This window comes from Camellia sinensis, chromosome 13, assembly GCF_055761805.1.
Source record: "Camellia sinensis isolate YWXY chromosome 13, ASM5576180v1, whole genome shotgun sequence".
Lineage (NCBI taxonomy): Eukaryota > Viridiplantae > Streptophyta > Magnoliopsida > Ericales > Theaceae > Camellia > Camellia sinensis.
The window spans coordinates 33,771,202-33,843,290 of record NC_138973.1 but is presented as its reverse complement, the minus strand read 5'-3'; the positions used below and the strand labels follow the sequence as shown (position 1 = coordinate 33,843,290).

General features: G+C 36.1%; 3 protein-coding genes and 1 pseudogene across 4 annotated transcripts; 2 read left to right on the top strand and 2 right to left on the bottom strand.

The window, feature by feature from the left end:
- The first annotated feature begins 15,515 nt into the window (after nucleotides 1-15,515).
- On the top strand, nucleotides 15,516-18,246 carry LOC114269665 (putative disease resistance protein RGA3). The gene is made up of 5 exons (XM_082900409.1): nucleotides 15,516-15,915; nucleotides 16,018-16,229; nucleotides 16,334-17,094; nucleotides 17,349-17,584; nucleotides 17,666-18,246. Exons 1-5 carry the CDS (start codon nucleotides 15,516-15,518, stop codon nucleotides 18,244-18,246), a joined length of 2,190 nt encoding a protein of 729 aa, XP_082756535.1.
- A 3,362-nt stretch (nucleotides 18,247-21,608) lies between these two features.
- On the bottom strand, nucleotides 21,609-25,468 carry LOC114269654 (thioredoxin-like fold domain-containing protein MRL7L, chloroplastic). The gene is made up of 6 exons (XM_082901903.1): nucleotides 25,323-25,468; nucleotides 23,964-24,178; nucleotides 23,339-23,865; nucleotides 22,286-22,367; nucleotides 22,095-22,206; nucleotides 21,609-22,003 (listed from the first exon to the last, which is right to left on the bottom strand). Exons 2-6 carry the CDS (start codon nucleotides 24,174-24,176, stop codon nucleotides 21,849-21,851), a joined length of 1,089 nt encoding a protein of 362 aa, XP_082758029.1. The 5' UTR covers nucleotides 24,177-24,178; nucleotides 25,323-25,468; the 3' UTR covers nucleotides 21,609-21,848.
- A 2,751-nt stretch (nucleotides 25,469-28,219) lies between these two features.
- Nucleotides 28,220-29,895, top strand: LOC114321743 (GDSL esterase/lipase At5g14450-like). The gene is made up of 5 exons (XM_028268938.2): nucleotides 28,220-28,400; nucleotides 28,522-28,719; nucleotides 28,851-29,014; nucleotides 29,141-29,411; nucleotides 29,756-29,895. Exons 1-5 carry the CDS (start codon nucleotides 28,220-28,222, stop codon nucleotides 29,893-29,895), a joined length of 954 nt encoding a protein of 317 aa, XP_028124739.2.
- A 4,433-nt stretch (nucleotides 29,896-34,328) lies between these two features.
- On the bottom strand, nucleotides 34,329-71,279 carry LOC114321761 (protein ENHANCED DISEASE RESISTANCE 2-like; annotated as a pseudogene). The gene is made up of 22 exons (XR_014348655.1): nucleotides 70,877-71,279; nucleotides 70,560-70,634; nucleotides 60,320-60,373; nucleotides 58,115-58,180; nucleotides 57,712-57,815; nucleotides 55,475-55,545; nucleotides 45,946-46,062; nucleotides 45,544-45,593; nucleotides 45,327-45,427; nucleotides 40,842-40,937; nucleotides 40,315-40,379; nucleotides 40,164-40,235; nucleotides 39,850-40,005; nucleotides 38,971-39,188; nucleotides 38,859-38,898; nucleotides 38,605-38,759; nucleotides 38,401-38,502; nucleotides 37,852-37,896; nucleotides 37,629-37,769; nucleotides 36,193-36,288; nucleotides 35,898-35,987; nucleotides 34,329-34,720 (listed from the first exon to the last, which is right to left on the bottom strand). The product of XR_014348655.1 is annotated as a protein ENHANCED DISEASE RESISTANCE 2-like (transcript).
- Nucleotides 71,280-72,089: the final 810 nt, after the last annotated feature.

The following is a 72,089-nucleotide window of genomic DNA, read 5'->3' as shown; positions in this document are numbered from 1 at the left end:
ATGTGGGGGCTAGATATAGTGGGGCCGCTCCCCACCGCACCAGGCAACCGGAAGTTCTTCATCGCCGCCACAGATTACTTCACCAAATGGGTTGAAGCGGAGCCTTTGGTAACGATCAAGGAGAAGGACGTGAAGCGCTTTGTCTGGTAGAATTTAGTCACGCGGTTTGGCGTCCCCAAAATTCTGATCTCTGATAACGGCACCCAGTTCGACGGTCGCCTTTTCAGAGGATTTTGTGAGGATTTAAAGATTGAATTCTACAACTCTATTCCGGCTTACCCGCAGTCCAATGGTCAAGCCGAGGCATCAAACAAGACCATACTTGATGGTTTGAAGAAGCGGTTAGAGAAGGCAAAGGGAAAGTGGGCTGAGGAACTCCCCATCGTCCTTTGGGCATACCGAACAACCCCTCGGCGGTCTACCGGGGAAACTTCATTTGCTTTGGCTTATGGCATGGAGGCGGTCATACCTTTGGAAGTTGGCATGCCCACACTCAGAAGCGAAAGTTTTGAGCCCAAGCTGAACGCCGAGGCCATTGCCCTGGAACTGGATCTAGTGGAAGAGCGACGGGATGAGGCTCTCATCCACGTGGCGGCCTATCAACAAGAACTTTCAAGGAAATACAACAAGACGGTGCACCCCAGACCGTTCAAAGTGGTGATTGGGTCTTGAGGAAGGTCATGGGCAATACCCTAGTGTCAGGAGAAGGCAAGCTAGGGGGAAATTGGGAAGGACCCTACAAGATAACCGGTCTGGCAGGCAAGGGGGCATACCACTTGGAGGATCTGGATGGTAGAACAATACCCCGGCCGTGGAATGCGGCCAACCTCAAACTGTATTATTTCTAGCTTTAGCCTTCTTTTTGTGCAAATGAATTTTTTGGCTTACACTTCAGAATGTAATTCTCTTTGTCAATATATAGAAGTGTCTTCTTTGCCTTTAGCATTTTGTTCTTTGCTTTTTAAATACTCAACCGAGATGATTTACTCCGGTTAAAAGAGTTGATGACTTATTCAACTTATGCTTCCCAATCGAGATGATTTACTTCGGTTCGAAGAGTTGATGACTTGTTCAAACTTAGGCTTCCCAGCCGAGATGACTTATTCCGGTTGAAAGAGTTGATGACTTGTTCAGCTTGGGATTCCCAACCGAGATGATTTACTCCGGTTGGAAGAGTTGAAGACTTGTTCAACTTTGAAGATTCCCAGCCGAGATAACTTATTCCGGTTGGAAGAGTTGATGACTTGTTCAGCTTGGGATTTCCAACCGCGATGGTTATTCCGGTTGAAGAAGTTGGTGATTTGTTCAACTTTGTAATTTAAACCGAGATGTTTTGCTGAAGGTAGAGTTGGAAAAAAATCGTGCAAACAGTAGATGAAATCGGAGCTTTTCATTGATAAAAAGTAAATACAAAGATGGGGAACTTAGCCCGGTTACATTTGTAGACAAAAAAGAGATAAAACGCAAAACTAGTCCAAGTTGACCGGTGCTGTCTGGTCCTGGACACCGGTCACAGTCTGGCCGGTCTGCTCCTGCTCGGTTTGGTCCTCTCCCATAGCATCTGCCTCGACTTCTCCCTCAAGTCGTCCCTCAGCCTCAACCTGCAACGCGCTGAAGACGTCGTTGGCATATGGTATGAGGTAGGTCAGTAAGAAGACAGCCGGTGGAGAGGCAAACACGTCGGTGTTAGGACCTTGACCGAGCTGTTGACAGGCAACCTTCCATCCAGCTTTGAAATAGATGTCCTGGGTGGCAAAGACTTGTTTTTTATAGCTGTCTTCTGCCTCTTTGAAATCGGCGTTATTGGCGTCTTCACATTCTTTCTCCCTGGACTTTTTGAGCTCGTCCAGCTCGGCCTGGAGTGCGTCTCTCTTTTGCTCGGCTTCGCTAAGCTGGCCGAGCAACTTGTTGTTGTCAGCATTGGCAACTTGGAGTGACGATTTTGCTCGGCCTAGCTCGGTCTGGAGGCTCTGGACTTGGCTAGCAGTATCACTGGCCTTCTGCCAAAGTCGGTGGATGCGTTCCATGACCAAGTGCTGCTTTTGGATGGCCTGCAAAAACATAATTCGATCAGAGAAGAAACCGTGCAAACACTTGTGAAAATTTGAGTAGAAGATTGAGATTCTTACCCTAGTCATAGGCTTCACGGCTGATTTCACCAGCTGGGTGTCAGGAACGTGGTCGCTGCCAACCACGTCGCTCGGTAGCAACAGCGCCTTTGAGAGGTCGAAGGCAAGCAAGTGCTCATTGTCGCCTTTGACCGAAGCATTTGCCGGGATCTCTTTGCCCCGGTGCTTCAGTTGCGGCGGCCACGCTGGAACGGGGTCGACCGTGTCGGCAGGTTGCTCGGTTGTCAGCTCGGCAGATGGGTCTGCGCGAGGCCTTTTGCCAGCCCGGCGGGTTTCCTGTCTGGTTTGCCCGACGGCTGAAGATGCCAGGGCGACCATGGGGCCGCTTGATTGGTCGACAGCTAGAGAACGTGTGGCGATGCTCGGTATCTCGGCTGAGGTAGCTGTGAGCAAATTTTTGATGCGGCTTCTTTTTGCCATCTCATCGGCTTCGGTCAACCGAATTAGTAGGACGTCAGGCAAAGTTGGATCTGGAGGTGGTGATGGAGTGCGGAGAAAGTCTGTTACTCTACTCCGGCGTGGTGCCGAGTATTTGTAGGTTGGTGTGTAGCCGAGCAACTCGTTGCAATCCCGGTAGTTGTAACGGAGCACGGTGCGGATGGCTTCAACGTTGGGGTATTGGTAGTTGGCTTGCAAGGCTTGAATAGCTGCAGGAGAAACAAAAAAAATGGTTAAGTACAGAATAATGTAGAGGAACAATTGACCGAGCAGAAGGAGACCGGCTTACATGTGGAACCGAAGTTCTTGCTTATGAACCAGCCCGGTACCTCGGCTGTTTCATAACTACCAGTCACCTAGAAGAAATCGTCATCGTGCAGGTCCTTGTCCGGTGTACCGGTCACTATTTTTTGTTTGCTCGACCTAATCTTAAGGTAATAGGCGAGACCATTGTCGGTGTGCCCAAGAGTGTACTGCCGCAATATCTCGGCTAAGCCTAAGTTTTTGCCTAGCCGGTTGTTAAGTTCGTGCACACCGTTTATTATTCGGTAGGTGTTGGTGGACACTTGAGTGGGTGTAAGCTGGGTGCGGCGCAGGAACTCGGTGATCAATGGGTTGAGTGGAAAATGAAGGCCTCTTTCGACAATTGATAGCACGGTGAAGGGGCACTCCTCTCTGCCCCAAGGCGTTGTCTCAATTTCTGCAAGCTCAAGGTGGACATCGGCCGGGATGCCGTACTCCTCCCTGAACGTAGCTAGGGCAGCAGGAGTATCTACAAGAAATCAAAATTTCCCCATGAACGACCGGCTAAATTAGCTCGGCTGAGGAGGTTTGGCACTGACTGGTGATTGTTGGCTGCTCGGTCTTTGAGAGCCTCAAAAATGGTCAGGGGTTCCCTTGGACTCTGCAGGAAAAGGTTGTCAATTGTAAAAGGAAGTCGCGCGAAAGGAGCTTGACTTTAGCTCGGTCATTGATTGTGCCAAACCACCTCGGTTGTGAAGGTTAGCCAAGGAGCCCGGTCGTTCAAGCGGACCAGATATTAGCCCGGTCGATCGACCAAACCCTTTGCCTACCCCGGTTTCCACTAAGGTTGGGACAAACAGGTTATTTGCTCGGTCAGATTGGCCTTTTGGATCAAATGGAGACCTGGAGCCCGGTCCGCCCCAGATTTTCAGTGTTCTTCAGGAAAAATGAAGAACACCATTCACAGTGGGAGGTTTGGGATGGTTCTTAAGACTAATGCCCTAGAAACTATGTTTTAGTGCCCTAATGTGTGAAATATTAAAGAAGATAGCAACAAAAGAGGAGTTGAAGGACTTACCAGTGAAGGGCAGTGACTTTTCCTTCGAGCACGAGCTCAAGAATGGCGAGAGAAGAAAGGCAGCAGCTCTGGGACGCTTGAGACGGAAGATGGTCAGTAAGAATGAAACAGAGAGAGACGGGGCACATATATAGCCCCAATTGCCGCCCAAATTCAAATTTCATGCGACGGCTGGTTGGCTACTCGAGGACCAACGGGAGAATGCCATGTGTCCCATTGGTGGCAGCGTCAGAATTGAAGAGACAGGAAGGTCAGGTGAGGCGTCGACCGAGCAAGCCGAAGAGCTAGGAAGGTCAGACTGGGCAAGTTTGAATTCATGCATGTCGACTAGCTCGGTTGCCGATTAGCAAATTGAGGACCGATGAGGTGATACCCTGGTTGGAATAGGTAATCCCAGTCACGCTTCAGCGGACGGAATTAAGGGGCAATGGAGAGGGAGATTTATGATCTAGATTGGGCCGTGGTAATGGCCGGACAGATTTGGGCCAGACAAGATTGGGCCGAGGTAGCGCGGTCCTGTGCTGAAAGGATTTGCTTGGTTAAGGCAAGGCGTGGTTAGACCGAGCTACATAGCTGCATGGTATAGAGGCCAGTCAAGTGAGATGTCCGGCGCTAGGAAAGGCGTGGTTGGACCGGGGTTCATGAGTTAGCCCGGTAGGAAGGCCGACGGCAAACCAGCATGAGCTGTCCCGAGCTCGGCTCTGCCAAGATGCAACCGAGCTCGGTTCTCATTAAGCGCGGCGAGCAGAGCGCTCTGGCCAGTTGCGTAGCACGGCCGTTGATAGCCGAGAAGATGCAGCCCGGCTGCCGAGCTCCCAGTAGAGTGGGCTGGCAGTTTGGTTAGGTGGTGTTCAGCAAGATTTGTGCTGACAGATGGGATAGCAGCACCACGTGTCGAGAGACGGATGAGAGTAGATTTGGGGCGCAGAAGGTATATAAGCGAGTTTGCGCCCCCCATGCTGGGCAGATGAACATTTGGTGAGACATACAAAAAACACTCAATTCTCTCCCTTCTCTCTATCTATCCCCTGGTGTGTGTTCTAACTTGACCATCGGAGGGGTTTTCCGACCACACACCGCCGGGTAGCTCACCGCCTTTGTGTACGCAGGTGATCGAATAGAAGCGGAGCTTGGAAGAAGGGAGTACGGACTTGCCTGAATATTTGCTCCCCGTACAGTCTCTGATTTGGATGATTGTATATACTGTTTTGTACTGATTGTATATGTGTCATGAAAAATCCTTTTTGCATACAGACTGTCCCAACTCATTGGACATCTTTTAATTATTGTTTTGGCTTCTGCCGGCCCCTGTACTCTGTATTACTGTTAAGCAAGCCTTCGGTAATCTCAGATTACTGGCCGGTTACGGTGCTAAACCCATAGGGACGGGTTTGGGTCGTGACATGAAGGTTATCAATGGTGTAGTGCATAGAAGGAAATATGACATAAATGTTATATAACCGCTATGACTCACATTGGTGATCTAAAGTAATCACAGTATTATAGTTTCTAATATATCTGAACTTATTGGCTATTTTTTAAAATTCGTGATCACGTGTCAAAGTTTTTAGTGTGGAATCCAATGAGTCAAATTTTTTTATAAGTTGCATATTTTTTAAAAAACTCATAATTGCATCATAATCGGCTTAATGGGCCAAGTGGGAGAATGTTGGATTTATTTTCTAGTGTGGCCCAATAGCCTAAATATTTTTACATGTTTTATTTTATTTGGACTCCACAATTAGATAAGGCCAATATTTGAGATCAAGTTCAGTAATTAGAATTTTAATATAATTACTCTTCTAAGATAAGAAGGAAACTTTGATGGATTAGGAATTCTTCTGATAGAGTTTATCTGGCCCTCTTCTCTCCTCTATATAAGGATGGGTGACTCCCCTTACATATCATAAGTATTTTCCATCACTCTAAGCTTTATAGTCATCCTAATTAGGTGAGCCAAGAATTAAGGGTTCAACTATTAGGGATATTTTCTCAACTTCTCTAAATTCAATGGCTGACAAAGGTATGTTCGTTTTATTCATGAGTTATATTGAATTCAAGGTCCTGTAAAGCATAATTCCGCATTATTATTATGGTTACATGTATTATTAAATCTTACAATTTTTAGAAAGAGAAAAGAAGAAGTAGGATACGAGATGGGATGGGATGAGAGGTTGCGGCGGCGATGGCAGAGAGGTGGTTGAGCCAGTGGTAGAGGGAGGATGGGGTGGAAAAGGGTTTGGGAGTGAGGATGGCGGTGGTGAAGCATAAGGAATGATGGATGAAGGAGTGAGGAAGAGATTTATCAGAGAAGGATGAGGAAGAGGTGACTGCCGGAGGCAAGTGACGGTAGCTAGGGTTAGGGTTAGGGTTAGAGTTGGTGGGGTGGTTGAAGAAGATAATGATGTTTTAGGTATATTTGAAAATTGATGATGTGAGCAAAAATAATAAAATCAAAATTGTGTTTGGTGTGCACTGAAAAAAGAGTAAGTGGTGTATACTGAGATAATATATGTGGTGTGTAAATAGAATCACCCTTTGGATATTCTTGTTTGTTAAGGGTGTGTTTGGTTTGTGTTTTGAGATAAATTTTCAAAAAAAAATTTGAGAAGAGAGTTTAGAAATTTTTTTTTGTTTGTTTGTACGGTTGTATGTTTTGAAAATAGTTTTGGAGTTTGGAATGATTTAATATTTTGTTGTAATTGAGTAAATGTGTGTGTAAGAAAAAATAATTGAGAATGAAAGAGAAGAGAGAAAAAATAATTGATTGATATATAAGAGAGATAAAACAATTTTAGAATTTTTTTCTAAAAAATCTAAACTAAACAAAATTTTAAAATTTCTTTTAAAAAAATTATATCTTGAGATACAAACTAAAAAAGTAAAGTATTTTTTCTTCTTCTTCGCTATGGAAGAGAGAAACAAATTGTGTGGTAAATTTTGGGGTAAAGACATTTCACCCAAAACAATCCAATCAAATATGACAAAAGTGGAGCATATCCCCATTGCATCAAAAGTCAAATGAAAGCAGGAAAAATGAAGCTCACTGTAGTTTCCTGGAAACTTCAAAAGATCATGGAATCTAGGCTCTAGCTGTAAAGATGTCCCACTATCCCCCGTTTTCCAAATACGTTCTCAATTCTTTTAGGTAGAATCTTGGCATTTTTGAAGTCTTCATTTATAAGATTTCAATTAACTAGTTAATCCAAATCTATTTTCAATTTTAAACAAAGAAAAATTTACTTGACAAAGTTTACAATATGAACCATTCGGATTGATGACATAAACTGAAGATAAGGTCCATGGGCCTCACAGCACTGTGCACACTCCCCAGTTCCACGGATCGTTAGAATAGAAACATTTCATACCAAAGCAGTCACAAGTAGGAAAATGAAAGCTACTACCCCCTGTGGTCCTTCTTTTTTCTGAATCCCTTTTAGCCTTTCAAACAATAATTCATCAGCAAGTAATGAGTCATTTTCCAAAGTCTTCTCCCTTTTCCAAGTCTTCGCCCATTTGTCTTGTACAATTATTATTTTGAGGGTAATTTACACCAAATTATTGGACCGAGCTAAATCAGCATGACCTTTTAGTTGAACCTAGCTAAATCAGCATATGGCCCTTTCAGTTATTTACTTATTTATTTATTTTTTGATTCGTAGAAAAATCCATTAAAGAAAGCTAAATAACACTTACAAGAGTCCATCTAACTCAAAACTTACACTAAACATAGTAAAAATATAGCAAGAAGCACAAGGAAAGAATTTATGAAAATATTCAAATGCACATCTCATGCTCGTGCTCGTGCTCGTACCACATAGTAGAGTCGATCATAAGAGTTCGACAATAGAGCATGTCTAAGATAAATTATAGATCCCAATCATAGAGAGGGTAAGCTTAACAATCATATACTGATGGACTCCAAATAACCAAACAAACAAGAGAACATAACAGAACACAAACGAAAATAAAAAATAAAAAAACAAAATCCACAACCCACAACCAACAATATCCAACAACGGTGGTGGCGAATTCAACTATGGTGAAAGCAATACATCTAGGAAAGGAAGGCAGTGAATCCGGCAGAGAACGAGCTGCGAGCAGGCGCTAGTGGTTGAAACAGTAGGTAGACGTGGAGGCAACGTCGAATGAAGGTGGAAAAGAGGTGAGATGGAGGATCTAGTGAAATCCACAGCCGGAGTTAAAGCGAAGGGAAGAAGAAACACCTCACAAAGGAGGGAAAGGATGGAAAGCCCAAGCTTCCAAGTTATTGGAAAGCAAAGCAAGAAAAGGAAAGAGAAAAGAGGGGTTGGAGGAGGGAAGAGGAGGCCGGAGGTTGCTAGAAACCCCCTTCCCCACTCGAACTGCCACAACCCTCTAGAAACCCTAAGAGAAAAAAAGTAGAGAGAGAAGCTCTCAACTAGAGAGAGATTTTCTTTTTTCCTTTGTAGTTGGACCTTGGGAAATCAGCATAGGCCTTTCAGTTGGACCTTGCTAATTCAACATGGCCTTTTGAGTTGGACCTTGCTAAATCAACATGACCCTTTGTTTTGGACCTTGCTTTGACCAAAGTGGAGAACTTGGCAGAGATGTGCACCGAGCAAAGTTAGTGTGAAGTTAGTGTTTTTGTTCGGTGGTCTTACTTGAAATTAGTAAGACCGATGTAGTTGTGCAATTGACGTGCAGCCGGGCTAGTGGTTTTCTTGGCATGGTTGTTGGCTTGGGAGTTCGGTTGTTTCACTTAAACTTCAATGATGAGGGTGTTAAAAGATAGGCCATATCCTTTAAGAGATGGACTCCTGATTGGACTCTACAAAGAGAAATTAGAGTCTTACTAGGATTCTACCATGTAGAACATATAAAAACTTAGAGTTAGCCCTAAAGAAGGTAACACATTTTTTGTTTATAGAATTCCTTGAGCTTTTCCCATATTGATTTTGAGTTATGACTTAAACATCGGAGGGGTTTTCCGGCGCACACCCTCAAGTTAGCTCATCATATTTGTTTTGCAAGAGATACGACATTATTTGGAAGGAAAAAGTTTTGTATACCAATAGGGTACCAAGTAGCACTACTCTAGTACTCTTTCAACAATCACAAATATTTATGTCCTTTAGTGTTCCCCAAACACCCAACATAACCCATATTCCACTACTTCCACCAATCATAATGGTGGAAAGTACCACATGGATATACTCTATCCCCATACAAAAACCAATCATTTATGTCCTTTGGAAGAGGCTTAAGCTTGATCACAAGGAATATGCGTGCAATGAATATTTCGTGCTCGCATAATTATAAAACCTTTTTTTTCTTATACATAATCTTTGGTCATTCAATTGAAAATTATGAAATATTTTGAGAATATTATATGACATTATCTATATTGTATTTTTAATAAATAAAAAATCATAATAGACACTATGTTAGTCATCTTTTATCTCTTAACTATTTAACAAATATGAGTCAATAGAATAACTTATGTGGTAAATTTTGTAAGTAGAAACATTTCATCCAAAAAATCAATCTGATGAATTCTGAGCAAAATAAATTCTGAAAATCAATCCATGCAATTTCCTCCAAAAGTAGGAAAAATGAAGCCCAATGTAGTTTCCTCGAAACTTCAAAGATCGTGAAATTTAGTTGTAACGATGTCTCCCTAGCATTTCCCCCTATTTTCTGAATTCTTTTAGATTATATTTGGATTATGAATTTATGTAGTGATTTAAAAAAAGAAAAATAAAAAGATTAGTGAAATATAAATATATTTCATTCATATTTCAACTACCGATTTTATTTTTCTTCCCAAATTCTTACCTAAATTTATGATTCAAACACAATGCTAGACGTAGTCTTGGTAATTTTCCGAGTCTTCCTTTATAGAATTTTAATCAATTAGTTAATCCAAATCAAATTTCAATTTGAACAGTGGAAAAATCTGCCTAAATGATAAGAATTATAATCTTAATAGAAATGACAACAACAATAATCAATGGATGCAACAAAGACACCTAAAGTAACGGAAAATTTTAAATATCTAAATTTCCTTACAAAATTGAACGAAGAGGGATTAGAACCATCTCTTGATTAGATTTTTTTATTATTTTTATGATTACTTAAATTATTATATCCAAATAATTATGTCATTCATTAGATCTAAATAGAGCGAAAAATCAGTTGTTGATTGGTGATGACTAAAATCCGATGAAAAATGAAATGATTTTCATGGGCCATACTTGCCGTGAAACTGATTCTACTTAGCACATCAATATGATCCAACGTATATATATATAATGTAATGGGCAAATGGTTTATATAATTTATAGAATGTATCAATTTGGTTTATGTTGTTTTTGAATTATCATGTTTGGTATCTTTAGCGAATTTTTTTTTTTAATATATTTTAATCAAAAAGTTTATTATTAGATGCACTTAAAAAGTAAATATTTATGAAAAAATAAATAATGAAAAATAAAGGCAAAAATTATGTCGTCATTGACATGGTGTTTGCAATAAATGAAAAACCCCAAGACATGGCATTTGGTAACGTTTACGTTTTTAGTTTATGTTTATAAAAATTTTATAAATTGATTTTTGTTTATTTTTAAAAAAACATAAATTACAAATGTGTTTGATTTTGAAAAATATAAATTAAAAAACATGTTTGTTTAGGCCTAAAATATTTATATTTATTTTTTATTATTTATGGCAATGGGATCACACACATTATAATTGAAAAAAAAAATTAATTGGAAAAAAAAATTATTTGAAAAAAAAAATTTGTTAGTCAAATTTATAAATTTCTGTTTAAAAACCAACGTAAACTCATTTTTTGAGTTTACATTTTTTTTCCAAATTTACAAATTGAGACAACCATTGATAAACCAAAAAAATTATCAAACAAGTTTTTATGATAATTTTTTAATTTTTGTGTAAATATAAACTGAAAACTGAAAACGAAATAGTTATCAAACAGGCTCACACTTTCATTTGGAAAGTGAGTTGACTTTTTAGTCTTTTAATTTTTTGGTTATTTTAGTTTAGGCTAAAAAAACTCATTTAGGATGGGATTTTTAACTTTTTTGACTTTTGTGAGAGAAAAAATAAAATGATTATGATTTGAATATAACATTTTATTTTATTAATTTTTTACTCTATTTTATCTTTTAGTGAGTAAAACAACCTCCAATCCACGTGCCAAACACTGCATAAGTTGGTCATTATTTGTCTCTCAACGAATCTGGGGTGCCTGCTATGCACCTAGCACAGCAGGCACTGCTATGTGGCCTTATGGGTTCATTTTGGGGTCCGATTTAATAATCCGAACCGTTCGTATCTTAGAGTACACCAAGTAGAACATACTTATAAAAAATTAAGTTAATCGGATATCGTTAACCCTTTCTTCTACTCACATTTGTATCTATAAAAATAAATGATATTGTGATTTAAAATATTAAAATATATACAGATGTGAGTAGATAAAAGTGTTAACGATATCTGATTAATTTGATTTTTTATAAATATATTCTATTTGTTCTAAAATGTAAAAGATTCAAAATTTTAAATTACATATGATTTTTTTTCTTAAAAATGAACTCACAGTGGAGTAGAGAGAGAAGTATCATAAAGGAAGAGATGAGCTGCACATATTAAAGATAAATTTAATAATTGACTAACACCTTTAATAGTTTTGAAAAAATTGATTAAAATTAAAATTTTCTTTTTATAGTTTTCAGAAACTATTATATGCCTTTGAAGTAATACTTTGCACCAATTGTCAATTAATACATATCATGATATCAAAAAAAATATTAAAAGTAAATTTTTTTTTTAAACAGTAATGATATAGAAACATAAAATCAATACAAAAAACTTATTAATAATGATTTTGTTTGGATTTTAATCTATCACTTTATAATGAGTGACATATTTTTTATTATACAAATGACTATATCACACCATTTTAGTATAAAAATTCTAGTAAAAAAATATTAACCAACAAAAAATAGTTATAATAAAAAAACAGATAATGATTGGTCGAGAGAGAGAGAAATGGCACACAAAATATGAAATACAAAAACAAAAAAAGGTCATAGATAAAAAAAGAAGAAGAAAAAATGGTGTACCTAAAGGATAAAATAGTCTGTTTAAATGATACAATAGATTAAACAAAAATTAACCTCTAAATTGTCTCATAAAAAGAAAGTTAAAAGATAATGAGTTTTATCGTTCCATAAATGAAATATTTATAAGGCGAGGAAAACATGAATGGCTTGAAAAAAGTATAATATATGATGGTTATGATTTTTTAATGGAAGAAAGAATTGGTTACAGAAATAGTGTATAAGAATGATTTTTTCATCTTTCCTTTTCTAAATTATAAATCATGGAATCATTATAAAAAATAATAAATTATGAGATATTTTTAAAAGATTATATATTGTATAGATATACTTAAATTTATTTGGGAATAAAATTGTGTTTAATTACGGAATAGAGAGAGAATCTAGATATAAGGTTTAATTTTTATTTTATGTTAGGCTTAATTTTATGTTTATATAGCTCAGACCAGTTGTAAAAGATACTAATAGTATATATTTTATGGGAGGTGAGAGAGTTTCCTTTTCATTAGATTTATTTTAGAAGAGAGAAAATTGTATGAGATTTTTATTCTTTTTAAATACAGGCTTGATTTATTTTGAGAGGGAGTGGGAGGTTGAGAATTGTGTGCTTTCTCTCTCTCTCTCTCCATCTCTCTCTTTCTTTTTAATGGCAATACATTTGCATTAAATAATTTTAAAGGTTGATAGATATTTATGTCCTTGAAATAACTAATAAATGTTTTAATTTCTTTTTTTATAAAAATTAAAAATTAAAAAGATTAGATTTAAGGTTTTGAAACACTTAGGGCCCTAATATGAAAAGTCACTTTGGTATTATATATAGTATAGATAGATAGATTATGAGATTTAGGAAAGAGATAAATATTAGGGGAGAGATTTTTAGAACTTGTAATTCAATTATTTTTTTTTTAAATCTATAATTACTTTGTTAGCCAATAGTATTATTTTTAAATATTTTAAAATTACAAAAATTAGCAATTTTATTTATTTATTTTTTTAATCAGTAGTTACTTTGATAGCCAATAGTACTATTTTAAAATATTTTTAAAATTATAAAAATCAACAATTGTGGTTTTATGTTCTTTTTAATCTATAATTTTTTTTTTATAAAAATATATATATATATATATATATATATATATATAATTACTTTGTTATGAGATGAGATTTGTGTTTTTTTTAATGTATAATTTTTTTTAATGTATAGTTACTTTGTTATGAGATGAGATTTAGGAAAGAGAGAAATATTGGGGGGAGAGATTTTAGGACTTGTAATTCAAAATTTTAGGTGATTTTTTGTTTTTTTTAAAAATATATAATTACTTTGTTAGCCAATAAAATTTTTTTTAAAAATTTCAAAAATTAACAATTGTGGAATGAGACTTTGGAACTCTCACAATCATTCTCGCTAGAAATGTGTATCAATCAATACCCTAACTTTTTTAGCAACAATGATGGAGATTTTTTGTTTTTGTTTTTGTTTTTGTTTTTGTTTTTGGGAGACCTCTTATAATCTCTAAAATGATTTACACTACTCATAATACTAACCTATTACCCATATTATGCACGGGATAATTATAGATATTTATATTTGTTTTAGATTTTTTTTAATATATAAATCATGTTTTTTAAGATTTTTTATAAAAATAATTTCACAATCCTATCACTAATCATAGTGTATGAGAGAAGTTGAAAAGGGAACTGCAGTAACTATATACAGATTGTGTCTATAATTATTTGTATGGGGAGATTTTAAATGATGATCAAAGAATTTCGACCAAATCAATAAATGCAGGCATGTGGATTGAAAAAAGTTAATAAACGCTGATCAGGGGATTTTGACCAAATCAATAAATACTGAGTTTTTTTTTTTAATAAAAAATTAAAAAAATTTAGATTGGGATATTGAAATTCCCACAGACTTTGGGAGTTAAAAATTCCTTTTTGCTTAATATATAGTATAGATATAAATTTTTTTTTAATGGGTAGTTACTTTGTTATGAGATTTTGGAAAAAGAGAAATATTGAGGGGAGAGATTTTAGGAACTTGTAATTTAAAATTTTAGGTGATTTTTTGTTTTCTTTTTTTCTAATCTATAATTACTTTGTTAGCCAATAAAATTATTTTTAAATATTTTTAAAATCATAAAAGCAATTGTAGAATGAGATTTTGAAACTCTCACAAGTCTTCTCATTAGAAACCCCTTTTGCTAATATTATACATAGATTATCTTTATATTATATAATGTACTAATATTATTCTTAGTAGTCACATGATTCTACTTAACATCCATTTTGAATTGAAAAAATTGCGGTGTAATTTGATAACAATTACCGTTTGCTTTTTCTTTCTTTTTTTTTTTTTTTTTCTTTTTCTCCACTTCTTTTATTGGCAATAAAAAAATGATATGGTAAATTTTCGAGTATAAATATGTTTAGTTTTGAGTTTTTAAAAATAATTTTTGAATTATGTTATCTTTAGTTAATTTTTTTAATATTTTAGTCAAAAAAATTTATAATTTGGATGAATTTTAAAAGTAAATATTTTTACATCCATTAGTTTGTAAGGGATTAAAATAAAATAAATAAAAATAAAAATTTATATTTTTTATATTTAATGAAGATTTTATATCTAAATTAAGTAAATCTAAAATATTAGAATTAAAAAAAAAAACGAGGTCAAAGCTCCAAAACTGTCTTTTGAAAACTTTGCACCTAGTTTTTGAAACTATCTCCGACAGTTTATTAAAAATTTTTTATTAAATTTAAATTTAATAAAAATTTATTATTTATTATTTTAATAATTTCATCAGATAAGTATTAAATTGATATCAAAAATCTTTTACTAAATTGAGAATGTTTAAGAGCCTTCATCAAATTATTGTTTATAACTATTAGATTTTCATCACCGGATGTCTTCCCGATATCCTTTCAGATGATTACCGCTTTGCAAAATTTTGTAAAAAAATATACTAGCCGGTTGACCAGCCAGATATCCATCCAGTCATATGCTTGGTCAAGTGATATTTTGATAAAAATTCAAAATCTTTCCTAATATCAAATAAAATTTTTACTTAAATTTAGTAAAAAAATTACCGTTGGAGATGCTGTACCAAGGCAGTAATTTCCTCGAAGCTCTCCACTTCTATTACCCACTGTTTCTTTTTCTGTTTCCATCTACTTTCTCAGCCTTTTTTCAAACTCTTCCTTCATCAGTTTTTTTGGTCATTCAAGTATAGCAAAGCATTTGCAATTATATTTTTCCGCTTAATACCTTGAATCCAGATGGCTATGGAGTCACTAATGGCTGTTGTCCCATATCTTACCCCTACGATTGAAAATCTGGAGTCCTTGTTCAAAAATGAAGTGGCCTTGCTTTGGGGTGTTGAAAGCGATATGAAAAAGCTTCAAGCACTCTCTCCATTATCCATGATGTCCTCGAAGATGCAAAGCAAAAACAACTGAAAGACAAAGCTATGCAGAATTGGTTGAAAGAGCTCAATGATGCAGCCTACAAGGCAGATGACATCTTGGATGAGTGCGCATTTGAAGCCCTCCGATGCGAGTCTGAAGGCCAAGGACCTTTGCTTCTCTCAAGACGAAGGTACTCTCTTATTTGCCAGCTACTTATGCCTCTCCCAATATTCTGTTCGTCACAACATAGGGAATAGAATTAAAGAGATTATAGACAAGTTTGATGCGATTGCGGCTAATCGTATTAAATTTCACTTGAACGAGAGAGTTGTGGTGGAGAAGCGAGTTGAATATGATGTAAGCCGCGAAACCAGCTCTTTTATAACTCAGCCACAACTCTATGGAAGAGATGAAGATAGAGACAAGATTGTCAAATTTCTGGTGGAGGATTTATGTGATAGTGAGGATGTTTCTGTTTATCCTATACTTGGTATAGGCGGGCTTGGAAAGACGACCCTCACGCAAATGGCCTTCAATGATGAGAGGGTCAAACACCACTTCGATCTTAAAATTTAGGTTTATGTTTCTCAAGATTTTGATGTGAAGAGGGTGATCAAAGCAACAATAGAATCTGCAAATGGAAATGCATGCGAGGCTGTAGACCTAGACTCACTGCAGAGAAAGCTTCGTGTCATGCTGAATGGGAAAAGATACATGATTGGATTGGATGATGTGTGGGACAAAAATCCAGGCAAGTGGGATGCTCTCAAGTATTCACTAGCATGTGGATCAAAAGGTGCTTCCGTAATCGTCGTACTTGTATTAAAAAGGTTGCATCTATTATGGGAACTATTTCACCGCATCACTTGTCATTTTTATCCAATGAAGATTGTTGGTTGTTGTTCAAGCAACGAGCATTTGGACGTGGAAATGAAGAACTTCCAAACCTTGTGGCCATCGGGAATGAGATAGTGAAGAATTGTGGTTGTGTGCCTTTAGCTGCAAAGGCCCTCGGAGGGCTAATGCGCTTCAAAAGTCAAGAAAAAGAGTGGCTTCATGTTAAGGAAAGTGAAATTTGGAACTTAGACAAAAATCCGATCTTGTCTGCCTTAAGATTAAGTTACTTTTATCTTCCATTGGAATCAAGACAATGTTTTGCTTATTGTGCCATTTTCCCAGAGGGTTCTGAAATTCGAAAGAGAGATCTAATTCATCTTTGGATGGCTAATGGCTATATTTCATGCAAAGGAGGATGGGAACCGGAAGATAGTGGTGATCAGATTTGGAATGAATTATGTTTGATATCGTTTTTCCAAGACGTGGCGAAAGATGAAGGCCAGATGTGGTGCAAGATGCATGATTTTGTGCACGATCTTGCCCAATCAATTATGAATGATGAATGTGCAATGATCGAGTTTAACAGTTCAAGTAATATATCCGACGAAAAAGTTCGTCATGTAACATTGGTTGTCAGGCCTCGGGATAATTTTAATATCACATCTTATAAAGTTCTATCCTTACGGACGTTACGATTGCAATCAACTCCCTCATTAGAATATGAGGAGTTTTTGTGTGATTTCAGAAAGTTTGGTTCACTGCGAGTTTTTGATACAGTAGCCAGACGAATGAAGGAGTTGCCATCTTCAATTGGCAACTTAAAACATCTGAGGTATCTGAACCTTTCCCGTGCTCATATCAAGCAACTTCCTAATTCAATTTGTAGTCTCTTGAATTTGCATACATTAATTCTAGATGACTGTTAAAAACTTGAGAGATTGCCCCAGGACATGATGTACCTCAGAAGTCTCCTACATCTTTATCTGTTACGTTGTCCGTTAATTGATGAGATGCCCCCAAAATTGGGCAGCTAACTAACCTGAAGACATTAAATACATTTGTTGTGGGTAAGAGCACTGATTGTAGTCTCCTAGCTGAATTGAATTGCTTAAACCTTGAAGGAGAAATTCATATCGACCACCTTGAGAAAGTGAGTAATCCGATGGATGCAAAAGAAGCCAATTCAGTGGGAAAGCAAAATCTTAGTCGGTTGGAACTATATTGGGGATATGATTGGGCTGAAAATGTTGAATCTGAACTAGTACTTGAAGCCCTTCAACCTCATCCAAATCTAAAGGAGTTGGGCTTAACAAGTTACGAAGGTACTCGATTCCCGCTCTGGATGAGGGGTTCATGTCTTCAAAATGTAGTTATAATCCAGCTCTCCTAGTGCAAAAATGTAGTGGGGTATATTGAAAATGAATATCCTGGCCGTGGAGGATTCCCATCTCTGGAAGAACTCTATGTTTACAGTTGTCCGAAATTGGAAGGTTTGTCAAGGGAAGAGGGAAGAGAGTTGTTCCCTTGTCTTCGTAAGATACAAATTCGTGATTGTCCTAAATTGAGCTTCCTGCATCTTTCGTCTTCCAAAGAATTGTTCTTGCAGGGCAAGTGCACCATGGTACTAAATTCAATATCAAATCTTAATAGTCTCACTTCCCTAACTATTCGTCATGATGAAGAGACGGTTTGTTTTCCAAAAGAGTTTCTGAGGAACCTTACTCTTCTTGAGTCACTATCGATTCAGAATTGTCAAAAGCTTAAAGTGTTGCCTGAAGACCTTGCAAGCCTTGTCATATTGAAGTCATTGGAGATCGAAGGATGTCGAAATCTCCAGTCTTTGCCAGAGGAAGGGCTACGATGCCTTGAATCTCTCCAATCATTGCGCATTTATAGATCGATGCCCGAAGATTGCATCGCTTCCGACCAGTATTCAAAGCCTTACCAAACTCCAACGCATAGAAATTGTGTTTTGCGGTCGTGAACTGGGAAGGCGATGTGAGAAGGGAAAGGGGGAGGATTGGTATAAGATAGCGCACATACCACAAGTCTCCATGTCCCCGTTTGTTTTCCGCACTAGCAGTCGACTCTGAATTGTTAGTGATGAACAGTAAAATTAGCTTGTGTTTGTTTTGATTTTTGTGGTCCGGATTCGTAGTTCCTTCGGCTTAGGATAGGCCTTGCGCAATGAATTAGAAGTCTGGGTTAAGAGGTGGTATTAGGAGTTAGTCTGTTCGGTTTAGTGAGTTGCCGGATGTCTGCCGGGATGTCCGGTCAATTAACTGCAAATTTTTTTTTTACATGTTGGACATTTTTTTTTTAAACATTAATGTTTAATGATTTTATATTTTTTTGTTAAGTAAAAATCATAATTTTATTTATTATATTATATTATATTATATTTATTTTATATAAAAATAATTTAACAATTCCCACACTAACAACTATCATCAAAACAAACACAATTTTGTTAATACATTTATTATCAATCCTCTCATTATCAATCTCCTCACTAACAATCTCCTTACTAATTCCCTCACTATTAATATCTTCCATTCTACCTCTGAAAATAAATAAGGCCTATTAGTCAGGTATATGATTCTTCTTTTGCTCACTGTATTATTAGTTGGTTTACAACTGTGACACACTATATTAAATAAATAGCCAGGGGTAACCCACTAATAAACAAATATTTTTTTAAAAAAGAAATCATCAAATAATAAATTAACATTTACCTTAATTTTTTTAGTATCTAAATTTGAATTTGTATATTTTCTCCAATTCGTAAAAGTTGTTAAACAAATTAATCTCAATTTGATTGAGATTTCAACAATAAGGTTCTGTTTGTTCCGCTATAAAATATTTTTTATGTTAGGTGATTTTGTCCAAAAAGAAATTTTTATTTTTATTTTTAGATGTTTGGTTATCACTAAAATATTTTCTACAAGGAAAATATTAATAAAGGACCAATTATAGAGTAAATTTTAAAAAGAAGAAGAATAAAGAAAAATAATATTAATATATAATTTTCATATAGAATTAAACATAAATGACGTGACAACAATACTCTCACAATTATGAATTGTAATAATGAAAATTTTGATTTTTAATGAGTGGATATAAATGTAACATACCATTATATATAGATTTTTTGTATACAAATGAAGTTTGTATATTATTTTTCAAGGGATAAAAAACAATTTTAATCCTTAAAGTATGCATTTTTTTTTTTGTTAATCCATTAACCTTCAATGTTGTTATTTTGGTCCTCAAAGTTGTCAATTTAAGTAAATTTAGTCTTATCTCTAATGTCCGTTTACATTGATAATGGAAAAAATATTTTATCTTTGGGTAAAGGACAACTTTGGTCCCTAAAGTATGCATTTGTTATCATCTTAGTTCCTCAAATTTTAAATTTTGTCATTTTGATCCTTAAAGTTGTTAGTTTAAGTTATGACTAAATTGACAACTTTGAGGACCAAAATAATAAAATTTAAAACTTGAGAGACTAAAATGACAATAAACGAATATTTTAGGGACCAAAACTATCTTTTATTCATATTTTTGTTATCAATGTAGACGGAGGTTAGACTTTGGACCAAATTAACTCAAATTGACAACTTTAAGGACTAGAATGACAAAATTAAAACTTAAGGGATTAAAACAAAAAATAAAGCATACTTTAGGTATTAAAACTATCTTTTATCTTTATTCAAGAATAAAATAAGTCAAGGATTGAACATAACAAAAATAATAATCCCAAAGCTTAATTTTGATCAATTGCTCAACCATAATATATGTATAGGTGTATATATACAGATATGTATATAGAGAGAGAAAGGAAACAAAGACATTGCATGAAAACAATGAGACTTGATATATATGTTGAATAGTATTGCCCGTGATATTTTATGACGAAATAAACCTATCCTAAGACATTGGGTGTAATAATGCACCAGGACTTGTGTGATGAATAGTACCTCTCATGACAGACATTTGTCATAAAATTGATTAGGCTTGACATATTTGGCATGATTTATAATTTGAACTTAATTTGTATTGTCAATCACAATTATTGGTTAAAAATAGTTACTTATTTTCTTTGAATTGTTTTGTGTGTTTTTTAAAGAAAGCTTGCCCAAAGAAAATTTTCACATTCAAGTGTATCCCAACTTCTTGAATTGAAGGAACTTATTTAATGATTGGTTTATTCAATTCTAAGCCTTGCCTTACATTAGCAAAATTTGAGCTAAATGTTCTTCTTCCAAGCTCCTTTCCTTCAATATCATCAACTGCTTCTCTAGCTTTTTTATAGCTCTCATCGTCTCAACTATGTTTCATCAATAATGCATACATACATAGTTTGTGAGAACAATCGTTTTGAAATGGTGGTCAGCATATCTAACCTTCAGCTAGTTCATACAAAGTAGGACAGATGTAACAAATTATTTGAAGAAGGCAAATCATTTGTTTTTTTGAACCTAATTATGTTTGAAGAACATAAATCATTTATTTATTTTTAACCAAAGTTATCTAAGATGGTCTATTCGGATTGGTTTTGCTTTTAAATGGCCTTAGAAGCATAAATGTCTAGAGTTTACTTTCTATGCTGATGGTATGAATTTGTGGTTACCTTTGACAAAATTGCTTCTGACTCATCCCAGGAACTTGAGAGTTCATTGAGTCCTCCATGATTCAGAGATTGTAAGTTTCATCTTTATAGGTTTTTGTTTTCTTTGTTTTTCTGTCATTGGAGGTAATATTACTGCTTTTGTGATAGCATGTGCTGCCATGCTCTTGGGTCATGATGGCTGCTGCTAGTATTAAAGTGGCTGTGGCATCAGATGCATTGTTGATGGGAAGGTTTTGGGCTGTTTATGGGTTTGAGGTTATCTAATAGGAGGTGGATCGAGTCAGTTGTTCTGTTATCCGACTTTACTGTGTTAGTTTCTCTTTTGCAGAATAAAAGTTAAATACAGACCTTATTTGTCGATGTGTAATAATGTCAATGGCAGGATATAGTGGGAGCTCTAGTCTGCAGTATGACCTCTTTTTGTGCTTTCTATTGTTTGCCATGATTTGAAGATTAATGTCTAAATTGACATGAACTCAAAGCTATAAATGTCTAAATTGACATGAACTCATAAGCTCCCGTGTCTCTCAAAGGGTAATAGAAACTCTGCACAGCATATTGAAAATGTCTAAAATCAAGGAATAAGCATAGGCCCTGAGAAATTTCCTTTCATGTGAGCCCTCTCCATACACCAATTGGTCATGTGAAGAATGCAACAAGCTAGTATTTATATTGGTACCAAAATCAAGGATTAAAGAACAGGACACAAACTATTTGAAAAAAAAAACCAAACAGAAACTCTATTAATCTTGCACCTAAACAACAAAATTTTCAGTTTTCAAACTGAAATTAACAAACAATTGCTAAATGTGATTATAAATCTCCCCTAGAATGTACATATGAGCTAAATTTTCATGGTGTCCATTGATCTGTATGGGGAACAACATGGTAAACACAGCATCGCTAACCCAGAAACTCTCATTCTCTAAACCATAGCATACATAGATATATAGTTATGTACAACTTTTATTCTGACACTGTTCGCTGTTGATTGAAATGGTAGGGATTGGTTCTTCACTCTTTCCAATGGTATTCAAGCTAGACGGTTTGGCTGCTCCGTAATAAAAGAATGCCATTATTTTTGACAACTCATCTGCTGTTCGAATCCCTGAATACCAGGAAAAAATCAATTATAATACAACTATTATGATTCAAGGCTGAGGCTGTCAAGAATATAATTTATTTACTAGAAAATTTACCTTTCTCACGGTATAAGATCTTTCCAGCTTTAGTGAAGATAAGCTCTGGGAAGACGGACACTTGTAGAGCAGAGACCAAATCAGCCTCAACAACAGCATCTATTGCAACACACTGTTTGGTAGTTGAAAATAAAATAAATGTTAAAAGGTGGGATTAGGATAATAAAAATAAAGTAAATGGCTTTACTTACTCTTGGTGATGGTAGCCGACAGTTCCATATGATATTTACAGCTTTCTCCAATTCATCCCGCATCCTTTCATTTTCCAGTGGTCTGCAGAGATTCATAAGTTTTCATCAAATAATAAAAATATACTCTATAATAAATCTAGCATTTTTTGCTATAAAATCAATCATGAAAGTTTGACATCTCATTAAAAATATTCTGATAGCTTCCAATGCAGCATGGCAAATCAACATCAATAAACATCACCAATTAATTGACCCAAGCCTTTAGAAATTAAATAACAAACAGAATTTTTCTTTCCCTTCCTTATTAGACAGTGATTGCTGTAAGCATACAAGAAATTGTGAAAGAACACTCGAATTGAGTAGTCGTAAGTAGCAATATAGAAAAGTGTGAAAGGTCAGAAGACCAATTAATCCATGTGCATTGACCCATTGGAAGTGAACTTCTATAAGTAGAATGAGAAGATTGAACACAGATTCAATGTGTAAACCAGATAGCCATCAATCACATAAATTGAAAATTGGTACACAAGAAGGGTAGTTGTTACCAAGGAATTTATAGAGAAGTCACATGTTCACCAAGACTAACAGGAGAATCTCCATGAATTTGTAATTATATACAGTATGAGGCACCAAAGGAAGAAGATCATAGAAGCAACTAGAACGTCAGAAGATCATATCACTTCCAATCTGGTAAATGGGAATCAGATCCATTGATGCACAGGCATAAAATGAAAATGAGAATTACAAACCATACTAGGAAACAAAAAGAACATGAAGCAACGTTGCCCAACACTGCTAAGACAACTAGTACTTTATATCAAATGGCTGATGCATGTTTATCCAGTCAGAATTCCAGACAGGCATCAAATGGAAATGAGAATTACAAACCATACTAGGAAACAAAAAGAACATGAAGCAACGTTGCCCAAGACTGCTCAGACAACTAGTACTTTATATCAAATGGCCGATGAATGTTTATCCAGTCAGAATTCAGAACCAAGAAAAAAAATGGAGCAACCTGGAAGAAGAAAAAAAAAAACACTGAAAACTAACCTTCTATATCGATTATGCACAAAGACAATCAAAGGACTGAAGTCCTTGAACACAGTCTCTTCCCATTCTCTGGTGGTGATGTCTTTGATTGGACGAATGTAATTGTCATCTTGCCACACCAATTCATTTTCACTATCATAATTCTCATCATCATCATCCTTCTTGACATTTTTAATAGTAATCTTGTCAAAGAATTGACCCAAGCTGAAACCCCACCCATCAGAATCTTCGGGCCAATCAGGATCCTCCTCCTCCACAACAAGTGGATAATCAGCCAAAAGCTTCTGCATCTTCTTCCTCCTCTCGACAGGGTCTACCTCCTCTTCGACATCCGGATTCATATCAATCACTTCTCTAATCTTCCTCCTCCATTCTTGCCTCTCTTCCTCATCCATAAGTAAGGGATCATCATCCTCCCCATCATTCCCACTAGATGCTTCTCCATCCTTATTCCCCCCATCGTCATCAGGCGTGAGTCTTTCAGCTATTCTAGAAGCTCTTAATTTGCCCAATCTGAAACCACCAGCCTGCCTTTCATAATCAAATTCACAGGAAATATACGTCAGGAATATGCAAGGTAAAATAATTTTTATAGCAATTGATGTTATAACAGAAAGAGGCGCACTCGGGAAGGTGACTTTAGAAAGTTTGGTGATGACATTGACAGGGTAGAATTGTCCATCCTCGAGGAAAGCACATCAGTTTTCCATCGTTTTCCCTTAAACTGATTAGTAGTAGTGGTAGCAGCAACGGAGGAATAAGAGGAATCCTTAAAAAATTGCTCTTTAAGAGGATGAGAGAAAAGATGTTGAAACCCAATCGTATGTTGCAGTGCCATTTCTGCATAACAACACAAAGCAAGATTAAATGAAGAGTACAAAGTTATATATATATATATATATAGAGAGAGAGAGAGAGAGAGTATAAATTCAAAAAAAAAAAAAATCAGGAATAAACAAACGAGTTTTCAGCAACTGCATGGGTAAAAATTCAAAAACTCTTAAACTCTTAAACTTGCTTCTTTCCTATTGTATTCCAATCCATTTTTTGAGCTGTATGACTTATTTTTTGTTTGTTATCCTAATTATGAGAACCACTATAAATATTATCATAGGTGAAGAAAATGAGGTGTTAAAAATGCTACATAAAAGCCATACATTTCTATTACATTACAATCAAGAAATTACAAAACACGCAAGGAATAAAATTTATGATAACCAAAATGATCCCACAAATATATGAATGTGCTAATTACAAATGCAACGGAAATCAAAACTCATCTCTAATGTTAAAAAGTAAAATGAATAGATTATTCCAAGGAAAATGCTATTCCACCAGAATTTGTATACAGAATTTTGTAACCATAATGACGTGGCAGTGTTATTTTGGGTAATTAAAGACATCTCCATGAGTTCTTTCTTTTGAGATGATAGCTCAAAACCCAGCCAAATCATTCAGTATAACTTTTCAGCATAGATTTTCGATTTGTATATCACTACTCTTATTTCACATACACAATTGTGCATAACTATTTTCTTGCCTTTTGAACTAAATACCAAGGTAGCTAAGCATTGAATTTCACTAGAAAAACTGATTTCGGTGGCAAAACGGGCAAACAAAGCACAGCTTGGCCCGCCCCAAACACACATGACCCTACAACTTAACTTTCATACCCCCCCAAACAGAAAAGCAAAGAATCAGAAAAATTCAGTGCCTTTCAATTGAAATGATCCCCCAAAAAACTCAGCAAAACTGAATAAAACTCAAAGCAAAACTATCCCCAGAATGAGGGGTTGTTCCAAAAATTCAGCAAAACACAAACATATATCAGCCAATGATCAATGTGTATGGTAATAATTGCATCTATGAAAACCAACTGAATCATGAAGGGCTGGTGCTCATCTACTGGGTTAATACACAGGAACCCTAAACAGCAGAAACAAAATCAAATAACCCTAAACCATTAACAGAGAGAAGAAGAGACCTGAGACCACTGAATGAATGCTTGGCTTCTAAAAGTGGAGGCGGTGGAGAACAACGAAGAGCTGCTCGAGGGAGGCAACGGGGGAAGTGACTCTGACTGTTTGGATGGGGAATCCGGATCCTCGGCCTCTTGGATGAGGTTAAAGTAGGTGAGAAAAGGATAAAAATCTCTATAATAATATTAGGTTTGGTTAAGAAATTAAACAAAATAAAAATAATAATAAATTGTGAGAAATAAATTCTTTTGTGTTATGAGAAATTACAAAAAAAATATATTTTTTAAAAAAAATAATTTTATTACAAAATAAATTTTAAATTTTAAATTTTATCAATTTAATTATTATTAGTTTTTATTTTTTTTCAATCTAAATTATTTCTTCAATTCTGTTAGGTAAAAATGATTTAAAAAAAAAAATAGTATTTTAATTTTTAAACTCAACAAAAAAAAATATTTTAGGCACTTCATATACATTGATTTTAATCAACAATAAGTATTATTTGAAAAGTAGAACATTTATTTTTTGAAAAATAAATGTAATAAATTAACGTGATTACAGTTATTGGATCAAATTATTTTTTTTAATAGATAACCTATCTGGTGTGGTTCAAAAGTTAAACGGTTCAAATTTTCGAAACGTGCCTTATAGTGTGCCCTGCAGACCCAAATAACACGATTTTATATGGGAGACAAGTTGTACCCTTAAGTTTCGTTTGTTTTCAGAGGTAAAATAAAGAAGATTGACAGTGAGGGGATTAAATAAAATTGTGATTGTTTTGATGATAGTTGTTGGTGTAGGGATTGTTAAATTATTTTTATATAAAATAAATATAAAATAAAAAAATACAAAAACATTAAACATTATTGTTCAAAAAAAATGCCCTACATGTAAAAAATAAAAATAAAAAATAAAAACTTTTCAAAAAAAAAAATAAAACAATGATTTTACTTAACAAAAAATATAAAAAATTAAACATTAATGTTCAAAAAAAACATGCCCAACATGTAAAAAATAAAAAAATAGTCCAGCGGACTATTTTTCTAATACTACCTCCACATCTTCCATCTCAATCCTCCTTCCAAGGCTCAACCTAATCCGGACCTCCATCTCAATCCCTTCTCTATCTCCCAAAACAAACACAACATTAATAGGTCCCACCTCCATCTCAATTCCAATCCCCCTCCATCTCTTGAAACAAACGGGGCCTTGGTATTAGGATAGGCTTTGGAAGGGGGATTGGGATGGAGGAGGTGGAGGTGGTATTAGAATTTCAGTTTGCAAGACTATTTTTTTATACATATATTTTTTATTTTTTACATGTTGGGAATTTATTTTTGAACATTAATGTTTAATTTGTTGTATTTTTTGTTAAGTAAAAATCATTGTTTTATTTGTTTTATTTTTTTCTAGAATTTTATTTTTTTTTTATTATTTTTTTATTTTTTACATGTTGGGCATTTTTTTTTAAACATTAATGTTTAATGTCTTTGTATTTTTTATTTATTTTATTATTTTATATAAAAATAATTTAACAATCCTTACACCAACAACTATCATCAAAACAAACGCAATTTTACTTAATCCATTCACCATCAATCCCTTCACTAACAATTCTTTCACTAACAATTCCTTCATTATTAATCTCTTTACTATGAATTCCCTCCATTCTACTTCTGAAAATAAGCGGGGCCTCAAAGTTATTTAGATGATGAATTGGGTCGAAAAAATTAAATTTTCCCAGTGATCATCAAAATTGTTTAGTTAGCAAACAAGAACGAGTTTTGATAGGACCATAGAGGAGATGAGAATTTAATGGTAGTAATGTGGTTTGAGAAATTATGAGTTCCTTCTTAAAGACTTTACTTTTTTTTCTATTAAATTTTTTTATTAACCAATTAATGTTTGTGGTGAATGAGAAAAAAAAGAGATTAGAATTGATGCATTTAGAGAGAGACAAAGTTGAACATAAAGAAGAACAATATAGAGTGATCCTACAAGAAACTTAATAGTGGAGGAAGTATTAATAATTATCAAGAAATCCCAACAAGATGATTATTAGGAAAGAAAATTGGTTCGTGTGCTTGGATTTATGATCCTTTGCGTTGTATATTTATAATAGAATTACACCATCCAACAGTAATTATAATAATATTTTTTTAATTTAAAATAATTATAAATTTACATTCCTATTTCATAGTTATTAGATTTGCGATGTAAATTTTTTATTACAAACATGTAATAAAGAATATCAAAATGAGCGTGGTTGATTTGATATAAATAATTAATTGCATGTATACTAAAGAACATCATCACTTCAAGAAATAGAAAAGAACAAGAATGTCAAAGTAATTCTTTTTCCCATTGTTGTCATCAAAAAGTAGTGAAGCATCACAACCCAGCAAACAACATCAAAACCAAAGCATAATTTCATATATAAAAGTCAAATAAAACCAAACATTTGACAACAGAGGTTTACATTTTTATTATGTATGATTTGAAGCTTCTTTTTTTTTTCACTAGAAGCTTTATAATGAATATTTTACATGGTCAAAACTTTTTTTTTCCTGTTTTCTGGTGGCAGACTGAAAAAAATGGAAGGACAAAAAAAAAAGTTTGAATATTGGTATTATTTTAGATTTTCCTTCCTCAAAATGACAGCAATACGGTCAAAGCTAAACTTGCTTGAAATAGAGAGTGAAAGCAAAAAATGGTTATGTGACAGCATATAACTATCGTGAACATGCTTTCTATGTTCTTTTCTAATAATGGAATATATTTTCTTAAGCATTCTGGATCTATCCCTATAAATACATAAAAATGTGCTAAAACTTTTAACATATGAAGTATTAACATTTTCTCTTAATTAATCTGCAAAAGCAAAACAATAGAGCTCATCAAAATGTTGGTGCTAATTCAGATCTTAGTGCCATTGGTACTTTTCAATATTGATGTTGGAGCAATGGACGTGACTAGTTTGCCACCATGCAATTTCCCAGCAATTTACAATTTTGGTGACTCAAACTCAGCTACAAGCTCTAATAGATATCCTAATGCCGGGCGTCTCCTCATAGAATTTATGGGTATAAAAATATAAACATTTTTTTTATTCTAGTTTCAAGTACATGCATGAATATTTATCATAATTAGACACTATTTAAAACAGAAATGCATAACTTAACCTTGTTATTTTATGTCAAGCAGCTGATTATTTGAGAATACCATATGTGAATGCATATCAAAATCTAAACACAACAAATTTTCAATATGGTGCCAACTTTGCATCACCAGGAGCGTCTATTACTCCCCAACAATATCCTAATGGTAACCCCTTGGATATTGGAATTCAAGTCAAGCAATTTGGTGAGCTCAAATTGCAAAGTAATGATGTTTATAAACAAGGTAATTGCGGTGGCCATATTTATAAATACAACAATGTTATGCTGATATAATTACTTTACTGAATGTTGTCTACCAAATTAGAAGTTTGTTTCACTAATATTTGACCCATGATAGTTTCAATTATCTTTCAGCTAAGCAAACAAATACGAGTAGACTCCCCAAACCCGATGACTTCTCCAAGGCTCTTTACACTCTTGATATCGGTCAGAATGATCTTACCCTTTGCTATATAATAAATCTTGATGTTCGGGTTGAAATTCCAAATATAATTAACAAATTTGCAGCAGCAGTCAAAGTAAGTTGTACTATATTTAATTACAATTGGAATTGATAAAATTAAAATTTTATGTATAGACATTGTTGTTTTGGGTCATTGCTTAAAATAATAATGTATGTGTGAATGCACTTCTATGTATTGCAGGTTTTGTATCAGCAAGGGGCAAGGGCATTCTGGATACATAACACAGCCCCATTTGGTTGTTTCGGATATGCTAGCAGATTGATTGGGGAATTACCCAAGACTCAAGATCAAAATAAATGTTATACCTTTATGAATGAAATGTCCAATGAATACAATAGACAACTCAAAGAAAAGGTGAACAAACTGAAGGTAGAGCTTCCAGAAGCTGCCTTAACATATGTGGATCTTTACACCCCAGTGCATGAATTGCTCACCACTTACACTAAACTAGGTAATTATCATTATGTCTTCATCAACTTTACCTTTTTCAATCTATATTACAATTTTTTTTATGTTACTACTCATTTTTCCATAATATTTTCAACTTATTCTCTTAACTATATACAACTACTTACATATTAAAAAATAACAAAGTTCCAATAATATTGAAATACAAATAGCTCTTGTCCAAATAAATCATGGATAATCAAATGGTGTTTTAGATGTTTTCATGCTACAAAATGATTTATGACTATCATTTTTTATGTCATTATTCTAATCTAGGTTTTTCTTTTACTTAAGGTAATCATCGTATTTCAATTTTCTTATATTGCTCTCTCTTTACATTATTTGTAGGTCTGGAAAACCCTACTTTTGATGGTGTACACCGAATTCAATCTGCGAACCAATGGCTTGCTAATCGTATAGTCAACGGCTCAATGTCAGACCCACCGATTCCAATAACCCATGCATGTCATAAGCGTGTGGGCGCATAATACAATATGTTTATGTAAATAATATTCAATTTATGCTTCAATGTAAGGTGCATTACCAAAGCAACACATTTTGAATTTGTTTTAAACTTTTTTGTTACAAATTGTTCTACTTTTCTTTTAATATCCTAAAAAGATGTGAGCAACAATGAATAGTTGAATTTTATATTCAATTCCTAATGTTAAGTGCAATTTAATTCTAATAAGTTGGGCTAGCAATCATTACACACCCATGTGTGCGCAATTCTATCCTATTTGATAATAACAACCTAAATCTAACATTTTGCCACCAAAGTTGACATGTTAAACTCAAATCTCTAAATTTGAAATTCACATCCATCTAAACAAGATTCTGAAGGGAAATGTAAAAATGTAGGGTTAAATTTTGGAGGTTGAAAGTATTATGAAACTCAAATGGTGTAAAAATAAATCAAAATGTATATGTGAAGTGAGAAATGGTGTGAATTGAAATAAATTATTGTGTATAAATAGAAGGTCTCAAAAGTAATTTTCCATCCCTCTCGTAATTCTCAAAACTTTTTTTGCACTGAATTGTAATTAGTTGTCTCATGTTCAACTATTTCAATAAGATTGCCCCTGTTTCAATCAATTTTCTCGAAAGTAAAACATAATTTCTTGAAAAAAAAATTTCACTAATACTACCAATACATAACTAAAATGTAGAATTAATTGCATAAAGTATATTGATAAGTTGAGATTTATTCTTAATGTGAGCCTCTCTACAATTTCATTTAATCCCAATTTTTATTATATTTTCTATAAATGATTTCGTGCTCTATTGTGTTCTTAGCCTAATTCTAAACTATTTTAGTATAATTACATTTTTCGCTCCTAGAACTCGATCAAAATTCCACTTTGACTCCCTATTGTTTCTATTTACATAATTTAATTTCTACACTTTAAATTTAATTTCAATTTGATATTTAAGTCAAAATTTATGTTAATTTTTTGACATATACACCTCATGAGATTTATAAGTATCTCAAAATTATTAATTTTAACATCCGACTTAAATGGAAGAACTAAATTAAAGCTCAACGTAAAATGTGAAAACCAAATTGTGTAATTTGAAACATAGAGACTAAAGTAAAATTTTGAATAAACTACAAAGGTTAAAGTGTAATTTATCCAAATTTTTGTATACAAAATGATGCAACCTAACTTAAAATGTGAAAAATAAATTGTGCAATTTAAAACAATAAAGACTATAATAAAATTTTGAATAAACTAAAAAAGTTTAAATGTAATTTATTTAATTTATTTTAATATAAAATAGTGTAACATTTTGTGATTTTTTAATTTCAACTTAAAACATTCACCGTTTCGTCACACTATTGTGGATGGATTTTTTTTCACAAAAAAATTATCTTTTCGCAATTCCTCTCAATAGTTGACCCAGGTCAACCCACTACGGCTCCATGACATCCACACTTCTGATTATTACATTTAAAAAAAGTGAAATGAGTATTTAAATATAATTATATTAAGGTTAAGTTTGGCATCTCTTAAAAAAGTTAAAAAGTTTAAAAATTATTACTATTCATCAAAAAAAATATTAAAAAATTAATGTTACACACAAAATTACAACTCATCAATCTGAACCGGTCAGATCTGTGCTGCGTTTCTTAAGAAAAATTGCACAGTTGTGGTGCAATTTTAACACACTGTTGTTCGGCCTGTGAGGGCCATCACGGGCCCCGTTTTGATAACCTGAACCATTATATAGAACTCGTTGAGTACTATATGTCTGTAAAAAATCACATTGATCAGATATCGATAACTGCATGATCAAATCAATTTTGTATAAAAAAAAGGATGGTGTTATAGTTAACGATTAAAAAAAACAAATCTGATCAGATAGCTATCAATATCCGATCAACGTGATTTTTTACATGTATATAGTACTCGACAAGTTCTACACATTGAACAGTTTAAATTATCAAAATGGGACCCATATGGCCCCTACGAGCCGAAAAACACCGTCCAATACAATGCCCAAAAAGTAGACAATTACTTCTTGGCATCTATTCGGCCTGCGCAGATGGACAATCGTACAACTCACACTCCTAATCTACTCCTATATACTAATTTATATAATTTTTTAATACACATTTTTTCATAAAAAGTTAAAAAATTAATCCAAATAATCATATTTTTTTTCTCAATTTTTTATTTTAAAGAGTCAAAAAGTACAGACACCCTTGTACTTTTTAATATAATTAAATAATATTTTAATCTCATAACGAAATACATCACAATAGGCAATACCACTTCAAAATATAAACAAACCCGTAACTCCGTTTTAATAATTTACCAAGCCCATAACCAGACATAACATTGTTCTTATATTAGGATTTATCAAAAAAAAAAAAAAATGAATGAAACAATTTTAAACATCCCTTTAAGTGCCGTTTGATAAAATTGAAAATTGAAAATCATTCCGTTTTTAATTTTTAATTTATATTTATAAAAATTTTAAAAACTGTCATAAAAACTTGTTTGATAATTTTTTTGATTTATAAATGATTGTCTCAATTTATAAATTTGAGAAAAAAACGTAAACTTAAAAAATGAGTTTACGTTTTTAGTTTTTAATTTTTTTTTTAAATAATTTTTTTTTCAATTAATCTTTTTTTTCAATTAATTTTTTTTCCAAATTAAATTTTTTTCAATTATTTTTTTAATTATTTTTTTTCATTTTTTTTCAAATAATTTTTTTTTCAATTACTTTTTTTTCAAATATTTTTTTTTCAAGTAATTTTTTTTCCAATTAAATTTTTTTTCAATTATTTTTTTAATTAATTTTTTTTCAATTATAATGTGTGTGATTCTATTGTCATAAATAATAAAAATAAAATAAATATTTTAGGTCTGAACAAACATATTTTTTATTTTATATTTTTAAAATTTTTTAAATATTTTGTTCAAACAAAACGCGTTTGTAATTTATGTTTTTCTAAAAATAAACAAAAACTAGTTTATAAAATTTTTGTAAACATAAACCAAAAACGTAAACGTTACCAAACGCTACCTAAGTATTTAATTTATTAAGTTACAAAGTTGTTTGATAAAAATTTAAAAGTTAATTACTTAAAAGTTCTATTAATAAATGTTATGGTAGCTCTAGTCTTATTTAAGATTTTATGAACCAATAAGTCCTATTTAGTAAAATTGAGAATATCATCAGTTTTTTTTTTCAATTTTTAAACTAAGAACATTATCAATTTTGCATAGTAATGTTCCAGATAATTATTTCACTAACCGATGAAAAAAAAACAGATTATGAGATTAAACGTTTTTGTCATTTTATTTATTAGTTTGATTCAACTATCCAATAAAATCAAGAAGATTATCAGTTTTTTCTAGTTATTATCAGTTTTTTCATCTTTAAAGTTTTTTTTTTAATTTTTTTAATTTTTAGTTTTGCACATCAATGTTCCATCATCATGCTCCTTTATAGACACAATTTTCAATTTTGTACAAAAAAGAAAATTTTAATTTTTCCAATTTTTTAAAAAAAATAGTAGTTTTTTTTTTTTTGCACATATATATATATATATATATATATTAATTTTTTCAATTTGAAAGTTAATATTTTAAAATTTTGAATATCAAAATAAATGTCAAATCAACATATTCTTTTATAGATAATCATAAATGATGAACAATCATTATTTAAAGGGCAATTTTGACTATAAAAAATTTAATGAGATTTGAAAGTCCAAAAAATCTTAGTTAGCACTTAATGAAATATAAGTTCATAAATTAAGACTTGTGTGTAAATACCTCAAAATTTAAATACTAAATTAAAAATAAATTGTCTTATATAAAATTAAATTTAAAATTTATTATTTTCAAATTATATATTTAATTTTTATATTGTGATGGTGGTAGTAGTAATGATGATATGATAATAATGGTAGCGGTAGTGGTGGTGGTAATAGTAGTGATAGTAGTAGCCATAGCAGTAGTGATCATTGTGGTGGTGTTTATAGTGGCGGCAGCAGCGGCAGCGGCAACGACAGCGGCAGCGATGACATGATGGTAGTGAGTTTATAATAATTTATACTAATACTTATATTTAATATTTATAAATTCAGTCAAAATTAAATAAGTTTTATATGATTTAAAAAAAATTTAAGTTTTAACTTACATTTTAAAAGGCACTTAAATTTTTAAGTGATATTAATTGTAATTGTTAAACAAACTTAATTAATTATTACTTAATACATCCAATTTTAAATGCTCAATCATGTTATCAAACACTTATTTGTCAACTTTTTTTTATTTTTTCCTTTCTCCACAACTTCATCATCTAAACAAGACATAACTTCATACAAAAGCTTGTGATGTGTGCATTACCAACACTCTCCAACACAAACAAGAATTCTACCTGAATATGAATGAGAGAGAGAGAGAATAATATATATGTATTATATATCATCTTATGTTATTCAGAAACTATATACTACAAAAGAAAGACAAAAATTAAAAAGAAAATGACATAAAAGAGCCAACAACCTGACCTCTACTACTACTTACCATGCAAAATTTCTATTCTGAAAGATTGGCAATGTAAAAGAAATGGAATGGATAAAAATTGGGAATTTAAACAAATGCATTAGTCGACCAATAATTTCTCTATGAATTTTAGCAAACGGCGGGAATGGGTCAGTCTGAAGGATCTAGGTCAAGCTTAGGGACAATAGCAGACGACAACTCTGTGAGAAACACGAACAGCACCTATCAGTTGCTCTGGCAACTCGTTTGCTGTGTTTGCCTGTGAACAACAATAATTTGCAAACCACTCCCATCAGCTGTTCGCAATGTAAACAAATTTTGTAAAATTAAAAGTTAAATGAAAACTATTGATTCCAATGTAAATATATTGTGTTAAATTAAATCGTATTGCAACAATAAAGTAAGGCTTAGGAAACCCAAGTGTACCACCCTTGTTTTCTACATTCCTGGAAAGCTTGTTGGTTGGTAACATTGTAGTTTCTTATTTTCTGTTTGTAGGTAACAACAAAAAAAGTGTTTGGTATGCTTATGCTTTCAAAATATTTAAAATCCAAAAAATAAAAAATAAATGTTTGGTGGCCAGAGATGAGGGTTGGTGGAAGGTGTTGGTTGGTAACATTGTAGTTTCTTATTTTCTGTTTGTAGGTAACAACTAAAAAAGTGTTTGGTATGCTTATGCTTTCAAAATATTTAAAATCCAAAAAATAAAAAATAAATGTTTGGTGGCCAGAGATGAGGGTTGGTGGAAGGTGGCGGGAGGGAGGGAAGGAGGGAGGGAGGGAGGGAGGGAGGAGGGAAAACATGTGAAGCACATTTTTCTTAAACTCTAAAATTTTGAAGACTCTTGCCACTTTTTGAAGACAACAGTTCTCAAATGTATTTTTGTTTCTAGTTTTCAAATTTTGAAAGCAAAAACAATACCAAATGGTCCACCCATATGCATTTTTTTTCTTCGTTTTTTTTGGGGTTAAATGAATCAATTAGAAGAGTCTCAAAAGGATTACAAAGTTATTTTCTAGGACAATCTACAAAATCATAATAGGGGAATGAGAGTCCATCACTGTGCTTCCTTTTTTTCTGTAATTCTCATTGATTAAGAAATACATACCTGTAAAAGGACAACCTATGTTACATGGACTCGGGTACGGGTGTCGGGTGCGGGTATGTATCTAGAGGTTGGACTCATCAAATCATAAATTTAAGGATACGCGGACTCGGCAAAAAAATGTCATATTTTTATATTTTTAATCTAATATGTGAGATAAAATGGTATTATATTTAACTTATAGTGTCAAAATGACATTTATAGCAATTATATAACAATATATACATATAATAATAGTGTTATATACAATTATATAAGAAGTATCCGTTGAAAAGTATCCGACACATATCCCATACCCTTGTCCGAGTGTCGGGTGTCCGACACGGGTATTTGATTTAATTTGAAGAGTCCATGTAACATAGAGGACAACTACCAATGTTGTAATCATGCCAATTACGAGCCCCAAAACTCCGTTAGCCACAGTAGAAGAACCAATGTCAACATCAATCTAGCAGGGGAAAAAGAAAGAAAGAGCGAGCAATGTTAAGAGTAGTAATTGGTTCTTCAAGCATGTTCTATTTTGCCAAAAGAGTACTTGAGATCAGTCAACCATTACCATAGGCAACTTCTTTTTTTCTTTTTTTTTTTCCTTTCACAAGTAATTACTATAGTATTGGTAACTTCCAGTGTAAAAAAGGAAGAATAATTATTACTTCCAAGTACTTGGGACCACGGATATAGTTGCAATCAACTGCTTTTGCTAACAAACAAGGGGTGCTTCCAACGCTCTGGCGCACAATCCATGAACCCTACATACTCGGTCAAAAATGAATCCACAAGATAAAGAGCCCCCATTTCAGGAGCATGGGGACTTAATTCAATTCTAAGATAAGCCATTCCCAAGCAGTATGGAAGTTACCACATGTATAAGTCAAAGGGAAGGAAAACAACCAAGAGACTAACAAACACCCAAACGATGAGAACAATAAACAATCTCAAGTCTTTAAGAACTGTCAAAATTGTTGTCACTGAAGATGGATATTAAAACTGTAAATGTATTTATTTCTACATATGTCCACTAGTTGATCAGACAATTGTGTCGTCTTTTATGTGCAGTGTGCACTATGTTTAGACCTCTAAGGACTGGAAGCCCATCTGATAGTGATTCCAAGGCTGCACATCAAGTTTCGGCCAGCATAAATGCAAACTGTCCAGTCTAAATTACATCCAATGCACTTTAGTGATGGAAAAGGTCGGATTGCTCTACGCAATGTCTAAGACCCAAGAGTGCAGCCCAATATCAAGTTTGGCAGGTTCTGGAGTCCCAAGGCCCAACTTCAGACAACAAAATTATTTATACCTTCCCTATAATTAGAACATCATCAAAAAAAGTAAACTATCTGTCTAAATGAAGTTTGGAATACAATTATTTTTGGTAGGTGAAAACGTAAAGTTCTACACTTGAACAACTCGTTCTAGGAAATGGGAGAAAAAGACAGAAGATAAATGAATGTGATACAATTAGCAATGCATTCTTTCTTAGACATGAAATGTTGCAAAATGCTTAGATTCTCAGCAAACCACATCCTAAAATGGTTTGACAATACATAACTTAAGGAAAACATTTTACATGTAAAAACAATTTCCACTAAATCAAGGAAAATAACTAACTGGTCTAATTTTGACAAGTCAATTTACGATTCGGTGCACATTGTTGGTTGAGTGTTCATGTTGGTAATGGTGTTCTTTTTCAATGGAATGATAATGGTGTTGGGGGACTTGGGGTTTCGTGATCATTGGGGTGGTTCAATGTGTGTGTTTTCAATGTCACTCAGTAGGCAAAAGAAAAATCTCAGCGACAAGTCTAATATTTTTGGAAAAAATATTTTACGTGTCAAACACAGAAAATAAGAAGAATGTAGGATTTTTTCATGTAAAAGGTTTTACAAGCACAATATTTTACAACGAAACAAACGGAGCCTATATCAAAAAAAGTATCTACATTATGAAATAGTGGGGAAAAGCCTTTGTAAAATATTATGGAATATGGATTACTGAACCACGCAGGTAAGATTTGGAAATAAAAACCGCTATCTACACTTAACATACGAATCTTAGCAATGCCCAAAAATTAGAAAGACCGGCATACATTGGGAACTGATGGGATAATCTTCAGTCTACTATAACGGAACTCATCATCACCATCAACAAACCTTTGTAAGAGTGATCCAGGTACTAATTCCTTCATCACAAAGTGGAAAATAATATTGTAGTGGGTCGAGCCAGGTACCTGTAAAAATACAATTTTATTTCCCTTCCAGCTTCCATATGCATCAACTAAACATTCAAATCAGCCACATAAAAGGACTTACTTGCAGATTTACCACTATGGAGAAAAATCCTTTTTCTGAGGCAACCTATGCAGAAATTCACAAAGGTTTATTAGCATGGTACAGCATTATAAAACAATCAATAACAACCTTATAATATTCAACAAATAAACCAAACCAAACCAAAAGGATTGTGTAAACAAATTTAAGGCCATTTCCAAGTATACTCTTTTTCATGTTGGCTGTATGATGAAGTGAATTTATTAAGGATTTTTGTTAATATGTGCCCTTAGAGCACATGTTAAAATATTTAAAAAGATTGTACATTCTGTATGAAAGTGCGTGTTATAAAGAATGTACAATCTTTTAAAACCCTCTTAACATGTTCTCTAAAGGCACACGTTAGCAAGACCCATTTGTTAATATTGTACTACATATAATTTGATTTACAAGGTCAAAAAAGAGAGGGTATGCATTAAAGTGAAGCAGGGAGGGCAGGAGTATAATGCCAAAAAAGATGAAAGAAATAGAAAATGAAAGAAAGACCTGAAAATACCAAATGAAGACAAAAGTATAGCCTTCTATACTTACTTGTGCAGCACAACCATGGCGCCTAGCAACATGATCCATTCGTTTTGTGTCCTTGAACCAATCAACAGCAACAAGCTCCATTAGATGCTTGCCTGCAGAAATCTTCAAATACATATTAAAAGTTTGCAACACTAAATTAGACCAAGCTTGGTAGGGCAAAAAGCTTGCACATAAATGAAGAAAACTAGGGAAACATTACCAGACCTTTGATTTATCATGATAAAAATTATTGCCACAAACTCTGAAGTTGTTCCCATCAGATATTCTCCAACAGTCACGACCATTATCCCGGTCATCACGTTGTAGGTTACCCGAGAAACAGGACAAATCAATTTGATTAGTGCATTCTTCTTCTAAAGCTTTAATGCAAGAAAAAAATTGTCAATAGAAGTTCCACTTGAATCCGAAATCGAGGTTTTGAAGACAGCTTAGAAAAACAAAAATTGTTTGTCATCTACCAGTTTTTTTGACATCACTCTCAAGGCACATTGAGCATGCCTGAAAATTAGCAAACAACAGAATTCAGAAACGAGTCAACAAAAAACATGGTAGCACAAGTATAGTGCAAACCTCTGGGTCAGGTATTTGGAATTCATCATCCTCATCAGAGTATTCATCCATCATCATGCCATTTTTATTTGCAGCATTTATTTGTTCTAGAGAAGTACTACGGTTGTGGAGCTTTTGACTCTTCTTTGAAGACATAGGGGTTGAAGCCATATTAACCATAACTAGGATTCTCGGATGAGCACTCCTTTCATTTGTTTGAGAAAAATATTCACTAATTCCTGTAATGAAAAAGAAACAACCAAAAAAAAAGATGACTTAGTAAAGTAGAAAACAGAATTCATTTTGAAAGTGTCAATTTAGACAGCAAATCTGAAATTGAAGAAATAAATAAAATAAAATAACTTCAAAGAAAGATATCAGAAGAAAATCAATGTGGCAAACACAGAAGAAAAAAAATCTAAAAGAAAAGATAAAAATGATAGATAACAAGGACACAACAATTTCCCAGTGTACTACGCAAACTTTAATATATTGGGACCTAGATTTAGAATTGTTTTGTTTCTGAATATTAGCTTCCAACACGTTAACAAAAACCATAAATCTAAACTTTAGTAACAAAAGATATGTAATAATTAAATAAGTATTATCATTCATCTGCAGTTACCTGGTCAAGAGATTCTCTCAAATTTGGAAATCCAAGGCCATAATATCCCAAGAATTATGCAAGTCAAACCATTTCGTCAATATAAAAACTCAACGATCCATTTGTTCAATGATAAATTTTACAAAACAAAAGCAAACTATGCTCTCACAAGTCACAACAACCATTCTAATATAAATCTTTGATGCATCTCCAAAGATGCAATGCAGACCATCACAACAATACAAACTGAATGGCACTTCAAACTTCAACAACTAATAACTAAATATAAAACTCACCAGCAACATTATTCAACATCTGAAGGAGGCAATGTTGCTGAAATGATGAAATGTAACCAACACCCCAACCTTTCAGATCAATTTGCATGAGGTGCTGTACCTGTGTTCTAGGCCTCCCATTCTGAGGTTTCAGTGGGGAAATATTGAACCCTCCACCTGGGACCATCAAGACACATACCAATAGTGAGATTGCTTTCAAGTTACATGAATATCATGCAGAAATAGGAGAAATACAAAAGGAGAAGAAAAGAAAAGAAAATAAAGTTGTTTCCCCAATTCAGCGCAAGGCAAACTGAAAACAATTTGGAAGTTACTCTCAACATGGACGCGCACAAATCCAGGCTGTGGATCACAATTCTGATGCTCCCTAGAACGAAATAATACAACTGCATAATAGCAAAAACAAAAACAAGGGCCAACTGTGGGGGATTAAGGTGAACAAAAAGGGTCATTGGACAAATTTACCATAACTTCCATCCTCGTTTCAACGCCAATAACGCACATAACAAAGATCACGTGGCCACACACACCTGCAATAGAATCCATTGGTACCCATGTTATTTTATCTTTCAAAAAACTAATAAAGAAGAAAGGATATTGGACCTTCTTGATAGTTCAATAACCAATATTTAAAAAACAATAATTTTTTTTGGAAGCATTGAAATTGTAAAACATTTACATCTATTTCATAGAGACACAAAGAAGCAAACATCAAAAACATTTTTAAATGAATAATACTAGTAGCTTGACCATTACAAAGATACATGACGTAAGAGAACTGCAATTAAATTTTTTTGATCCAGTGGCATCTCGGTTGTCTCCTACTTGCTCTAAAACATTTTCTAAAGCTAGTTGGAAAGTGTTTCTAAAACATTGAAATTTTGGAAGCCTTGCAAAAATTTCATAGAGATTAGACGCAGACACAAAGACCTACAACTTGGGAACCAAGCAAGCATAAACAAGTAAGTTGTTTAACTAGGAAAAACAATTACATTGGGAACCAGTCCTGCTGTAGTCTGTGATAGAGTATTGCAGTATGCCCATCTACCTCCTCAACTAAGCTACCATACTGGAAACTGCAGTCCCACCTACACAGGGCATAAAAAAATAGCATAGCATGAAAATCAAGAGAAGAAATACAAAAAGAATAAATTATATCAACTGTGGACACCATCGGGCTCCTTTTGAACTCAAGAGCTCTAGTAGCAAACGAGCCAAATTGGGAGCAAATTGTGGTACATCTCTAATAAATAGAAAATCATCAACAAATTGTGGAGTATGTACCAGGACACCTATTTTCTTTTTCATAAGTTCATTAAGATGATAAACATGACCATGAAATTATTAGAATCCAGAACTCCGAAGAAGAAGGAGGAGGAGGGAAAAACTCATTAAGATGACACCTATTTTCTTTTTCATAAGTTCATTAAGATGATAAACATGACCAAGAAATTATTAGAATCCAGAACTATAAAGCCTTTACGCCTTTACGGCCTTACACAGAGTTGTTGCGTCCCTCCCTGGAAAGTAAGTACCCCAGTGGCTTGCATATTTACTTTAATAGGCAATACTTTGTAAAGAGGCACAATGTTCACTCTAATATTTCATGCATAATGTGCTGAAAGCCTAATGAGATGGCCAATCATTTTAACTTTGAAAGCCAATGTAAAATAAACTGATGTATTATTGAATAATTGTGTATATTACAAGATTGATATTTATTGATTTTTTGATGTTCTATTACAAATGGTTCCTTATATAGATGTAGGTGTAGGTGTAGGTGTAGGTGTAGTGGGTTAGGTTTAGTGGAGTAGATGTAGGTGTAGTGGGTTAGGTTTAGTGGAGTAGGTGAGGTGGTGTAGGTGTAGTGGGTTAGGTTTAGTGGAGTAGGTGAGGTGGTAGTGGTGGTAGGTTTATTGATAAATTTTAACAGCCCCCCGCAAACTCAAGGAGGATATAAACTAACCAACTTGAGTTTGGAGAGAGGAACAAAACAAGAAAATACATAAAAATAAAAAAGGATAGGAGACACTGTATGGTCGTGTCAGACCATTGGTGAAGACACTGGATGGTGGTGTCATAACGTTGTAGAGGACACTGTATGGGGGTGTCAGACCGATGTAGAAGACAGTTTATGGGGTCATGTCGGACCGTTGTAGCAGACAATGTTGTGACAGTTGTTGTGACAGTTTACGGAGTCTTGCTGGACCCTTGTAGAAACTAACCGGAATCAATGTCGGGACAGTTTACAGAGTCTTGTCGGACCCTTGTAGAAACTAACCGGAATCTATGTCGGGACAGTTTACAGAGTCTTGTCGGACCCTTGTAGAAACTAACCGGAATCTATGTCGGGACAGTTTATAGAGTCTTGTCGGACCCTTGTAAAAGTTGCACCCTCAAAAGGTGTGCCCAATTTTTCAAAAGGCGTGCCATCAAAAGGCGTGCCCACTTTATCAAACGATGTGCCATGAAAAGGCGTGCCAGTTTGTCGGGCGTCAAGAGGCGCGCGATGCGCGTGGCTGCCTCGGCTATAAGACAGAGGCTGAGGTTGAGGCAAAAACACTTGTGAGAGATAGTCTGAGAGAGATTCTGTATAACACTCTGTTGCCCAGAAAATGGCTTCGTCTTCGTCTTCCCGTGGACTGCTCACCCTCTTTCCCGACCTCAACGAGTCAACAAGAGAGAGAACTGGTGCGGTGGCACTGGAACCTCAACCAAGCGCCCCGGAGTTTGCTCCGTTGAACTTTCCGATGCGGTCGGTGGAGCAAAGAATGGCAGTGCAGTCGGATATGGAGGCCAATCAGTATACTCTGAAGGCATGTGTGGAAAGCATGACGGCGGTCACAAACTTGTCGAACCGGCTGCAGAGTAGGACAAATGAGGTGCAGCATTTAAACTCCCAGCTGGCTCTGCTCCAACGCATGTATAAGGATGCGCGAGCAGAGATAAGCGTGCTAAGGGCAGAAAACAAGGAGCTGAAGCGGAAGGCCACCGTGATGTTCCGATTTGGTGGTCCGCCATATGCTGCAGTGGAGGAGTATGGGGGAGTGAACGTGCTCGGCGGCGTGGAAAACACGGAGGCAGCACCGTCAAGGGCCGCGCAGGACGGAGGCAAGAAGAAGAGACCGGCGGCAGAGTAGAGAAGAAAAAGCCCACTGTGGATGTGGTTGTTTTTTTTTTTTTTTTTTTTTTTTTTTTTTTTTTTTTTTTTTTTGGTGTAAAAGGGTGATCGGGGTTATTCCCTGAGATGAATAAAATATGGTTGGTTGATGTGCAAATGTGGAAATTGTTTTGTGTTTATATTGTTTTTTTTTTTTTTTTTTTTTTTTTTTGGAAAGAATAAGAATAATAAAAAAAAAATGTATTAATAGGGAAGAGGCAATTCCCGTCGGTATTAATGTGGTAAACCGTGTGAATGTTATTTCTCTTCACATGGGGCTGTCTCCCTTGTGTGATAAAAGAAGAAAAAGAAAGTTGGGTGGTGTGGTGTGTGAAGTGAAAGATGAAATAAAAGAATAAAAAGAAAGTGAGGTGGTGTGGGTCAGCAGCACACAACCGTGTTTAGTGGAAGAAAGTGGGATGGTGTGGGTCTCTAAGGATGATTCTTTCGGATCCTCTGACAGGAGCACTTATGGATGACGCTGTGATATTGCCATGTGGGCATTCCTTTGGAGGTGGTGGCAATCAATACAGAGCTTTTCCTCACGAAGCCTAGGGTTTCTTCAAATTAATGGCCACTAATGCCATATCACTACTTCCAATGCCTTCTTCTTTTAGGAAATCCGACAATTTTCCATTACCTCATCCTCTGATTCTCAAACCAGACAACTCGCTAAGCTCTTTCATCGGAACCCATCTCTCAATTCAGCCCACCAACCCCTGGAATCGCCTTTCAAATCACCGCCCGTCAACTGTCGCCACGGTCTCGTTTAGCCTCCCAACTGCGAAACCAGAGAGGGGTTCTTCTGAAAAACTTCCAAAATGGTCGGCGAGGGCTATAAAGTCGTTCGCGATGGCCGAGCTAGAAGCGAGGAAGCTCAAGTATCCAAATACTGGGACTGAAGCTCTTTTGATGGGTATCTTGGTTGAGGGAACCAGTTTAGCTGCAAAATTTTTGAGGGCAAATGGAATTACTCTTTTCAAAGTGCGAGATGAAACTGTAAACTTACTTGGAAGGTCTGACTTGCTTTGTTGCCTTGGGACCTTCTCAGAACAGATTCATCAACTAGGAAGCAGCGGTAGTGAAGGAGAGAGGATTTAGGCAGTGATGGAAAGGTATGTGTAGAACATAAGCGGAATAGGTTGAGGTCCGGCGAGCGGCCAAGGCGAGGTTGCCGCCCGCCGGTGAAGCGAAAAATACTACGTTTTTAACTTAGCTCTGATACCATGTAAAATAAACTGATGTATTATTGAATAATTGTGTATATTACAAGATTGATATTTATTGATTTTTTGATGTTCTATTACAAATGGTTCCTTATATAGATGTAGGTGTAGGTGTAGGTGTAGTGGGTTAGGTTTAGTGGAGTAGGTGAGGTGGTAGTGGTGGTAGGTTTATTGATAAATTTTAACAGCCAACAATAGCATGGAATATCAAAAATTCAAGATTTGAAGGAAGGAGTTTCAAAATCTTACAAAGTGGTACAAGTTTAAATTACTAAAAACAAGGAAAAATTATTTCAACATTCATTTGCACATAGTTAGAGAGAAAAGATAATAAAATGTTTCTATCTTCAGTTCAACAAAAATATTTAGCCAAGAATATTTGCAGTTAAAACTGACATTTAGTATATCTACTTATGTATAAAATGTTCTGGTCTGGACCCTTTATTAAGTAGATAAGTTAATGAGAACTGAACCGACGTCTCTTTTTTGGGGGATTGCGGTCTATGCTGTTGGGGTGTTACCTAGTTAACTAAATGTTTTGGACAATAAACAAACATACAATTATAAAAATTACTCTACTAGATTGCCATCTATTTAGATATCTTGTATACCATTGTCTCACGAAGTCATTGACATTAGAGGCTCTAAATCTTTGACTATGCCACTAAAAATTGTTTTGTAATGATGCCAATGAATAACTTTGCAAATTATCCAAAGGCGAAAAATGAAGAAACAGTATGGAAGATTGTAACACTTCTTCCCTTAATTTCCAATTGAATAGGTGCAGAGATTATGGATAATCAAAATCTTTGGTTTTGCCAAAACAAACTCAACTACCATGAGCATACAACTTATATAACCACCAAAGACTATGAACTTGCATGTACAGAAAGAATTAATTTATACATGCAAAAGCCTTCCTGTCCAAATGAAAGAAAAATTGTATGGAGACAGCTTTCCAAATATCCATCATAAATTATGTAAAAAATGAAAAAGAAAAAAAGGTTATGTCACATACAACAAGAAGCACCATTCCATTAAGCATCTAGACTAACTCCTGAAAAGCTAGTAACAAACAAAAGAATACTTACTCAAACCGTGTTGTATCCATGCTCATCACAAGCTCAAATATTTCTTCACAAGAAGCCTCCACAACCCCTACAGCCCTCATTGCTCTACTACAGCTTTTTGGCTGCATATATATGTATATATATTAAAACATTAATATATATATATATATATATGCATGATGAGTACGACAAGCTGCATCGTTAGATCATCCTATGCACACAAAATAAAACAGAGAACAAATCTGTACAAGGAAATCAACATCAGAAGCTCTTCAAAGACGTGAACTCCTGCAATTAACCACATAAATTAAAAATTTTAGAGTAATGCTATACAAACAAAAAATTGATTGATAATTTTCATACATAATGATGTGCCTCATTGTGAACCTTTCACTTCAAAACAAAACACCATTAAGGATGGATTTAATTATAATAATGGCATTGCCACACCATCCTTGTCAAGTTTTTTGTATAAATTTTATGTAAGAATAGAATTTTCCAATTATCAATTATGGTGATAATGCTGATAAAATGTTGCCAGTGACTAACTAAAACATTCACATTCGCCTCAAATAACCTATTATGAGAGTCATACCTGCACTGAACAGTGACATAAAAGAAAATAAGAAAACTAACTAACCGTTCTAGCATTGAAGAAGACGCCAATGTTTCCCAGAGAATGCTTGATTATTGGTATTCTGGTTTGACAAATCTGAGTCTAATTCTGCTGTCCAGTCAAATATTGATTCAGGAGGACCTGCAAAAGAATATTGATTATAAAAAGCAGCTAAGGATAAAACCAAATGAATTAGAAGCCAAAATGAATGAAACCTGTGGGTGAGAGGTGTGGCTAGAGGTAGTCCGGGAAGATGGCGGGCACTTCAATGGCCTGAGATCACCGGAGGTGGAGAGGAGGAAGTCAAGGCAAGCTTGGAGAGGGAGAGGTTGGCAGTGATAGACCTTTTGAACACTAGTATGATAGAGGGTGTTTAAGTATGAAACTTGGTTGTATTGTTGTTGTTGTGTCCCGCTGCATATACGATACGTTATATAGGCCGCAGGAGTATTGGAGCCCAAGCAAACTGTTGGACAGGTGGCTCGTTCTCCTCAACTCTGCCAGAAGTGATATAAGCCCTTCTGCCGTCTGTGGCTTGACGACAGGCGGAGAGCAACGTTTCATGGCAGGCAGAAAGTAACGTTTCGTATATGCATCGGATGACATGAACGTAAGGTCATTGTTGCCTCTTCTCCAAGCCTGGTCGAGATGGAATTGTCTTAGCAAGAAGACAAACATCTCGACGATCCCATGACCTCAGCCGCCAGTCCAGTATCCTCTGATGATCCCGAGCACTCCTGGGTCCTGCTCCCAACCTAGGCATCCAAGTAGATAAATGGGCCGGGGCCCACCTTAGTGTTTAAGAGAGCCAGGGGCTCGCCTCCAAGCGACCAAGTAGGAGGTTAGGCCGCAGGCCTGTTCAATGTTTAGGAGAGCCATTGTTTATCAATCCAAGTCCAAGTGAGCCGAGAGCTGATTGTATTATTGTTTGGCCTTGGAGCGAGGTATGAAGGACCATGGGCCCTGGGGCCATGGTGCTGCCTGTTGCAGGGCTCTTCATATCTAGATATATTTGGGCTTATATGTATGCTCCCGCTTAGGCTAAGCATATAGTCTTGGCTGCCTTGGCACATGACGCCCGTAGGGCTCGCCATGTAGTAAACATACGACATGCCCGACGTGGTGCCTTATTGGTCTGCCACGTGGGAGGGGTTTTGGTGATGTGGCACCTGTAGGGCTTACCACATATTGAGCTTGATACAAGTACCCACAATAATGCCCCCCTGTACAGATGCTCTTATAGCTAATGAGAGTATTTGTACATGACTATGTTAAAAAGTTTTGAAAGATATTAACTCATGCGGACAAATATTCAGATAGAGTCATCTAAAATTAGGCTTTTGATACAATGGGGGCATTTGGGTTGCTCATGGAGAGTTTACATTTTTAAATTTCATTCGGTGCGAGCCGGCCGGATAAAGATGTGGGCTTGTTGGGTGATGGCTTGATTCCACGGGATCTCTATTACATCACATGAGATTTCAGCTTCATTCCATAGGCACCAAATTCCGCCCGTTACTCTTTCCATGCCGCTGGGAGGTGGGTTCATGGTCTTGGTGTTGGAGTAACCCATGATTTGGCTCATGAACTGGGCCTCGCTTTCCCTTTTTTTTGTGTTTGTGATGATGACGAGGTGGAAGCGTCCGCTAGAATGTAGGTGCATGTAGTGTTGGAGAAAATTAGGGCGAGCGACGCCCTCAGTGTTGAAGAAGAGGATGTTAAGTGGAATGTTGTAGGAGATGTTTGATTGAGCATTGAGTGAAGCGCTCTCTTCTCCCATGTTGAGATCTGCAAAGTTCTCTATGTCCCACCCAAGTCCCAAATCTTCATTTGGGTTTTCCAATGGTGCTGACATGATGGAGATGTGGTGGTCTAGATCTCTCTCTGTCGGTCTTTGCGAGAGGATATTGATGCGGATCCTTTCGAAATGTGGGATTAACACCTGATTTGCCTGGCAGGTGGATCCTTGGAGAGTGAGGTTGATTTCTTGGTTTCGCAAGAACCAAGTGTGGGACACTGGTATTGTGTAAAGTTCTGGAATGGTTAGTGCCTTGTACCATCCTCTTATTTTACCCCGAAATTCTTCCGGTACCTCTACAACTGTATGAGCAGATATTGGGTGCTGGATCCAAGGGGATTCGAATAGCAGATCTTGGAATTGCCATGGAGGCATAGAGAGCATCTTTCGAAAGAACTCACACACCGGGCGGCGATGGTGAGTGGGAGTGGAGCTTGAAACTCTAGGGTTGGTGCTTGAAGCTCTTTGGTTTGGAGCCCTATTCACCGGCCGCCAAATGGTGTTATCTCGGTGCCTCTCTCCTCCAGAAGCCATTTAGAGAGAATGGGTTGTTGAAGTTGAGAGGAGAATGTTGGCGAGTAGATATGAATTTGGCTGTTTTTTTTTTTTTTTTTTTTTTTTTTTGCTGTCCCGTATTTGCTCTCTTATAAAGGTGAGATTGCATTGGGAAAGAGGAAGTGAATTTACTAACTTTTGCAGCTTTACATTGGGAATGGGCGATACATGAAGAAGACAACTCATAAATTGGAGTTATAGGTTTAGAGCAGACCTACTAATTTTGGAGTTGCTCATAGTATAATGTGATAGCTTGTGTAGCTATTAGTAAAGTGACTTTTTTGAAGGCTTTAAGGTATTTACAGTCTGTAGCAAAGAGTTCGATTGGTTTAAGGATGCATCCTCGGAAAGGTGCAATCCTGAATATGTGTGTATAGACATTATTATTTATATATATATATATATATATTTTTTTTGTATTTTGAATTTGACCAGAGCTGTCCAGATTCTGGTTGCTTCGTCCACTTCTCCTTTTATCCATTGTGCATACCCAGTTCTTTCTTTCTTTTTTTTTTTTTTTTTTTTTGAACTGGATTAGAGAGGGACTCTGTATTATCCGATTGCTACCCGCGTCTTCTCCCTTTACCCAAGGTGTGCAAGGATGTTTTATTGACATGGTTATCTGTAACTAGGTTTCCTATACCATTAGGAAAACTGTTTGGGAAGATTTGTGTCTGGGTATACCTTTGGTTTTCTCTCTAAACAAAAACCTAGAATCCCACTTAGAGTGAAAGACTAGAAAATCCAAAGTTCAACTAGGAGAGAAAGGTTGACAGCCGTGGAAGGGAAAAAGCTTGCCGCCGACGAGCTCCGAGAAGGCACGAAGAGAGAAGAGAGGCGAGAAGGAAGAGAGTAACCTGCGAAGCGTAGAGGTTGCCGTCGGCGAGCCGTAAGGGTGGTTCTGGGTCTGTCGCTGGGGTTGGTCATCTGTATTGCCAATGTTTGAAATCGATTTTTAAAAGGTTCTGCGAACACAGTGTTTTGCCAAAGGAAGTGGGTTTGGATCTTGATCAAAGATTCTGCGCAGAAGTGAAGGAGTGTGAGCTGACATTAGAGGAAGGCTAGGGTTTTGATTTCTTTGCTAAAGGATTTTGGGGGTTAGTTGCTGTTGTCGATTCTTGAGGGAAGGGGCAAAATCTCGGTAATTGACAGGCGATAGAGAAGGTGAGAAGCGAGGAGGGTGAGTTGGGTAGTGGCGAGCCACAGTTGCGAGTTGGGTGAGGAGGACCTGGTGCGTTGGAACCTAAACAACAATCTGGGTATCGTCTTCTTGGAGTTGTCTTCCGTGAGGTATGCTTCGAATCTCCCATAGATTGGCTATGTATGTGTTTATTTATTCGCTATATAATATATATATATATATATATATATGTTTTGTCTGTTTTGTGATGAAACAAAGAAAAAGAAAAGGGGGCAGACTATAAAATAAAATAAAATAAAATAAATAACGAGATAAGTCAAAAATAGAGGACTGCCTTTTGGAGAGTTGAATAATAATAAAACTGTATTATTTTGGTAAAGAGGCAAGGGTTCGAGCATTTTTTTTTTATTATTATTATTATTTTGATACATATTGGAGAAATAGTCGGGAAATAAAAAAAAAGAAAAATAAATAAAATATTAGACCAAGATATTAGGGAGTTACAAAAGTGGAGTTCCACTCTTAGAATATTAGTGAGCTATGAGAATGGTGAACTAACACATGAAGAGTTATGGAATTGAAGAGTTATGGACTTGGAGAACACTAAAAAAAAAAAAAAAAAAAAAAATTAATAAAATATTAGTGAGCCATGAAATTGGTGAGCTAAGAAAATAATAATAAAATATTAGTGATCTATGAGAATGGTGAGCTAACCCATGAAGAGTTATGGACTTGGAGAACTCTAAACAAAAAAAATTAATAAAATATTGGTGAGCCATGAAGTTGGTGAACTAAAAAAATAATAATAAAATATTGGTGATCTATGAGAATGGTGAGCTAACCCATGAAGAGTTATGAAATTGGAGAACTCTAACAAAAAATTAATAAAATATTGGTGAGCTATCACATTTGGTGAGCTAAGAAAATAATAATAAAATATTGGTGATCTACAACAATGGTGAGCTACCACACACGGAGAGTTATGAAATTGGAGAACTCTAACAAAAATTAATAAAATATTGGTGAGCTATCACATTTGGTGAGCTAAGAAAATAATAATAAAATATTAGTGATCTACAACAATGGTGAGCTATCACACAATGGTGAGCTATCACATGAAGAGTCATGGACTTGGAGAATTCTACAAAAATTAATAAAATATTGGTGAGCCATCACATTTGGTGAGCTAAGAAAATAATAATAAAATATTAGTGACCTATGGGAATGGTGAGCTATCACACATGGAGAGTTATGAAATTGGAGAATTCTAACAAAAATTAATAAAATATTGGTGAGCTATCACATTTGGTGAGCTAAGAAAATAATAATAAAATATTGGTGATCTACGACAATGGTGAGCTATCACACATGGAGAGTTATGAAATTGGAACAATGGTGAGCTATCACGTAACTCTAACAAAAATTAATAAAATATTGGTGAGCTATCACATTTGGTGAGCTAAGACAATAATAAAATATTGGTGATCTACAACAATGGTGAGCTATCACACATAATAAAATATTGGTGAGCCATGCAATTGGTGAGCTAAGAATAATAATAAAATATTGGTGATCTACAACAATGGTGAGCTATCACACATAATAAAATATTGGTGAGCCATGTAATTGGTGAGCTAAGAGAATAATAATAAAATATTGGTGATCTACAACAATGGTGAGCTATCACACATGGAGAGTTATGAAATTGGAGAACTCTAACAAAAATTAATAAAATATTGGTGAGCTATCACATTTGGTGAGCTAAGAAAATAATAATAAAATATTGGTGATCTACAACAATGGTGAGCTACCACACACGGAGAGTTATGAAATTGGAGAACTCTAACAAAAATTAACAAAATATTGGTGAGCTATCACATTTGGTGAGCTAAGAAAATAATAATAAAATATTAGTGATCTACAACAATGGTGAGCTATCACACAATGGTGAGCTATCACATGAAGAGTCATGGACTTGGAGAATTCTACAAAAATTAATAAAATATTGGTGAGCCATCACATTTGGTGAGCTAAGAAAATAATAATAAAATATTAGTGACCTATGGGAATGGTGAGCTATCACACATGGAGAGTTATGAAATTGGAGAATTCTAACAAAAATTAATAAAATATTGGTGAGCTATCACATTTGGTGAGCTAAGAAAATAATAATAAAATATTGGTGATCTACAACAATGGTGAGCTATCACACATGGAGAGTTATGAAATTGGAACAATGGTGAGCTATCACGTAACTCTAACAAAAATTAATAAAATATTGGTGAGCTATCACATTTGGTGAGCTAAAACAATAATAATAAAATATTGGTGATCTACAACAATGGTGAGCTATCACACAATGGTGAGCTATCACATGAAGAGTCATGGACTTGGAGAATTCTACAAAAATTAATAAAATATTGGTGAGCCATCACATTTGGTGAGCTAAGAAAATAATAATAAAATATTAGTGATCTACAACAATGGTGAGCTATCACACATGGAGAGTTATGAAATTGGTGAGCTATCACATATGGCTCTAACTCTAACACTTAGAAAAATTTATAAGGATTGAAAATGAGCTCTAAACATAACGGAGGAGCTATAAAATTGGTGAGCTATCACATTTGGTGAGCTAAAACAATAATAATAAAATATTGGTGAGCCATGAAATTGGTGAGCTATGACATGGAGCGCTATGAAATTGGTGAGCTATCGCATGTGGCTCTAACTCTAACACTTAGAAAAATTTATAAGGATTGAAAATGAGCTCGAAACATAACGGAGGAGCTATAAGATTGGTGAGCTAATGACATGGAGAGCTATGAAATTGGTGAGCTATCACATATGGCTCTAAACTCTGACACTTAGAAAAATTTATAAGGATTGAGAATGAGCTCTAAACATAATGGAGGAGCTATAAAATTGGTGAGCTAATGACATGGAGAGCTATGAAATTGGTGAGCTATCGCATATGGCTCTAACTCTGACACTTAGGAAAATTTATAAGGATTGAGAATGAGCTCTAAACATAATGGAAGAGCTATAAAATTGTGAAGCCATAAAATATTGGTGAGCCATGAAATTGGTGAGCTATGACATGGAGAGTTATGAAATTGGTGAGCTATGATATGGAGAGCTATGAACTTAGTGAACTATCACATATGGCTCTAACTCTAATACTTAGGAAAATTCATAAAGATTGGGAACGAGCTGTAAACATAATAGGAGAGCTATAAAATTATGAAGCTCAAAAATTAATAAAATATTAGAGTTGTAAAATTGAGAGTCTAGTTAGCATCACATGGTGAGCCAAGAATTAGGATAACGCATCCGACTTTGATCCCTCACATGTTGGGGAGGCAGAACTGAAATCTGGTCTGCCCCTTGTTGGGAGCTAGGAACTGGGTGACTTGAGGAGGCCATGGAGGAGAATAACTCTATTCATATTGGTGAGCTAATGAAATGTGAGCTAATAAGGTCAGAGAGCTGGTTTGAGGGATTTGAGAGAGCATGAAGTAAAGTCCAAGCGCTAAAAATTAGAAGAGTTATTCTTATTTATTAATAAGCAAATAAATAATTATTATTTTTATTTATTTAGTTGAGTAATTAATTAATTAATTAATTATTATTATATATATATATATATATATTTTTTAAGTATAAGTGTGATTCATGAATGCAAAACTTACTTGTTGCAATTTGGGGTGATACAGGTAGGAATTGTTTGCTTAGAATGAAGCGGAAAGCTGTTGTATGTTCGTCGAAGAAAGTGGCCAAAAAGTTGCCAAGCAAAGCAAGTGGGGAAGAGGCTGCATATACGGCGTGGTTGCGTCGGTTAGGCCTCCATGAGGAGGGTTGAGGTGCCGTTGGTCGCCATGAGTGGCGTTGTGGTGCTGTCATTCGTGCCCCTGATCTTACTGTTTCACTTATGTTTCGGGTCGCAGCACATAAAGCAGAAAAGTCAGGGAAGTGGTGGTTGACCAACTGGAGTTTATAAGTCGTGAGCATCCCTTCAATGCATAATGACACCAGCTGGTGTTCTTCCATCGGGTCTTGTATATCTACTGCTTTTTCTCTAAAACGGCGGACGTAAACGAGAATGTCCTCTCCAAGTCGTTGTGTTTCCCTCATAAGATGAAGGGTGGTTAACCTTTCTTCAACGCAGAAGAACTTGATGTAAAACTTTTTTACCAAGTCTTCCCATGAAGAAATAGAGCCAGCAGCAAGGTTGGCATACCACGAGAATGCTCGATCTGTGAGGGATTTGGAGAATTCCCTTATGCGAAGGTTTCGGTCTTCTCGGTGAGCTCCAAGGGCGTCAAGAAAGCGTGAAACATGCTCTCTGGCGTTCCCTTTTCGTCCGTCGAAACGGACAAATTTGGGTACTGTATATCCCACCGGATATGGAAGACTTGCGATGTGAATAGGGTAAGGGAGACGGAGGTCCAATTCTGGGGAGGTAGGAATGTGACCTTTGTTCGTCTGAAGTAGGCTATTTATGTGCTCTTTTTCGACCTCCAATGTTAATGGCTGGGAAAAGTTCTGATTTGCTGGAAGAGCTGGAGAGCCAGTCGAAGCCACTGCAGTGGGAGCTCCACTAATGGACCCAACTTGCGGTGGGGGTATTTGGCTAGGGGCTGATGGAGGGAGCGGGACGACCGTTTGTCGTCCCGTTTGGGTTTGCAAGTTGTTTTGCGTAGCGAGGTTAGCCTCCGAGCCATTCTGGGCTAATGGCGGAGCACCATTTTGTGATGCTGAAAGAGGGTTGGACGACGATGGAACTGTAGGTGCCCTTTGCAAGGCTAGTAGGGCGTCCATTAAGAGTTGTTGGTTCTGTTGAAGAGAAGTGACGCTCTCAGTCAACGCACGTAGTTGGTCCGCTATGACCGGTTGGGAGGATTGTTCTTCTGGAGAACCGCCGGAATTGTGTTCCGAGGTCTCCGCCGGGGTCTCCCTACCGCCACCTTGGGATGTCGCTATTCCAGTTCCAGTGTTCTTTTTGGGCGCCATGTGAAGCGAGCACCACTCTTCCCCAGCAGAGTATAATGTGGGTGAGAGGTGTGGCTAGAGGTAGTCCGGGAAGATGGCGGGCACTTCAATGGCCTGAGATCACCGGAGGTGGAGAGGAGGAAGTCAAGGCAAGCTTGGAGAGGGAGAGGTTGGCAGTGATAGACCTTTTGAACACTAGTATGATAGAGGGTGTTTAAGTATGAAACTTGGTTGTATTGTTGTTGTTGTGTCCCGCTGCATATACGATACGTTATATAGGCCGCAGGAGTATTGGAGCCCAAGCAAACTGTTGGACAGGTGGCTCGTTCTCCTCAACTCTGCCAGAAGTGATATAAGCCCTTCTGCCGTCTGTGGCTTGACGGCAGGCGGAGAGCAACGTTTCATGGCAGGCAGAAAGTAACGTTTCGTATATGCATCGGATGACATGAACGTAAGGTCATTGTTGCCTCTTCTCCAAGCCTGGTCGAGATGGAATTGTCTTAGCAAGAAGACAAACATCTCGACGATCCCATGACCTCAGCCGCCAGTCCAGTATCCTCTGATGATCCCGAGCACTCCTGGGTCCTGCTCCCAACCTAGGCATCCAAGTAGATAAATGGGCCGGGGCCCACCTTAGTGTTTAAGAGAGCCAGGGGCTCGCCTCCAAGCGACCAAGTAGGAGGTTAGGCCGCAGGCCTGTTCAATGTTTAGGAGAGCCATTGTTTATCAATCCAAGTCCAAGTGAGTCGAGAGCTGATTGTATTATTGTTTGGCCTTGGAGCGAGGTATGAAGGACCATGGGCCCTGGGGCCATGGTGCTGCCTGTTGCAGGGCTCTTCATATCTAGATATATTTGGGCTTATATGTATGCTCCCGCTTAGGCTAAGCATATAGTCTTGGCTGCCTTGGCACATGACGCCCGTAGGGCTCGCCATGTAGTAAACATACGACATGCCCGACGTGGTGCCTTATTGGTCTGCCACGTGGGAGGGGTTTTGGTGATGTGGCACCTGTAGGGCTTACCACATATTGAGCTTGATACAAGTACCCACAAAACCAAAAGCAACCATTTCCTGTTGTTGTTCTCCACAAGAAATTTGCATGAGAATCATCTTCTTCATCCTCAGGGACACTAAACCTACAGAAATTCAAAAGGCTTGAATATTCAAAACAGAAGCACATTTTTTAAGTATATATAAAAATAAAAAAAGTGGCAATATCAAGATTGGGTACATTATAGGGGAAATATTACTGAATTGGAAACTAAGGAAAATATTTTCAAATTAATGAAAAACTATACAAAATTAAAAAATAAATGTATAAACTTTTCCATGGAAGTGATAATATTTTTTAACATTACCCCTGAAATGCTATTTCCCCTACTTTATATTAGTAAATATCAAAACACATTTTAAAACTAGAAGAAGGTATCAGCAAAAAAAAGAAACATGATAATTTCTGAACTGCATGTGAAGGAGATTGGAAACAAACATAATGTATAAAAAGAAATAGTTGCATCCAGAAGAAACAGAAATGCTAGGGGAAAAAAAAATACAGATAAACAGCAGCAGCAGCAGAAGAAGACGACGACGACAACAGCAGCGAAGAAGAAGAAGAATTACATTTAACCATATCTAAAAGGAAAACAGCAGGAGGAAAATTTTACATTTAACCATATGGCCAGCTGCCCTCATATGGAAATATCACCAGATTCATTTAAACGCATTCCTAAAACATTTCCAAACAGTATTTCTAACTCTTCCAATCTCCCTCTGTAATTTCCCCTCATCATTCAACCTGAATCTCAGGCAATGTGGCAACAAGGAGCCTCTATGAGTAGCCCCCACCTGCCTCATCAAAACATACTGAAACCATCCTATTCAGGAGTTAAAATTCATACTTACCTTTCTTTTTCATCAAGTTGGCATAGCTGACCCTAAAAATATCACATGTTTTGGGGTGAATAAGAAATATCACATATTATGCAGGTAAGTATAGATCTGGACTTACTTTCACTGTGTTTATGCATTTGAAGCATGCACCCCAAACCCCCTCCCAAATAACTCTTGTCAGTGCATCTGAGTGCACTCATAACCTCCTGAGTTGGCCTTCAATCCTATTCTCTATTGCTAAGCTTTAATTCACTGCTCCCCCTGCTAACTCTTGATCACCTTCGGCAAAAAATTGCAACCACGTCAATAGAAAACGGCATCCTCAATGAAAAGAGAGATTCCATTATTTTCTGCAAAGTTACTTCCATGTTAGTAAGCAATTACCAGCATCACCAATGTATCCCACAAAATAGGCAATACCATTGACATAAGCTACTGCCTGACTTTACCTTCACTCGTAGTAGAAACAAAATTTCATCAAGCCAACACTAAATAACTCTAAGAAAACAAGAATAGCAGCCTTGTTCCTTAGAAGCTACCCAACTCAAAGATAAAGTGTGAGGTTCTTGATTTATTTTGGGACCAACTTAAAAGAATAGGCATTTAGACTCATCCATAAGTCCCCTTTCTCCTCTCATCCAATCATAACATTCTTTGAGCTTTTCTTCCAACTGAAACTGAATTACAATATGTCACCAAGTAATTTTTATACCTTGAGTAGGAACTTCCCTGCCTTTGCACAACGACAACTCATGAGTGTTGGACTCCAACGTAAGGTAAAAAACAACTCATCAGTGAAGTATTATGAGCCACAGCATTAACCATAGGCGCAAATAAAATACAAGCCCAGAACTCACTCTGTCACTGTGCTCTCCATTCAAAGGAACAATACAGAACCTGCAGCTTAGAGAATTTTCAGCAGCAGAGCATTAAGGTACCATGCCATTACTTCCACAATCTTTGGCAACATCAGGAGAATACAATGATTACAACTTCCATAGTCTTTGTACTTAACACTCTCTTCCGCTTTAACAGGTCTCACTGCTCCAACAAATGTTCCTCACCTGCCTCGCCTTTTTTAACGCCCCTACTACCTCTGCACCCCCTCAATCTCCGCTAAATATAGTTGGTAAGCAGACTGTAGTGGGTACCTCCAATGAAATGAAATAGAAAGTAGAATAAGATTGGTATCAACAAAGAAGACCAAATCATTTAGCAAATATTAACAACCTTGATCATAGGCAACCTTTTTCAGGGGTACACTGTACACCATGAACAGAAACCTTGGAAATTGAACAGGAGGAGAAAAAAAGAACAAAAGTTTTGAACAAAGTGAACATATTTTTTGTGACTAGCATTAACAGAGTAAGTTCGCAAGTAAGCACACAACAAATAGTAAATTAGACACTTACTGACTTTCACGATCTGATGAGGAAGATTTCCTGCCATTGTCAATTCCAGATTTATATTCAAAAGAAACATATTTGATACCGTTGGCAACTAGTGACTCCGGATACTGCAAATTATCAGCATGTAATCAATCCCAAGGGCATGGATCCACAGAATGAGAAGAGGATTACAGAACTATATCATATGCAGAAAATGACCATCATCTGCCATCTAAATATGTAGTCAAAATTACAAAAGAGTTCACCGAAGGAATAAGCAACCGTTCTATAGTTTTCCAAAAATGTCAAAAGCACAAAAATATTCTGAACGGAGATGTCAAAAGAACAAACCACATTTTTATCCCTTCTCTTTTTGGTTTTGGTTGGGAAGGGGGGAACAGGAGAATTGAAGCCTAAGAAAATAAACCTGATCAATGACAGATTCAACTTTCTCTTTCCAGATAAGTGCCTCCTGGATGTTGAATGCTGCCATCTGAATTAAGAACACAACCAATATGAATTACTGTTCTCCACCATTCCACTAAAAAATTAATGAAACACTGAAAAGAAACCACAATGCCTGACAAAGCACAGGAAAGCAATCCTACCGACAAAATTAATCTCATTCCAGCGATTGCAAAAGCAGAGGAGCACAGCAAGTGCTTCCACTATTTGGGTAAAAAAAAGATTTTATGTGGCTTTATGTGTTCACATATACACGGTCATTGACAGTGATGTCACTTCATGATAAATGCAGGCATAATTTCCAATAGGATGTACAAAAAATAATCTCCAAATCCAAAAGATTTATAAGACTACAAAGATGCACCAAAGTTCATATCAAAGGACTGTAAGCTCTGGTCCAAACAAGAGAAAGATGACCAAAGATCCTGCTCTCATATTCCTTGCTAAAAGAAAGGTAGCTAATATCAAGCATAAAGAACACTTTTCAGCATTGAACACCCAAATGGCCCCCAAAAAAATTAAATCGAATGAACGAGGAGAACACATAGCACAAATAAAACATGAGAGAAAAATATCACTATGGATAGATTAGCACCCATAAAGATCAAAACGACGGGGCCAAAACAGCAGTGCTCAGACATAGCAATAAAAAGCACCAAAAGGAGTAAAAGATCCAATTACAGATTCACAATATAAGATTCTGCTAAATTTATTTAGCAAAACTACTTGCTCAGGTTCTGGTACTCAGCTTTTGGACTTTTGTTTCTCATAAACAGTAGGATTACATAGATTAATAAAGGCAACGGGGGAAAAATTGGACTACCAGCTCAAAAGAGGCAGAAACAATTAGTGCCAATCTAAACAAGCTATTTTTACATCACATATGTTATCTCAAAACACCTGTTACAGAAACATCTTACCCAATTAATATTTTCTGCATCTTTTTCATTGACTATACATATTTATGGCTAATCCCATGCTAACCAAACTCTTCCAGCCCCCTAGCAGAGTAGCATGGATTTGGCATCAAATCACTAAAGTTTGTTTCAGATAAGTATATAACTAAAAAAGAATATAAATTCCATTTCTTATGTCATCTTGGTTCAAAAAATCAAATTATTCCAAGTTCACCTGTCCATTCAGAAATAAACTACAATTTACTCGATTCATCCCCAGTTCCAGAACGCATCAGCTGTACGTGCCATGAAAGATAATAGGACTTGGTATCATTTCACAATAAAGGAAACCATCTAAAATAGACTCTTGTTTCATTTCTGTGAGCAAGTTCCATGGCATGCAGTATGCACCTACATCTACAACATTTACTCAAAATTCTCCATGTGCCTTGCTTCAAATATGAATTATACTAATAGAGAACCAAAACACTTCAACATCACACAATTGACATTTTGGCATAAAGATCATAGATTTGAAGACTTTTTCTTTTTAATTTGTGCTATTGAAAGAAAGTTAACTAAATCTCTATTATAATTTTACCCCAAAAGGCCCTGCATCTAAAATGTAAGCATGTGTTTTACAAGCTTGCCATATTTGTTTCTAATTTTCTTTTACAAGGGAAATGCAAGAAGAAGAAACATGCTCCCTGTTTTCAATTTCCTAAAATGTGAAAACTGGCATCACAGCGTAATGAACCTAAATCATTTTTCTTAACTTTAATAATAGCTTCAATAATAGAAATGCCACATTTCAAATTTATCTTATATCAACCCTGCTATACATGGATGAATAAGCAAAGAGTCCATTAGCAAAATTTTCCGTATCTATCACAATATATTAAGTATTAAATGCATGCGTATCATAACACAAGCATAAGGTCTCTACCATCTCCCAATATGTTTAAAACAATAAAGCAAAGGGAGTCTACTAAAAAATTGAAATCCTCGTAATCCAATGGTTTCTTGTATTTTTTATGATTTCATGTAGAAAGCAATAAAGCAAACAAATTTCCATCTAGCACGACATCATTAAATTAAACAAACTAAATTATCAACGTCATGCATTTCCTATTTGCACAATCTTAACAAAAAAAATAAAAAATTAAGAACTCAACTTACACATTTAGTGATTTACCCTCCTTACGTATTTCCTTTAGTGCCAATAATAATAATATTTTCATCAACAAATACAGAAGGAAAGTAAAGATAACCGTAATTCGGTGGTACTTCTCTTTCTTGTTGTAGACAGACAAAACATAAACCATCTATAGGAGAGAGGAACAGATGAAAAAGAACCATTTAATAGATATTCAACAAGAAGGAAATATTACATGTTGCATAGAGTAGTTTTTTGTGTGCATGCCCATCGACGCGCATGACAGGAAAAGAGACTTGCGGTTAATCAAGTTCAAGCCACAAGTTGGGAAGTGGACCTGTTTTGGGTATGATACCATTATATCCAAATTCCCATAAACTTACATTTTTTCCTTTTATCATTATATCCTGAAGTCATTTGTTCAAACATGCAATTAGTTTCATGTACGTCTAAGCGATGAACACATGTATCCTCGAAGTATCTAAAGTGTGCCCGAGTCTCAAATAATAATAATAATAAGATCAATGTTAGGGACCCCAAATGAATTATCAAATTTTCTAGGTAGATGGTAGTATTAGAGGAAGGGGTAGACCTGTAAGTTTAGAGAAGAGAAAGAGATAGAGAATGAGTTAGACCTCATTCCCTTTTATATTGATAATAATGAGTAATTACAGGATTGCCATAAGGCATAAATTATGAGCCAGCCGTTTACACCAATCAAGGGAAAATAAAATCAAATAAGAATAAAATATAACCAATATTAATTCTTATTCTAATACTCCCCCTCAAGCTGGTGCGAAGTCATCCCTCATGCCCAGCTTGTTGAGAATGCCATGAAATGGTTTACTCCCTAGTCCCTTGGTGAGAACATCTACTAGTTGGTTCCCAGTCTTCACAAATGGAATACATATGGTGCCACCAGTGAGTTTTTCCTTGATGAAGTGCCTATTAATCTCCACATGCTTAGTTCTGTCATGTTGAACTGTAAAAATTTATGTATTATTGATTGATGTATTGATATATCTATTACAATGATTCATGATTCCTATATATAGAAGAGGGTGAGTGTGTAGTAGGTAAGGAGTAGGTGAAGTGGAGGTGGTAGTGGTGTAGTGGATTAGGTTTAGTGGAGTAGGTGAGGTGGTAGTGGTGTAGTGGGTTAGGTTTAGTGGAGTAGGTTTAAGTGGGTGAAGTAGGTGGAGAGTAGGTGGATTTTAACAGCCCCCCGCAAACTCAAGGGGGATAGGAACTAACCAACTTGAGTTTGGAGAGAGTAACAAAACAAGAAAATACATAAAAATAAAAGAGGATAAGAGACACTGTATGGTCGTGTCAGACCATTGGTGAAGACACTGGATGGTGGTGTCATAATGTTGTAGAGGACACTGTATGGGGGTGTCATAACCATGTAGAGGACACTGTATGGTGGTGTCATAACGGTGTAGAGGACACTGGATGGCGGTGTCAGACCGATGTAGAAGACAGTTTATGGGGTCATGTCGGACCGTTGTAGCAGACAATGTTGTGACAGTTGTTGTGACAGTTTACGGAGTCTTGCTGGACCCTTGTAGAAACTAACCGGAATCAATGTCGGGACAGTTTACAGAGTCTTGTCGGACCCATGAAGGAGCTAACCGGAATCAATGTCGGGACAGTTTACAGAGTCTTGTCGGACCCTTGAAGGAGCTAACCGGAATCAATGTCGGGACAGTTTACAGAGTCTTGTCGGACCCTTGAAGGAGCTAACCGGAATCAATGTCGGGACAGTTTACAGAGTCTTGTCGGACCCTTAAAAAGTCGCACCCTCAAAAGGTGTGCCCAATCTTTCAAAAGGCGTGCCCAATCCATAAAAAGGCGTGCCATCAAAAGTTGCGCCCTCAAAAGGCGCGCCCACTTCATCAAAAGTTGTGCCCGACAGAAAGCGTCGAGCCATCAAAAGGTGAGCCGGAGACGCGGCGAGGCACGTGAGCGACAGAGCGGCGTGTCGGCCGCGTCGTCTGTGTCAATATAAACCAATGCGGAGGCGGAGGAAACCAAACCAGACTGAAACCTCTGAACTTGTTATTCTGAAACAATCTGTAAATACTCTGTATCCAACCCTTCTCGGAAACACTCAGCAACCCAAAAAACATGGCCTCTTCTTCCCGTTCAGCTACCCAGAATATGGCCTCTTCATCCCGTGGTCTACTCACTCTCTTTCCCGACCTCAATGAGTCAACAAGAGAGAGAACTGGTGCGGTGGCCAGTGAACCTCAACCAAACACCTCTGTGTTTGCTCCGTTGAACTTTCCGATGCGGTCGGTGGAGCAAAAAATGGCGGTGCAAACTGATATTGAGGCCAATCAGTATACTCTGAAGTCATGTGTGGAAACCATGACTGCGGTCACAAACTTGTCGCACCGGCTGCAGAGCAGAACAAATGAGGTGCAACAGTTAAACTCCCAGCTGGCTCTGCTCCAACGCATGTATAAGGATGCGCGAGCAGAGATAAGTGTGCTAAAGGCGGAAAACAAGGAGCTGAAGCGGAAGGCCACCGTGATGTTCCGATTTGGAGGTCCACCATATGCTGTAGGGGAGGAGCAGGGAGGAGGCAACTTGCTTGGTGGTCTAGGAAGCACGGAGGCAACATCGGCAAGGACCACCCAGGACGGAGGCAAGAAGAAAAGACCGGCGGCTGAGTAGAGAAGAAAAATCCCACTGTGGGTGTTGTAGTTTTGTTTTTGTTTGTGTGGGTTTTTTTTTTTTTTTTTTTTTTTTTTTTTTTGATGTAAAAGTGTGATCGGGGTTGATCCCCTGATATGAATAAAATGACAAGGTTGTGGAATGTTGTTGGTGTTATTTTGTGGTGTTGTTTTGTTTAATAAGAAAAATAAAATAAAAGAAAATAATGGATAAAGAAAATAGAGAAAAATATTTGTGGATGGGTGATAAGAAAAACAGCAGTGTGATTTTTTTTTTTTTTTTTTTTTTGGTGGAATATAAAATAAATAATAATAAGAGAATGGAAAACGGGTGATGCTTACTAATAAGGGATAGGGAAAATATATTATAATAAATATATATATATATATATATATATATATTAAAATAAAAGAAAAGGGTGAAAGAACGTGGATGAAATAAATTAAGAGAAAGGAGAGATATGATTAAAGTGGGTTTGAAAGTGGGAAAAGATGAGAGAGAGGGAGATAGAGTGGGTGCATGATGATGATGTTGGGTCCATGGAGAGAGAGAGAGAGGGATGTCCAAGAAGCTTGTGCTTTTGACAGTTACACATTACCCAAGCTGTATGTGAAGATGCATGTTACTGTCTTACACTTCTGCAGGCTTGGTATTCTTTGTGGGGCACTTGCAACACGTGACATTGAAAATTGTATTCGAAAATGATGACATCTCCAACATGAAACGTCTTGGAAGCAGCCCAGGCCTTGTAATCAATATTCCCAATGATGGTTCAACCAGCGGAGTCCCCAACCTTGTACACTGCTGCCATTGAAACCTTCAAGCCAGCAAACATGGCTACCAACAACAGAGCCACAGCTCTACACCCCACACCCAAATCCATGGCTAAGAGAGAGAGAGCAAATCGGGAAAAAAACAGCAGTGACGAGCAGAAAAGCAGCGCCAGAAACGCCAACGACGACGACGAGTAAGAGTACAACCACAGATATGTGAGAAGCGAGGTGAACGGCGATAGAGGCTAGACGATGATGCGGGTGCCGCCGCCGACATAGCGGAGGAGGGGTGTAAGAAAATGTTGAAGAAGTCAAGGTATGTGTAGAAAATAAGCGGAATAGGTTGAGGTCCGGCGGGCGGCCAAGGCGAGGTTGCCGCCCGCCGGTGAAGCGAGAAATACTAAGGTCTTAACCTTGCTCTGATACCATGTAAAAATTTATGTATTATTGATTGATGTATTGATATATCTATTACAATGATTCATGATTCCTATATATAGAAGAGGGTGAGTGTGCAGTAGGTAAGGAGTAGGTGAAGTGGAGGTGGTAGTGGTGTAGTGGGTTAGGTTTAGTGGAGTAGGTGAGGTGGTAGTGGTGTAGTGGGTTAGGTTTAGTGGAGTAGGTTTAAGTGGGTGAAGTAGGTGGAGAGTATGTGGATTTTAACATGAATTATGAGCTATGTTGATTGCGGCCTTGTTGTCATAGTATAATCTCATGGAATCTATCTGATGAATCCCGAAGTCTCTCAACAATAGTCTAATCCATAGCAACTCACATACACCCTGAGCCATAGCCCTGAATTCTGCCTCAACACTAGATCTAGCAACCACATTCTGTTTCTTCCTTCGCCACGTGACTAGGTTGCCTCCAACAAATGTGCAACATCCTGAAGTTGATTGTCTGTCAGTTACTGATTCAGCCCAATCCGCATCAATGAATGCATCCACACTGAGATGTCCATGCTTTGCGAAATAGAGACCCTTTCCAGGAGAAGCCTTCAAGTATCTCAAGATTCTCATAACTGCCTCTAAGTGGAAATTTCTAGGAGCATGCATAAATTGGTTGACCATGGTCACTACAATGGCAATGTCTAGACGTGAGTGGGATGAGTATATGAGCTTATCCACTAGCCTTTGGTATCTCCCCCTGTCCACTGGATCTCTCCCTTGATCCTCACTTAGTGTTTGGCCCCGGTCCTAGAGGTGTATCACATGGTCTACCTCTAAGCAGTCTAGTTTTCTTGAGCAAGTCAAGTACACACTTTCTCTAGCATATGAAGATACCATTCTTGGACCGAGCTATTTCAATGCCCAAAAAATACTTCAAAATGCCTAAGTCTTTGATTTCAAACTCCTTGGCTAAGTATTCATTCAATTGAGGAATCTCCTTAGCATCATCTCTTGTCAGAACAATATCATCAACATAGACAATAAGAGCTGTGGTCTTACCAAGTGAAAAGTGTTTCACAAATAAGGTGTGATCAGCTTAACTTTGTTTGAACCCATATCTCAGCATAGTTTGAGCAAATTTTTCAAACCAAGCCTTAGCGGATTGCTTTAGCATATAAAGTGACTTTCGGAGCCTGAACACTTTACCTTTGGACCTAGCATCCTCAAAACCAGGGAGAATATCCATATAGACCTCTTCTTCTAGGTCTCCATGAAATAAGGCATTCTTCACATCAAATTGATGAAGTGGCCAATCCAAATTTGTTGCAAGAGAGAGTAGTATTCTCACAAAGTTCATCTTCGCAACTGGTGCAAATGTCTCCTGGTAATCTACCCCATAAGTCTGAGTAAAACCCTTAGCAACCAGTCTTGCTTTGTACCGTTCTATGGACCTACTTTGTGTTTCACAATGTACACCCACTTACACCCAACTGAATTTTTGTCTCTAAGTAACTCCATTAACCCCTAAGTGCCATTCTTGCTGAGAGCTCTCATCTCCTCCATCATGGCATGTTTCCATTCAGGAATGGAGAGAACATCTTGAAAATTGTAAAGCAGACTAACAGAAGAAATTTTAGACAGAAAGACTTTATAAGAGAGAGACAGATTAGAATAATAGACGTGATTAGTAATAAGATGTTGAGTACATGACTTAACCCCTTTCCTAGTAGCATTGGGAACATCAAGATCTGAGAACTCAGGCATAGGAGCATTAGGGTTAGAATTACCTGGATTCGCAGGAGAGGGAGATGACTCTGGACACTCATCCGGAGAAGAAGTTGGCAGTAGAGGAGGGAAAGTAGTCTCTTCCATCCAGGTGACTTTCTGTCTATCTTTGATAATGACATAAACTTTGCATTTTTCCTTTTCCACAACAATTGCTGGCTCAACATCCTCTATCTGTTCCACCATTGGTGGCAGTGGCACAGGAATCTCTTCACACCAAGGCACCACCTGAAGGGAGGACTGTGACAATGAGGATGTTGGAAAGTAAGAGTGAGACTCAAAAAAAGTGACATCCATGGAAACAAAGTATTTGTGAAACGGAGGATGATAACACTTATAGCCTTTTTGGGTGGCAGAGTAACCCAGGAAAACACACTTAAGAGACCTAGGATCCAATTTACCACGAGGGGTAAATGATTATGGACAAAACAAACACATCCAAAGGTCTTAGGGGGAATGGAGAACCCAGAAGACATGAAACGAACAAAACCTGAATAGGGGTGCATTTTTGAAGGACTTGGGTAGGTAGACGATTAATCAAATAAGCTGCAATGACTACCGCTTCCCCCCAATATGATCGAGAGACACACATTTCAAAGGATAAACAACGGGCCTCATCAAGAAGATGACAATTTTTCCATTCTGCAACACCATTTTCTTGAGGAGTATTAGTGCAAGAAGTTTGGTGAATAATGCCATGAGTAGCAAAATAACTGGCAAGACCAGAGTCAATATATTCCCCTCTCCCCCTCCCCCCAAATTATCAAAACGCAAAATTTTTACAACTGCCCCAAACTGAGTGCACACCATTCTATGAAAGTTTTGAAACACAGAAAACACGTCACTCTTGTCTTTCATCAGATATACCCAAGTGGCCCTAGAATAGTCATCTATGAAGCACGGACACGGACACTAACACGGGACACGGCAATTTTCAAAAAATAGGGACACGAACAAGGCAGGGGACAGCGAATTTTTTATTTATTTATTTTTTTTAATATATTTTTAGTGTTATGTAAATTCATATTACATTCATCATAAATCAAAATTAACAAACACTAACATAGTAACATTAATTCAATAAATATAACCACTACATTTAAACAAATTAATCGATCATCCATTCACAAAAAAGTCATAATAAACGATAACAAGAACTAAGACGAGAAGGGAAAAACATTAAACATCCAACAATATTCACAAAAGCACTAAATAAAAGAGGCAAAAAAAAAAAAAAAAAGTGAGCCCCGCCATGTCCCGATATGGACACGCGTGTCCCCTACAAAAAAATCATTAAATTAAAGGGACACGCCATCTGGCGTGTCCTGTACGTGTCCCAACGTGTCTGCGTGTCAGACACTGCCACGACACTGATTTTGGAGTGTCCATGTTTCATAGACAATCATCTATGAAAGTAATAAACCATTTTTGACCCTTGAAAGACACAAACAGGAGGGACCCTATACATCATAATGAATCAAAGAAAATGGAACGAAACTTTTATTAATAGAAGAAGCAAATGAAACTCTGTGTTGTTTTCTAAGTTGACAAGACTCACAGTGAAAATCAGACATATTATTGTTCTCAAAAACAAAAGAAAATAAATGCTTAAGTAGTACAAAGAAGGGATGTCTTAAGCGGCGGTGCCACAGCCAAAGGTCTTCCTTGGAGGATAGTAACTAAATAGATGAATGAGCCAGCTTGTCTGTCTGATCCAGAATGTAGGACCATGTTCCTCTCTACCATTGCCAATCCTTTTCCTCGTGATAAGGTTCTAAAAAAGACAATGATTAGGAAAAAATGTCACGCTACAATTCAAATCACGAGTAATACGACTCAAAGATAAAAGATTAACACTAAAATTGGAAACATAGAGTATAGAGGATAAAGGAAGAGAAGAGGTGGCATGAATTAAACATTTCCCTGACACAGACGAAATAGTGTCATCAGCAATACACACTTTTTCCTGACCTAAGGAAGGGTTATACTCTGAGAACAAATGAGAGAAACCAGACATATGGTCGGAAACACCAGAATCAATAATCCATGACACAGTAGTATGAGATAGCAATGCACATGTGAAGGAAGCCAAGTTACTTGAATTGGCAAAGGAAGAAGAGGATGCACCTGTGGCAGAAGTAGAGACTCGACGGTCTGGCAAGTGGCGAAGAGCAATCTCAAAATTAAAGGCAGATAACCCCCGAAACATCAGTAGCCAATGAGACAACGAGAGATGAAGGTGGTGACTCAACCGTGTCTAAAAGATTCGCCCGTGCATTGGCCCCTCAACCTCTAGACTGACCAGACCGACCCCCTCGAGTACCAGGACGGTCTCCTCAGCCACCAAAAGGAGGCCCATACAGCTTCTAACAAGTCTCTCTTGTGTGGCACGGTCTACGGCAGTAGTCACAGAAAAACTGATCCTTCTTAGAGGAGGGACGAGAACCATAAGACACACGCTCACCATCTCGAGGGGATGCAGAAACCAAGGCAGAGCGATCAGTAGTGGCAGGAGGAAGCATAGTAGAGCGACAACTTTCCTCATTCTACACAAAAGCAAAGGCTTCTTGGACAGATGGAAACACGTCCATGCCAAATATACTACTCCGAACAGGATCATACTCCACATTTAGGCCTTCAAAGAACTTTAAGACCTGCTCTTTCTCCACAAATTTCTGGTAACCAACAGAATTAGTGGGGCATACTGGCTTGTAATCTTGAAGGTGATCAAGTCACTTCCACCTATTGCTAAAGAAAGTAGAATACTGGAGGATAGTCATCTCACCTTGCACTGACCACTCAATGGAGCGACGTAACTCGAAAGCCTGTGAGTAGTAGCTACGACCTCCCAAATATCCTGGGCAGTGTCTATAGACAAGTAGCCCTCGCCAATCTCCGGAACCATAGAATAGATCAACCAGCCCATAATCAAAGAATTGGTGATCTCTCACTGGTCATAACGAGGGTCTGTGATACTGAGTGTCTGGACCCTCCCATCAACATATCCTATCTTCCCTCTGCTCTTCAAGAAAATAGTCAGACTATGCGACCACGCTAGGTAATTCTGACCATTGAATAGAGAGGTGGTGATTTTAAAACCAAGGTGAGGTTATCAGTCATAGTGGAAGGGATAACAGAACTCTCGCCCTAAGATGGCTGAGAGGTAATAGATTCAGTAGTCAAATCTGCCATGGAGACTCTACTAACTATTCCTCAACCACAATGCCAATCACAAACTCGGAAGATGAGAGTGGAGAAACAAGAACAATAGTAACTAGAAAAACATAAAGAATTAAGAATCATTTTTTTTTTTAACATTACCAGAATAAGTATTTTTTTTTAATTTTTTTTAGAGAAGATGTTTAAAGGAGGTTTAAGGAACAAACAATACAGACGAGAGAAGAAGTCCAATAAAGGCTGACATAGGTTGGCCGACAGAGGCTGAGGAGCTGCCGACGGGGGCCAAGGAGGCTAGAAGGGCTGCCGATAGGGGCTAAAAAGGCCAGAGGAACTGCCGACAGGCCCTTAGAAGGCCAGAGGCCCCTAGAAGATCAGAGAGGCTGCTGACTAAGCCTAATAGGCTATCAGGGAGCCCAGGAGGAGGGTCGAAGACCTGGGCAAGGGTGTCGGGGCTTTGGGTTGACTGTAGGTGGGCTGGGGGAGGGTCTATAGTGGCCGACTGGACTATTGGAAAGAAAGGACTGCCGACAAGTGAAAAAGGGATTGTCGACAGAAGAAAAGAAGGGCAACGAAGGGATGGGCTAGGGTTTTGGCTCTGATACCATGTAAGTTTAGAGAAGAGAAAGAGACAGAGAATGAGTTAGACCTCATTCCCTTTTATATTGATAATAATGAGTAATTACAGGAGTGCCATAAGGCATAAATTATGGGCCAGCTCATTACACCAATCAAGGGAAAATAAAATCAAATAAGAATAAAATATAACAACTATTAATTCCTATTCTAATAAGACCTAGATTGACGTGGACTAGTGTAGTAAATAGATATATGAATCTCCTTAATTTGACTAACGAAATGACCTTGGATAGAATCGAGTGGAGAAAAAGGATTCATGTAGCTGACCCATTTGATGGGATTTAAAACTTGGTTTGGTTTGGTTTGGTTTGGTTTGGTTTGGACTTAAATGGGTGTGGGACCACACCCATTTGAGTATTGTGTAGAATATTTGGTAGATATCAAGCATTTTTGTAATAACAAATAGGCCATGCTTGGACTTGTCGGACATTTGCCAAAAAGTGTCCGACGAGTGTAAATGTTTGACACAGACACAACATGTATATGACACCTTCTTAGAAGTGTCCGTACTTCTTAGCCTAATACCAACGAAAACAAAAAATGGAATTAAGATGCAAGGCAAAATTTATCTCTGCTTTGTCTATTTTAAGCAAGACTGCAAGCATGAGATTGAGAAACTGAATTTGGCCTGCAATGCCAGTGGTGCTAAATCAAAATCTTCATGCTTAGTGAACTTTGGGGTACATATCTCTGCTTTGTTTATTTTAAGCACCGCAGACATCAAGATTGAGAAACCGAGTAGCTTTTGGCCTCCAAGGCCAGTGGTGCTAAATCAAAATCTTCATGGTTAGCCACTTTGGAGACCATATCAACAGGTGTTCTCCCAGCGTAATTGGTTTAGTTCATGTGTTTCCAAATTGAATACCACTCAAATTTCTAAAAAACAAATAAAAAAAAGACAACATCTTACATGTCCTTGATGAGTTTTCAAACCTCAATCTTCCACCCGACAATTTCCATCTATGAGAAGGGTCTTAATGGGAACCTAATTAAACACATAACAAAAATTAAGAATCAATTCTATAATTGAGGAGTGAAAAATGTTATAATGAAATAGATAATAACATAGAACTAACTGCTCATTTTCTTTTGCAGTGTCGTTTAATATATCTAATCAAAGGAAGACAACTTACCATGAAAATGAGTACATTTTTTAAAACAATGGGTTCATGCCATAGTTTGCCAAACAAGTATTTCAAACAAAATTCAAAAAAATTAAAGCATTACCACATTATCCTCAGGCTTCCTCTTGTAATATGCAACTAATGCAGTCTAGAGCACGAAGTACCGCATATGAATAAAGGATCTTCCGATCTTCCTCCGTCCATACCGAACCATCCAACCCTCGTAAACCACCTTCGACATGGCCAACTAACTGTACACTCACAATTCACAATTACACTATCTTTCATACTCCAAAAAAAACCACCAACAATATCAAAAATCTCACAAATCCAGAAGCTCAGACTAAAATCCTCACTTCCGTCAAATAAATCTAACCTAAGTAATTTGATCAATCGTCATCATCATGAATGAAGGAGATCATATATACATATTCCTTGCTTTGAATTCACATATATACGGTAGTGCTTTGGTAATCGTAAAAGATTGATTTTTTTGGTATTTTAATTTTTTTAGTGACCTTTTTTTTTTTTTTTTGGACAAAAAATTGAGTTATTTTAGGTAAAAAAATTAGCTTTTTAAAACAACTCAATTTTTTTTTTTTTGACTAAGCCTCCGTTTGGGAAGTGGGTTAGTTTTTTGGCTTTTTGGCTTTTTTGGCTATTTTAGCCTGGGCTTAAAAGTTTGGTTTGGGAAAGACTTTTTGACTTTTTGGCTTTTTTGAGTTTTTTTGTGAGAGAAGAATGTAATGATTATGGGTTGGATGTGATGTTTTGTTTATTATGGCTAAAATAGCCTATTTTGTTTTTTGTGGCTAAAATAGCCAAAAAAGCCTGCAAACCCACTTGCCAAACACAGGCTAAAAGAAGTTGAAAAGTCAAAAAATTGACCTTTTTTTTTTTACAACTTTTCAAAAGACTCTATAACACATACAAATGTGCGTATATGAAAGTATATGTATATATATATATGGGTAAATTATAAACACTACTTAAATTACAGATTATTTTTTATAGTTCTAAAAATTATATTATGTCAAAGTTTCTAATTTTATAATAAATAGGTTTTTTTATTAATAAATCATCAAGTTAATTAATAATTTTTAATAATGTTAAAATTTTATTTTAATTAATAATTCAAATAATTTTATTATTGTGTAGGTAAACAATTAAATATTTTATTTTTTCAATTAATTCTGTTAAATAAAAATTTTTGACAAAGAGGAATTTGTAATCTTTCAAATTATAAGAGACAATTTATATTTTAAATAAATTTCAAGAATGTATTTATAATTTATCATATCTATATAATAAAATGT

Coding starts and splice junctions, on each gene's coding strand:
- LOC114269665 (XM_082900409.1), top strand. CDS start 15,516: ATGCAGCCTACAAGGCAGATGACATCTTGGATGAGTGCGCATTTGAAG. Junction 16,230..16,333: donor GTGGATCAAAAGGTGCTTCC/GTAATCGTCGTA, acceptor TTGTTGTTCAAG/CAACGAGCATTTGGACGTGG. Junction 17,095..17,348: donor GGCAACTTAAAACATCTGAG/GTATCTGAACCT, acceptor CACTGATTGTAG/TCTCCTAGCTGAATTGAATT.
- LOC114269654 (XM_082901903.1), bottom strand. CDS start 24,176: ATGGCACTGCAACATACGATTGGGTTTCAACATCTTTTCTCTCATCCT. Junction 23,866..23,963: donor TTCTAAAGTCACCTTCCCGA/GTGCGCCTCTTT, acceptor TATGAAAGGCAG/GCTGGTGGTTTCAGATTGGG. Junction 22,207..22,285: donor GTCGGCTACCATCACCAAGA/GTAAGTAAAGCC, acceptor ACTACCAAACAG/TGTGTTGCAATAGATGCTGT.
- LOC114321743 (XM_028268938.2), top strand. CDS start 28,220: ATGTTGGTGCTAATTCAGATCTTAGTGCCATTGGTACTTTTCAATATT. Junction 28,720..28,850: donor TAATGATGTTTATAAACAAG/GTAATTGCGGTG, acceptor ATTATCTTTCAG/CTAAGCAAACAAATACGAGT. Junction 29,015..29,140: donor AATTTGCAGCAGCAGTCAAA/GTAAGTTGTACT, acceptor TATGTATTGCAG/GTTTTGTATCAGCAAGGGGC.